General features: G+C 33.4%; 5 protein-coding genes and 1 long non-coding RNA gene across 6 annotated transcripts in view; 4 read left to right on the forward strand and 2 right to left on the reverse strand.

The window, feature by feature from the left end:
- Positions 1–7,083: 7,083 nt before the first annotated feature.
- On the reverse strand, positions 7,084–12,118 carry LOC133175931 (uncharacterized). The gene is made up of 3 exons (XR_009719353.1): positions 12,030–12,118; positions 11,790–11,895; positions 7,084–7,199 (listed from the first exon to the last, which is right to left on the reverse strand). It is a non-coding gene; the product is annotated as an uncharacterized LOC133175931 (long non-coding RNA).
- Positions 12,119–14,984: 2,866 nt separating this feature from the next.
- LOC133175685 (G-protein coupled receptor 157-like) lies at positions 14,985–22,256 on the forward strand. Its single transcript, XM_061310793.1, has 5 exons — positions 14,985–15,128; positions 18,712–19,165; positions 20,153–20,346; positions 20,514–20,693; positions 21,797–22,256. The coding sequence occupies exons 1-5, from the start codon at positions 14,985–14,987 to the stop codon at positions 21,989–21,991; spliced, it is 1,167 nt and encodes a 388-aa protein (XP_061166777.1). The 3' UTR covers positions 21,992–22,256.
- A 5,801-nt stretch (positions 22,257–28,057) lies between these two features.
- On the forward strand, positions 28,058–35,768 carry LOC133175942 (proteasomal ubiquitin receptor ADRM1-B-like). The gene is made up of 10 exons (XM_061311097.1): positions 28,058–28,294; positions 30,810–30,926; positions 31,034–31,163; positions 31,599–31,661; positions 32,628–32,715; positions 33,731–33,930; positions 34,042–34,065; positions 34,163–34,323; positions 34,497–34,599; positions 35,569–35,768. Exons 1-10 carry the CDS (start codon positions 28,097–28,099, stop codon positions 35,658–35,660), a joined length of 1,176 nt encoding a protein of 391 aa, XP_061167081.1. The 5' UTR covers positions 28,058–28,096; the 3' UTR covers positions 35,661–35,768.
- Positions 35,769–51,141: 15,373 nt separating this feature from the next.
- Positions 51,142–54,208, forward strand: LOC133175893 (sperm axonemal maintenance protein CFAP97D1-like). Its single transcript, XM_061311030.1, has 6 exons — positions 51,142–51,321; positions 51,621–51,691; positions 51,801–51,922; positions 53,238–53,361; positions 53,651–53,773; positions 54,023–54,208. Exons 1-6 carry the CDS (start codon positions 51,216–51,218, stop codon positions 54,191–54,193), a joined length of 717 nt encoding a protein of 238 aa, XP_061167014.1. The 5' UTR covers positions 51,142–51,215; the 3' UTR covers positions 54,194–54,208.
- Positions 54,209–54,391: 183 nt separating this feature from the next.
- Positions 54,392–58,862, reverse strand: LOC133175892 (short stature homeobox protein 2-like). The gene is made up of 4 exons (XM_061311029.1): positions 58,627–58,862; positions 55,353–55,636; positions 55,006–55,152; positions 54,392–54,904 (listed from the first exon to the last, which is right to left on the reverse strand). The coding sequence occupies exons 1-4, from the start codon at positions 58,787–58,789 to the stop codon at positions 54,623–54,625; spliced, it is 876 nt and encodes a 291-aa protein (XP_061167013.1). The 5' UTR covers positions 58,790–58,862; the 3' UTR covers positions 54,392–54,622.
- A 12,485-nt stretch (positions 58,863–71,347) lies between these two features.
- Positions 71,348–72,089, forward strand: part of LOC133175686 (short-chain collagen C4-like) — a 5,161-nt gene continuing 4,419 nt past the window's right edge. Inside the window, exon 1 of the mRNA XM_061310794.1 lies at positions 71,348–71,480. Within this exon, the coding sequence (XP_061166778.1) occupies positions 71,348–71,480 (133 nt within the window). The remainder of the gene's footprint in view (positions 71,481–72,089) is intronic.

Below are 72,089 nucleotides of genomic sequence, written 5' to 3' on the forward strand. Positions count from 1 at the left end.
CATGTTTTGACTGCACGCTGCTTGATTAATTCTATAGACTGTGTTTGTAGGTGAATCCAAAGCCCCCCTCGGCGTCTTTGAGACGTTAATTGCTTAATGTTCAGGTTGGGTAATATCACTGCTAAATCTACACGATTCTGCTTAAATTTACAGGTGTTTATTTATGTCGAAACCGAACATAATTTTTAAAACTGAAAAAGATAACTAAATTACAAAGAATAATAAACATATTAAATAAATTCAAACTAAAGAATTAAATGATGTTCTAATAATATTTCGTAGTTAAAATGCATTCAACAGGAAATAATCCAATTAACGACACGATTAACCGAATCATCCGTAATTCATGCATCTGTGATATCACTACGTTAGTTTAGATACACAAATCTCTTAAAAAAATAATATTAATGCACATTCTTCCTGAATGAAATAAGAAAAAAAAAATAATTACGCACTTAATATGTTTTCGTATCTCGGAGGTCGACTTTAATTTATCATGTTTATACGGTTCGGTTCGAAGTTTATAGAGCGCATTTCGTATCCTGTTCTGACAAAAAAGCAAGTAACACGCGAATGCTGAATGGAAAACTACAAAAATTTAGAACGATTTCGATAAAGAGAAAGAACAGGTTTTATAAATAAGATTTTTAAAAATAATTTCTTAGATTTTTAATAAAAATAGAGGGATTGCTGAAATAAGTTGACCTACAGTCTATATTGATGTACGTATAATAAGTTTATACACGTGTATGTGTTTGGTTATGCAGTGAAATCTTGGACGTCAAGTCTCAACTCTGATATCTCGACACCTCGGATATCTCGACATTTTCCGATGGTCCCGTCGATGTCGAGATAACGAAGTTTACCTGTATATGCTAATTTATGCAAATTAAAAGAATTTTACGCATATTTATGTAAATTTATGTAAATATATGCCAATTTATGCAAATAAGGTCATTTTATGCAAATTTATATATAATGTTTAATGCATGATACTCTATGTAAATGAAGGAAAGTTTATGTTTTTGATGTAAATGTATGTTAATTTATGCAAAATAAGGAAATCATATGTAATTCTCGTGACAAGACCTTTCTTTGGATACCAACAACTTTGACCCTTTGACATTGACATTGGAGTTTGACCTCCTTTTGGAAAACTTTAACCTTGGTCATAACTTTTGAACGGTTGGTGCTTCGTCTTTCATATTTCACCTGTGTATTTCTTGGGAGAAGGCCTTTCCTTGGGCACCATTAATTTTGACCATTTGACCTAGACCTTGATGTTTGACATACTTTTGAAAAAACTTTAAGCTTTTCTATATCATTCAATGGTTGCTACTAGGGTTTTCATATTTCAGTTTTATTTCTCGAGACAAGGCCTTACTTTGGATACCAACATATTTGATTTGCATTTGAGAAAAGTTTAACCTTTGCTATAAGTTGCCATACGGGGGAATCAGTGTTTCACAAACACATCTTCTTTTTTTTTTAAATAAATTTGAAATGTCAGTTTTTGTAACGATAGAAGCCATTTCGCTAATCATTACCAACAATATGATCCTAATCAACTTTTACAGTCATGTCTGCTCCAATTATTTTCAGAGGAACCCTATATATATGTAGTCGCCCGCGTGGCGCAGTGGTTAGAGCGTCTGCTCTAGAGTCGCGGAGTGAGGAGTTGATCCTTACGTCGCGGGTTCGAATCCCACTGTGGGACGTGGAGACCGGTCCTTCGGATGAGACCGTATAAACCGAGGTCCCGTGTCGCAGAAGGTGCTGGCACGAAAAAGATTCCTCACTGATCATTGGCCGTAAGTGCCGAGTATAGGACAAAATTTGCAGCTCTTCACCGGCAAGTGGTGACGTCTCCATATGAGTGAAAAATTCTCGAGAGGGACGTTAAACAACATACAAACAAACAATATATATATGTACTATTATATATGTATACGTCTTATTTTACTGCATTATCTATCTCTAAATTCCATATAAAATTTCCTCATAGTATTTGTTATTCATTACTGAAACTGACTTTTACATTGATCAGTAATGTTTCAAATGAGAATTCTTTGAAAAAATAAAATCTGATGTAACTCCACATGGACTCAGATTATTGGTGGCATTGATTGTATATACATGCGTACGTGATACCGAAAAATAGGGTCAATATAAACATCTAAATACTGCATAGCACACTTAGAAATATTTAAATTTTTACGAATAATGTTGGTGAAGTAGTACCAAGCTCAATTTTTGAAATGCGGAATTCTTCAAAGTTTGGAACTTAATTAATGATGTATATCAATTTAATCTTTGGGGAAATGCATCATCGATATACCCTTTATAAGTATTTTTTCCTTCATGGAAACATCATTAGGAACTGCAAATGTCAAGTTGACAATAGCCATTACGTTTGACAGCAACGGAAGTCCATGATCAGGACAAAATCTACATATTTTTAGGACTGAGCTAATGCGCCTGACTGACATCTAAAAATAATTTCCAAATAGAGTGCGTTGATAGTGCCCCCCAACTGAAAATCTATGGCTGTGCTCCTCTCCCCCAACTGAAATTGCTTCCTACGGGCCTGTATACTTATTGTATAGGTGCTTCTAAGCTGAATGATCGTGAGAGAAATATAAAGATCAGATTTATTCAGTCAAGAAAAAAATTATGAAAATTACTGATTTTTCGTGGTTGAATTAATCTTCAAAGCTTACGAAAGCGTATGCTGCCAGTTGACAATATTTTGTGCCCCCGTATCGAGGATTCGGGGATATATAGCTTTTGCCCTGTCCGTCCGTTTGTCTGTCTTTCCTTCTGTTTGTCCGCAAAAACTTTGACCTTGCCCATAACTTTTGACTGGTTGGAGCTATGGCTTTCATATTTCACATGTGTATTCCTTGTGACAAGACCTTTCTTTTGGTACCATCATATTTGACCTTTTGATCTTGACCTTGGAGTTTGACCCAGTTTTGAAAATTTTTACCGAACTTTAACCTTGGCCATAACTTTTGAACGGTTAGTGCTAGGGCTTTCATACTTCACATATGTAATCCTTGTGACAAGGCCTTTCTTTGGATACCAACAACTTTGACCTCTGACCTTGACCTTGGAGTTTGACCTACTTTTGGAAAACTTTAACCTTGGACATAACTTTTGAGCAGTAGATGCTAGGGCTTTCCTATTTCACATGTCCTTGTGACAAGACCTTCCTTTTAATACGAACAATTGTAATCCTTTGACCTTGACGTTTGACCTTCTTTTGAAAAACTTTAACCTTGGTCATAACTTTTGAACGATTTTGATGCTGCGGCTTTCATAATACACATGTGTATTTCTTGTGAGAAGGCCTTTCCCTGGGCACCATTAATTTTGTTCCTGTGGCGGGTTTGATAAAAGAGCTCGACAGGAACTATTCCCCGAGGGCTTGCACGAGGAGAATAGTTCCTGTCAAGGGTTTGATGAAAGAGCTATCCCACTCACAGCCAGTGGATAAGCGTTTTATTATACTGATGTATATCATAATTTCTCAGGGTTGGATTTACCTGATACTACAGTTCGATAGTAAAAACATGAATAAAAAATAATTATAAAAGTTTTGAACAAGTATTTGGAATAAGATAACACTGCTAGAATGAGCTGAAATCCTGATGACATCACAATGCTAATGAAGTCAGGATGACATCATAAGTCTATAGATTCATTACAGGAAATCACAAAATTGGCAGCAAAAATTGCATGAAAATTTTCTGAGGGGTGGATAGCAAAAACTATACCCCGGGGTATAGCTTTGCTATGTGTGGAAATTTTGAGACTATAAAGATAGTTATTTTACCTTCTTAACTTTATATACATGATATAGGAAACATTTTAACAGAAGTAAAATAAATTTTATATATTTACATCTACTGAATATTATCTCCTTTATTTCTTTTGAAAACCATTTATCAATACTTTAAAATAACGCTGCCAAGCAAGCCATCTGTATAATTTCTTGAGTTGTGGCTCTTCCATCAACGAAACATACAATGACGTTACGGTATACATATCAATATATAATACAGTATCTAACGTACTTAATCCTACTTTATAAGATTATGATTATACTCGGGTTATAAAATATGTATTTTTTCTGCAACAGCTACAACATAAATTCCCATACTAACAACCAAAGAAAGTATTATTGCCTGACGCCACGTGCGTCAGCCAGTATAAGGATTAATATTTCAGGGATCCGAAACTAAGCGATCACTCTTAATGAACTAGATTTTGTGCAAGCTGATTTACATCGGAATTTGTTACCTGCATTTAAACAAATACAGTGTGCAGAAGAAAGAATCACATAACTGATGCAAAATAATGATGTGTTTAATTCCTTCAATTTTTTTGCATGCACATGTTTATTCTTTGCGATTCTTTGTACGGACATGTCCGTGTAACACTTTTTCTGCGTTTCTAAACTACTGGATCAGTCCATTTGGCTTTTGTGAAAGGGGTGACACAATCATTTCGCACCAAATGTCACATGTAAATTATCTTCGCGCCTTTTTCTTGGGTTGTTCCAGGCCCGTAGGAAGCAATTTCACTTTGAGGGGGCACAACCATACATTTTCAGTTGGAGGGGCACTATCATGTACCAAAATTTCTTGACAAGCAAAAAAAAAAAAAAAAAAAAGGGTCATCAGACGTTATGATTGAGGGGGCACAAGCATATAGCTATGTTTTCTATAGTATTCTATATATCGGCAAAATTATTGGGGGGGGGGGGGCCGTGCCCCCCCCGGTTCCTACGGCCATGTGTTCTATTGAATGGGTGTGATAACTTCTATGGAAATAAATAAAGTTTATTCTTTTAACATGATTCTTAAGCTCCAGATTTTTTATTAACAGTAAATTTTATCTCATTTTTTTAGAGAACACATTGTATATGGAAGGCAACAATAAAGCAATGGATTTGCTGATTATTCTTACTATTTATCCCATAAGTGGACTAGTCTAATCATAAACAAACTCCCTCCACCTAGTAAATGGGACCTCCCTTCTTGATTCAGTCTGTTTTCCACCTAGCCTTTTTTTCAATATTACATATATTAATAATGTGCGTTACAAGGTTAGGTTTTTAAAAAAGCTTAGAAAGTCATGACGCGAGTAGCATCTTATTTCATGCTTTGTGATGAACAAGGGTTTCCTTTTAATACAGTGACAATAGTGTAGTCAGTACCCGTAGCACCCGTAGCGGAATGGGCTTCACTCCCGTAATGTTAAAGAAGAAGACATAATGATCTGTACTGGTTTTCATTTCATAAAAAAGCACGTTATTATAAATATGAGAAAGGTCCTGAAATCGATTGAAAAGAAAAACTAAACAATTTCAAAACTGTACAATTATAAAGATGTATTTTAAACTCATTTATAATACATGTATATGGTAAGACCATCATCGTGCGAGTTTTGTCCGGGGGGGGGGGGGGGAGGGGGGGTGTTATTAGTATCTTGTTTTGCGCTAGTTATAAAGTGTACAGGTCATTTACTTGGATTTCTAGAGCAGCATTGAAGCATTTTTGTCTCAAACACTTCAAGACAACTTTCTCAGTTAAAACTGTTCATAATTTACTTCGTCGTCGAGAACGACGGAAAACAGACCAGTCTATAAATAGAGGCCGTCGTCACTGACCAGGGAGTGTGCATGAAGAAGCGCGCCCTCTAGTAAGAGAGTACATGTAAAATGAATTTCTTGAAAAAGAATCATCTAACTATTTTTCCCAGAATTATCAGTGGCGGATCCAGGAATTTCATAACGGGAGGGCGCAGTAGAAGGCATGGGGGGTCTGGGGGGCTGTATTGAAACCCCAGTGGGACCAGGGCAAAGCCCTGATGGGGGTTCGGGGGCGAAGCCCCCGGAAGCTGTCGAATTCTTACAAACAAGAGGTGTTTTTTCCTTGATTTTAGGATAATGAACATGTAAGTTCTACATACAAAAAATTCAAACGGGGGGAGGGGGGGGGGGCGCACGCCCGGCGCGCCGGTGCTTGATCTGCCTTTGATTATAATCTACGCTAGCGCACTTGCAGTTTCATCCCAAGGTAACTAGTCAGCCCGTGGGCTAACTAATAAATGACCAAATAGTGGCATGTCTTAGATATTCGTTAATCTGCAGTATTTGGTTATGACATTTAAGAAAGTCAATTGTACATCTTCTGTAATGAAGTATCGCAACTATGTCGCTCCTTGATGACGGAAACGTTTAGCACCTCTCTTGCATATACGTTCCATAGATATTGATTGATTAGTCAGGCAAGCTTTTTGAAAAGCTATTACTTGTATTATTTAAATAATATCACCTAGCATTGCTTGTGTGTAAAGTAAATTTATAAACAGAAACTCGATAACAAACATATGTATTCCTTTTTCAGTTGACATTATAATTAAAATCAGTACGCAAAGTACTTTTATTCAATTTGCATGCAACTACATGTACTTTTAAATTACAAATAATAAACCACATAAAAATTGTCCAAGTTCTAATCTGTCAAATGCAGGAAAAATTAATCAAAGTACAAAACTTCGACATAAAATTATGAACTGATTATTTTATTTAAAAAAAATAATTGTCCTCTCGTATGGTTTTCTGTCCTTTCCCGACCAGAACAATGGACTCTGCATAAAGAAGCCTTTTGTTGTAGCACAACACGCACTCCATTTTCTTTGTTTCCGGGGAAGTAACAAATATATCCTCATTCAGATCGCCCTCTCTCATGACCATTATAATTTTTCGTTGCTCGTATGCGTTAAGAAAACTATAGGAAAATAAAATAACATCACACCCTTTCTGGTGAATATCAAGAGAATCTGATATACGAGAAATATTTGAGCATACTCACAAGAAATATTTGAGTATACTCACAAGAAATATTTGAGTATACTCACAAGAAATATTTGTACTTGGGAGGGATCTGATGATGAAAGTTCGAGTTAGCTTTTCTAAATGCAACACGGTCTTCAATAAACAAAAAAAAATATTGTTACAAGTATATATATTTAAAGAAAAAGGACAAAGTCTTTCACTTTAATTTTCCTATTACACTTCAGGTACTGGAAGCCTCTCTTCATGATCTGGAACATGCGACGAACAAAGGATGTGGTGCAGTTCCACAACTTAGGTAAGAACGGCAGCAGCAGAAATGCCCATCAGTCATCTGTTTAAAAAAAATGGGAAAACTTTACTGTGTAGTTCCATGAAAAAATGTGAATTGACCATATAGATAAGTATTCTCTAAGCAAATACAAGCTCATATATCCTACAGTATTTCTGCTGATCGAAGTGACCATAATGATGGGCAATCGGAATTTTTTTTTTCATGATCGATTATCGGAATAATCGGATTGAATTGAACATATCTTATTGTAATATATATACAATGGGATTGGGCACAAGTTCTTAAAACTTATTTCGCCCTCTCCCTACATGAGAAGTCTATAAAGTCTTAGTTAAATGTGTTACACAGTTTTAGAAATAAATTTGATAAACTCACAACTTGAATTTGTCAATTGCAAGAATCGGATGAAGAATCTATTGATTTGAAGTATTAATTTTTTTTTTTCATTTTTGAACGAAAAATAAATTGGTAAAAAATTGTAGTGATTTATCAAATGCATCTTTGATGTATTCTGTTTGATGTATTCTGTGTCATTAATTACATGTGTATAGGATTTACTTACATTAATACAAGATTGAATCCAGAAATCATAGGAATAATTTGCTTTTAAGTAATATTTTCATTAATCGATGATCAAAATTATAATCGATTATTATCCTATAATCGGGGACCATTTTGATTAGATAATCCATTAAATCGATTAATCGGTACATCGCTAAGTGACCAAAAAAGAAAAACAAGAAAAAAAAGCAAAAAAAAAAAAGTTTGGAAAGGAATCTGGAAAGGGCGATTAATGTCTATATATGTAACTAACACGATGCTCAGCAGTCAAGAGCCTTGGGTGTTTTACCCTTTGCAGCCCGTCAATGAACTCCTGTGCTATAAAGAGTCCCCATAAGTGTTTCTTATTACAGGGGCACCATGCAGACACGCCTTTCATTATCTGGTCTGATACAGAACTGAGACTTAGTGGGAATTTTAGTATTGCATGATGATCTAAGCTGTAGCGTAATGTAGAATTCTTATGGGCGTCTAATTAAGAATGCAAAAAATAAAAGATTCGAAATTTGATCAAAAGACATACGTCCGACTTTAAGACAACCAAGTGATCCAATCGGTCATTGTCATTATTACTCAGATATTATAATGGTACGTATAAATATAATGACTTGGATTGATGTAAATATTGTAACATTGTTACTTTGTACAAATGATTATTGATTGTGTCCGCTTAGGTTTCCTTCCTAAGAATCACGCTTATAATGTAAAATCAAGACAAACTTCAATAATATAAATGACACTAAAATAACAACTGACTGAAATCCACTATATATACTTTTTTCCCTAATGATTTTCAAACTAATTAAAAACGAACTATTACAAAAGAATCGCCTATAATCAGATCTATTATAACCTTATCTCTGTAGCTGCAGACAGAGTGGTTTAACAAACAATGCTGTTGTTTCCCGCGACACTATCTGCAACTACCTGAAAAACACCCTAACAAGAGGCCCATGGGCCACATCGCTCACCTGAGCACACTGGCTAGGTAGAAGCAAACAAAAATTAGTTCAGCATTGAAAAGTTTTAAGGGGAGGGGGGGGGGCTTCTATTTACACTACCTCTGGATGCTTCTATATCAATATTACTAATCATGGCTTTAATTGCTATTCCTAAACAGAAGAATTTTAAAGATTTTTTTCTATGTATTCCTATATAAAACTCTGATTGTTCATTGTGGCCCCACCCTACCCACCGTAAATTTGAACAAATTTGAATCTGCACGACCTGAGGATGCTTCTGTAATGATATGATTAATCATGGCTTTGCTGTTTTTGAACAAAAGATTTTTCAAGATGATTCCTTTATGTTCTTATGCAGAGCTTTGATTCTCTGTTGTGCCCCGAACCCCAGGGGGAAGGGGGTCATAATTTGAACAAACTTCATTCTACAATACCTAATGTTACTTCTGTATAAATATGACTATAATAACGGCTTAGTTGCTCTTAAGAAGAAGATTTCAAAGATATTTCCTACGTAATGGTATGATCAGGTTCTTACAAGGAATATATATAGGTTTTCCTTTTACTCTGTTTGAGTTAATGATTGGAATGATTATCACGACAACTCTGTGTGAGGATCGATATATCACACAGTACTTAATTTTTTTTTCTTTTTAAGAGATGGGAACTGGGTAAGGTACTACTTGTACAGTGTTTCTCCCCTAGGTTCCCATTGATAGATAAGAACCAGTTATCTCAATCTTCATCAGATTTACTACACCCAGAGCTTAACATCAATTAACTTCTTAATTGCTGACTCATCGTCTAACTTCCACAGCTAACTTCTGAATGCCTGACTTTCCCAAAGCTTTGCGTTATATACCCTTAGGCTAGTCCATTCCAAGGGTTGTCAGGTCATTCCACTACTGAGTATATGAAGTCTTCAATGCGTTTTACTCAAATGCCCCTTAACCATTACACTTATATTATACAATTAATTACCCCTTATGCGGTCAACATGGTAAAATAAGGACCCGAGACCTGGCCCACGAGGTGACCTGACCTGACCGAGGCCGCGTAGCGGCCGAGGTCAGGTCAGGTCAGCGAGTGGGCCAGGTCGAGGATCCTTATTTTACCATATTGAACTCATAAGGGGTAATCAATTGTTTTATTATACCGATATAAGTTAAGGCAATTTTTGTAAGCTTAATTACTAAAATAATCAATTACATGTATAAGACCTATGAACTGTTATCAGTGTTCCATCGGGATCGGGATTCGCTAGTGAAGTTGTTCACTTTTCGGCTGCTAGTCTTGTAAGTTTTTGCACCGCCGATTTATTAAAACACTCTGTGATTGTCAGTAACATTGCATTTTTATAAATTCACAGATACCATTCCCGACTACAATGACAATCTGGTGTAGACTTTAAGTGTACAAGAGAGCCGAGTCTGCGTTCGTTGAATTTGACATTGTATTGTAACGAAAGTTAATTTCAATGAAAACGATAAATGTTATGACGCATCTAAAGGCCAATCGTGTTCCGTATCCTAAAAATACTATACATATTTTTATAACGGCAATTTTTGTAATGTAAAATCATTACTGTATGCATATTTTTTTTTAATTTGAATGGAATTTGGAGTAACAGGTCATTTTAAGCGGTCATTAATTTTATTGACCGGTCATTATACCCCACGTGCAATGATTCCTAGGTCATTATTGCTGTAAAAGGTACTTTTTGGAGTCATTATTGAGTTTAAAAGCCTTCTAACAAGCCAATCAAATTTGAGTATTCTTAATAGAGGTATAATAAATTCCTATGTAAACCTTGATCCACTGTTGTGGCCCCGTCCTACTCCCAGGGGTCATGATTTAAACAAATTTGAATCTAATCTTCCTGAGGATACTTCTGTATAAATATGTCTAATAATGGCTTAGGTGTTCTTGAGAACAAGATTTTTAAAGATATTTCCTATATATCCCTATGGTAAACTTTGACCCCCCTGTTGTGGCCCTGCCCCACCCCAGGGGTTATGATTGGAGCAAACTTGAATCTACACTACCTGGGGATACTTCTGTAATAATATGACTAATCATGGCTTTCCTGTTCTCGAGAAGAAGATTTTTAAAGACATTTCTTATATATTCCTATGGAAAACTTAGACCCCCTGTTGTGGCCCCGCCCCATCCCCGGGGGTTATGATATGAACCAATTTGAATCTAGAGTATGTAATGAAGCTTTCACATAAGTTTCATCTTTTCTTGCCCAGTGATTCTTGAGAAGATTTTTAAATGACGCCACCAAATTTTCACGAATTCTTAATTTTCCCCCTTGAAAGAGGGTGCAGCACTTCCTGTGAACAAACTTGAGTTCCCTTTACCCAAGGATGCTTTGTGGCAAGTTTGGTTGAAATTGGCCCAGTGGTTCTTGAGAAGAAGTCGAAAATGTGAAAAGTTTACAGACGACAGACAGACGCCGGACACTCTGATCAGAAAAGCTCACTTCGGTTCAGGTGAGCTAAAAAGTCACTTAGGCACCTTTATTACTTTAAAGTCACTAAGACACTAGTCACCAAGACACTAACATGGCCGTAGGAACCGGGGGGCACGGGGGGGGGGTGCCCCCCCCCCCAATAATTTTGCCGATATATACATTACTATAGAAAACATAGATACTATATGCTTGTAATTAAAACGTCTGATGTTTTTTTTTTTTTATTTTTTTTTTTTGCTTGCCAAGAAATTTTTGGTAATTGGTAGTGTCCCCTCAACTGAAAATGTATGGCTGTGCCCCCCCCCCCCCCCCCAACTGAAATTGCTTCCTACGGGCCTGACTAAGGAACTAGATCCCTGAGCTCAGTAGTCCAATTAACAATGCTGTTATTTCCCGACACAGCTCAAGCAATGAGTAAGAATCAGGTAAGCGTAAATAAGATGGGTGTCTTTATTTTCACCTTTTATCTTATGCCTAATTTCTACTGATTGGTTAATAATTGGTGAGCTCTGATTGGCTGTAATGTAAAGTTGATTGATTAAATATAAAATTATTCGATTGGATGATTCCAGGCGCCTTTCAATCCAAATTGATTATTCTATATCATTACAATATAAACCCGATACTAACAGCATGTATAAGTCCTCCTTTCCTGGACACGGTTTGGGTTTCTCCATAAAAACCAATCAATTTCAAACTTCTCAAAACTACTCAGTCAGACAGTGGCTCTTCCTCACTAAATGCATATAAAGAAAACTAAATAATGAATATGCATTTTCTAAATATGAATATATAAATTGTAATTATCCAAATTTGAACTGAAGAAAGAAAATTATGTTTCCTTCTGTATGTACCAAGGTAATTACTTACCAACAGAAATTCTCCTCGTGTTTGGCCGTTAAGACCAGCATCTGCAAGGATATATGATCTCTTCTCTTCAAAGAAAGCCATGATTGATCACTGATCAATGTTTGAGAAACTATCAAACAAAGTATTTACTGCATGGTGTGGTGCAACTCGCGAGGAATGCTTCTCACAGAGACAAAACAATGACGTCATAGCGGTGAAAAATTATTGTTACGTCATAACCATTTATGATGGTAGTTGTAGTTTGGAAATAGTAACATAGATATTCCCCAAAACAACTCCTTTACACTCTTTTGGTGCCCAATGCCCTACAAGCTTCATAAACTACAAGGCAATACTTTCGTACTTAAAAGGTAAAACCTACACTTTAATTTTATCATCATGGTTCCATGTGTATCACAGGCCCCACACTTTAATTTGTACCATAGGACTGGCGGTAAATTTTGCTTTGATGTTGCTGTGCTGTATTTGCCAGAAGAATCACAGTTTTTTTAGTCACGCTTTTGACATCAAGCCACAGTTTCAAGACATTGACTAATGAATGAATCATCTTGGCAACAAGCCATAAGGTGACAAGACCTTGACTGTTAATTTCCAGACCTTGGCAATGGCTGATGAATGAATTTAAACAATAAAATGTTTTTTTGGTTTTTAGTACCTGAATTAATGTCGCAGCTGTTGCAGAAAAAATACATAACCCGCGTAAGCGGGTTACGTAATTTTTATGCTCCCCGTATCGAAGATTCGGGGGTATATAGTTTTTGCCCTGTCCGTCCGTCTGTCTGTCAGTCTGTCTGTCTGTTTGTCAGCAAAAACTTTAATCTAGCCCATAACTTTTGATTGGTTGGAGCTATGGCTTTCATATTTCACATGTGTATTTCTTGTGACAAGACCTTTCTTTGGGTACCACCATATTTGACCTTTTGACCTTGTCCTTGGAGTTTGGCCCATTTTTGCAAAATTTTACCAATGTTACAGGTCCAATAAATATAAGACTGCTGTATGGGTTCTATTCTTTTATTTAGTACATCTTGATGAATTGAGCCCTAAAATTGAAAATATATTATAAATACATGTAAATCTACAAATCAAATAATTACAACATAAACAATTATATATATCACATGAAATACAATGGTATAACATTATGCTCAACATTATACTTTCCTTCATGATACAGTATGTACAGCACTCTGAATAAAGGGCAATAACTCTTAATTTTAACTGAACAGATTTATAGGGCTTTAATAAAACATAAAAAATAAAGGTAAAAATGGATTTTGGTAATTAAGCTTGGTAAATCAAAAATATTTGTCAAACATACTTTGTAACCAATACTTTCATTATCAATTCAAAGTAATAACAAGATGTTTTTGTGAAACACTGATCCCCCCGTATGGCAGCTTATGGCGAAGGTTAAAGTTTCTCAAATGCAAGTCAAAATCCAGGCCAAAAGATAAAAAATGTTGATACCCAAAGAAAGGTCTTGTCTCCAGGAATACACCTGTGAAATTTGAAAGACCTAGATACAACTGTTCAAAAGTTATGGCCAAGGTTAAAGTTTTTTAAATAAAAGTCAAACGTCAAGGTCAAGGTCAAAGTGGTTGGTATCCAAAAGAAGATCTTGTCACAAGGATTACATATGTGAAGTATGAAAGCCCTAGCGTCAACCATTCAAAAGTTATGGCCAAGGTTAAAGTTTTTCAAAAGTAGGTCAAACTCCTAGGTCAAGGTCAAAGGGTCAAAGTGGTTGGTATCCAAAGGAAGATCTTGTCACAAGGATTACATATGTGAAGTATGAAAGCCCTAGCATCAACCATTCAAAAGTTATGGCCAAGGTTAAAGTTTTTCAAAAGTAGGTCAAACACCTAGGTCAAGGTCAAAGGGTCAAAGTGGTTGGTATCCAAAGGAAGGTCTTGTCACAAGGATTACATATGTGAAGTATGAAAGCCGTAGCATTAACCATCCAAAAGTTATGGCCAAGGTTAAAGTTTTTCAAAAGTAGGTCAAACTCCTAGGTCAAGGTCAAAGGGTCAAAGTGATTGATATCCAAAGGAAGGTCTTGTCACAAGGAATACACATGTGAAGTTTGAAACCCTAAGCACCAACTGTTCAAAAGTTATGGCCAAGGTTTAAGTTTTTCAAAAGTAGGTCAAACTCCAAGGTCAAGGTCAAAAGGTCAAAGTTGTTGGTATCCAAAGGAAAGCCTTGTCACAAAGAATACACATGTGAAGTTTGAAACCCCAAGCGCCAACTGTTCAGAAGTTATGGCCAAGGTTAAAGTCTCATAAATTTTTGCAAAAGTGGGTCAAACTCCAAGGTCAAGGTCAATAGGTCAAATATGATGGTACCCAAAGAAAGGTCTTCTCACAAGGAATACACATGTGAAATATGAAAGTCATAGCTCCAACCAATCAAAAGTTATGGACAAGGTTAAAGTTGACAACAGACAGACAGACAAACAGACAAACAAACAGACAAACGGACAAACAGACAAACAGACAGACAGGACAAAAATAATATACCCCCGGGATCTTTCGATCCGGGGGCATAAAAATATCTAAAATAAATAATACATGTTCTTACCAAAGACAATGTGTCTGGAGGCTTACTGATTCAGATTTATATATTTACAACAACTTGTCATATGGTAACCCAGCACCTAGTCATCAAAATAATATAAAACAGTTCAAGGTGCTGCATACACACTTAAATTTAGTTTTTAACATTCAGATTATTTAAAACCAATAAGTCTTTTAATCAAGCAAAATAATTAACTTATTCAAATCTAAGCTTTAGGTAAACTTTATATTAACTTTAAATGTCATAGTCAAAAGTATAGAGAATTAATTTAAACAACAAAATTAGTAAAATTAGTAAGAGAAATCTAACCTGCTGCTACATGTATCAGGACCAAGGTCTGGCTAGAAAGTGAAAAGCATGAACTGCATGGGATAAATGTACCACCTGACTGACCAAAATGACTTAACCAATAGCAGAACAGGGCAAGACCTCAATTATAATAATAATACATCACATGACACTACCAAACTGGACAAAACACTACACAAAACACAAAACACAACACAAGCACATGGCCAGGTAAACATTGAAATTATATAAACAAACACATTTAATATTTTAATAAATTTTATTAATCTGACCTTACTACACCAAACTTTAACCTTGGCTATAACTTTTGAACAATTGGAGCTAGGGCTTTCATACTTCACATATGTAATCATTGTGAAAAGATCTTTCCTTGGATACCACCATATTTGACCTTTTGACCTTGACCTAGGAGATTGACCCACTTTTGAAAAACTTTAACCTTGGCCATAACTTTTGAACGGTTGGTGCTAGGGCTTTCATACTTCACATATGTAATCCTTGTGAACAAGACCTTTCTCATCTTCACTAGCCAAGGGTTTCTGATCCGCTGCTCTCCTCACAAACTATTGGCATACGGTGCAGTCAAAAGTTGGGATTGTTTACGACACGTTGATCTCGAATCTTCCAACATACGCACAAACTGCGTCATCGACAAAAATAAAAGGCGTATTTGAAAATTTACGTTTTTAAAGAATAATTAACAAGAAGATATCGAGCAATGTTTATTTGTTATTTATCGTGCAAATCTATATCTACAATAAGATTCCTGATCATTATATTTGTACATCAGCTTAAGATTGGATGACACCATATCTATTTATAGAGTGGCATGTTATCTTACGAATCGTTGTTTATTTGGGTTTTTCATTCACGAGACTAAAGAATCAAGATATATCCCGAAGGCAAATATCATCATTTACAAAAGCAATTGCTGATTGGTCGAACGATGTCGATCAACTCCAATCACAACTCGAGAAAAAAACCCAACTTTTAACAGCACCGAATGCCAAGGGTTTGTGAGTAGAGTAGCGGATCAGAAACCCTTGCTAGCGAAGATGGACCTTTTTTGGATTTAAACAACTTTGACCCTTTGACCTTGACCTAGGAGTTTGACATACTTTTTAAAAACTTTAACCTTGGCCATAACTTTTGAACGGTTGGTGCTAGGCCTTTCATACTTCACATATGTAATCCTTGTGACAAGACCTTTCTTTTGATACCAGCAACTTTGACCCTTTGACATTTGAGTTTGACCTATTTTTGGGAAACTTTAACCTTGGTCATTAATTTTGAACGATTGATGCTTCGGCTTTCGTATTTCACCTGTGTATTTCTTGGGAGAAGGCCTTTCCTTGGGACACCATTAATTTTGACCATTTGACCTTGACCTTAATGTTTGACATACTTTTGAAAAAACTTCAATGGTTGCTGCCAGGGCTTTCATATTTCACAGGTTTATTCCTTGAGACAAGACCTTACTTTGGGTACGAACATATTTGACTGCATTTGAGAAAGTTTAACCTTTGTTATAAGTTGCCATATGGGGGCATCAGTGTTTCACAAACACGTCTTGTTTTTTCTGCAATAGCTGCGACGTTAATTCCCGTACTAACAAACAAGTTTATATTTATATCTGTATAAAAATTAATTAAAGTAAAATTAAGTATGCTAAATGTTGTTTTATAGATGTGTATGTCATTGTATGCATAATTGATGGAAGAGCCATATGCAGGTGGCTTGCTTAGTGGCATTTACTGACTGATAAATGGCAATGGTTTTCATGATAAAATAAAGGAAATAATATTCAGTGGATGTAAATGTTAAGTCAACAGTTTTAATGTCAAAAATGCTAACATTAGCTTGTAGATTTTTGCTTCTTAAATTTTCTGTATGTTTCCTCGCGTATCCTTATTCAGTAAATGATACGTCCTATCTCGAATTCATTCTCTTTCCTGTCTCCAAATACATGTAGTAATTTCACATTAGAAGTCCCCGCGTTTTTTTTATCTTCCAATATCATTCAAAACTTTCTTCAAAATGTCAGAAATCATTTCATGGTTTCTGTACGTCGATTGCCACATAGAAAAATTTCAATGGCGATGTTTTTCATTGAACCCCCCCCCCCCCCAATTTAAAAAAACTGATCTCGAAAAATAAATTTTCTTTCAGAGTTGACGGTCTCAATATAAAAGCCTACAATCGCTACCCCTGTAGGCCTACCTGACTAAAAAACATGTTATCTGCGTCTTTAACATTCCAAATTAAGGTACACAGTCATCACACGTACCCATTCCGAATATTTTATCAACGATTTGCAGTAGCAGCGCCGCACCAAAATATGATCCTTGCAGATGGAGACAGCTATTTAAACAGACTCCCGACCGTAGCTTGACACCTTGTAGTAGGCAGTGCTAATTGTCAACTTGCTTTTCTCTCATTGGTCCTCTGGTACAAGTAACTTACACAATTGATATTAATTGGTTATCGGTAAATACACTCACAGTTCTTATTCAATCGGGGCTCCGCCCCTCGTGAATGAAAAACTGTGAGTGTATTTACCAAAACCAATTAATATCTATAGTGTAACTATAACTTACCAAAGCATACTTTTTGGAACAAAGCAGATTTAACCAAATGAGTATCCGTGTGGCGCAGTGGTTACAGCGTCTGCTCTAGAGTCGCTGATTAAGGAGTTGATCCTTACGTCGCGGGTTCGAATCCACTGCGGGACGTAGAGACCGGTCAGGTCCCGTGTCGCAGTAGATGCTAGCACGAAAAAGATCCCTCACTGCTCAACGGCCCTGAGTGCCGAGCATAGGTTAAAATTTGCAGCTCTCCACCGGCAAGTGGTGGCGTCTCCATATGAGTGAAAAATTCTCGAGAGAGACGTTAAACAACAAACAAACAAACCAAATGAGTATCAGTAAATCAGAATACGTGCATGCGCATATTTTCAATCAAGCTGAAGTATTAGAAATACAGAGCAACAAATAAAATTTCAAAGAATTTCATTTAAACTTAGAACATTACATCAATCGAAATATTAACAGATAAAATTCAGCACACCTGTATGTATTCATTCATTTTTTATGATACCATAATATATTTACCTACACTCAGATGTTTGTATTTTGTTGAAAATTAAGGAAAGTTTTTCAACGTCGAAAGTTGACCCGGTCCATTTTCACTGCTTTTCTATAATTATGTATTATATTTTTAAATTGTCATACAAAAAGCAGACTTTAATTTAAGGTGCAAACGTCTATATTTTTATTGTTAACTTGTCAATATGATTGTTTATATTTTATGATAAGCACGCTGAAAGCTTTCAAAGGGTTATAAAAAAAACTTAATATTCGGAGGAAAATTGACCCATCTTGATCCAATCAGATTTCAGTTGCTAGGAACTGTCCACAAAGCACTCGATCCTGATGGAGTACCTATAGTTTGTCGATAAGGAAGGTCATCTCTCTGCCATGGGAAGCTCCCTACATCAGAACCAGGAGTCTAAATTAAGGTGAAGCTTAATTTACATCCTAGACAATCAACTGTCCATATGGTTTATTTCCACTAACTCCTTGACAACCCTGATGTTTAACAACGTAACAATCCGTTTTTAATTTTTACTCCATATCTCGTAAATCCATAACTGCGCTGGCTGCATGATAAACTTGGCATTGAAATCACAATAATATTTAGATTAGACTTAAATTATATTAATTTTTTATTTCAGTAGACGAAAGTAGACACAGTAGTAATTAATTCATGGTATCCCGTCATTCAATGTTTATAGAAACTTCAAGAAATCATGTCGAACGCAACCGACGCTATAAATTTCCAGTTCACGAAAAGAGACGAAATATACTCTATTTTAACAGTTCTTTCATCTTCATTGTCAGTTTTTGGAGGAATTGGAATTATTGCCATTTACGTTTGCTTCAAAGATCTTCGGACATGTGGGAGAAAATTATTGGTTTACCTGAGTCTGATGGATGCTTTGACAGCTTTTGGTAACATTCTCGGCGTCGTCTGGTTGCTTTGTCGCGCAGGAACAACGTGTCATTCCGTGTACGAGAGCATGGAGTTTTGTAGGCTGCATGCTGCTATAACTATTTTTTCGAGCATCAGTTCCTTTATTTGGATGATTATAATTGGAGTCAGTTTGTTAAAAAGTATAATATGGAACATGCCTTCGTTTGCCAGGACATATATGAAAGTTTTCTATGTTATAGCTTGGCCACTTCCAGGTAGAGTATGACGACATAAAAAATATTCATTTTGACAAACCTGGGCCCCTCGGGTTTTTTTGAACTCGTACATTAAAATTTCACTCCTTGCGTAGTTGTAGAAAGAATGTCACGAAATCACAGACTGCATCTTAAAGAATGGAGTATTCAAGATATTTTGAGAAACAGACCACTGGTGTAACTTTTGCCAAATTATGCATACATATTTTTGTTAAGGAAAGATATTCATAGAGAACCTCAAAAAATGATGTTAAAAGCCAAATTGTCAGAGATAAAACTTTGAATTCAATCCAAAAGCTATGCATCATTCTCTTAAGGTGTAATACCCTGTAGTAGGCTTCGAGCAATTTTTGTTTTTCTCGAAAGTTGTAAAAATATTAACATATAAAAACAAAAATCCCAAATTCATTTTAGAAAGAACATTATGGCAGTTTACCATGTCCTGATCTTGAAATTCTGCATTACCTTAAATGTAGGTTCTAAAACTAGCGCAATATTTGTCATTTTTTCCTCCAACTTTCGTTCCTTAACTTTTTAATTGCCAATACACATGACGCTTGCCGAGTGTATATTGACAATCAAAAAGTTAAGGAACGAGAGTTGTAGGAACAATTAAACGAGTACACATTATGGACCCTCTTTCTCCCTTTGCCGAAATTCTCCAAAACTTCATGAAACACTCACGAAATAATATTACGTAGCACGACTTGACGTCGTAACTGGTTAGAGAACCAAATAAGGAATCACAGCACGAGATTAATGAACATATAGCAGCAATAGGAGAATATTTTGTTATTTTGCATGTAGTTTATAATAATAATGTCAATAATTCTTGCCCATGTTTCTTGGCATCTTAAAACATTTAATTAATAGTTTGGATTTTAAGTCCTTTTTCGATAATAGTACACGTGACTTTATTTTGTATACAGCAAATAAACTACACTGTACTAAAGAAATTTAAAAAAAAAGATACTTTTGACATTGTAGGACTGGTCGCCATTTTGAGTTTGTCACTTGATGTGATTGGTTACGATAAAAACATCGCCAGTTGGTGCTGGATTGATCCAAAAACTCCCGCCATTTTATTCTGGCAGTTCTTTACCGGGAAGGCATGGGAAATGTCTACTTACCTATTGACCATAATGATGTACTCTATCGTCAGATGTTTCTTATTCAAACACGTAAGCATACTACTACATGTAGTACTCGAAATTGTCCAATCGAAATACATTTTTGTCTAACCTATCAAGAAATTACATTGAACTTGAAGGATATTTATTTATTTTTCGATTAACTCAACAAAACAATGAAATTCTTGTCAATATTCTGGCAATGAAACTGATTTCAGACGAATAAGAAGACTCTGGCAAAAAGTAAGAAGAAATCCAGGAAGGCTGCTTTACAAGAGGCGAACCTAAAGCTCACATTTGTGCCAGTTGTTTTCATTGTACTCAGGGTTTGGGGGACGCTTCGATTTCTACTTGGTAATCTGGCGCACTACGACGCACCGTGGATATCATACCTGCAGGTAAGCTGATTTCAAAAAAGATTAATTCAAATACCCGATGCCATAGCAGATCCATAGAATGCGGGGGAGGGGTGAACCCCTGTTTCTGAGTTTAGCAATTTGATATAGTAATTTTTCGTTTGAAGGCCCCCACTTTTTGTTTTTTGAAAGGTCGAATACAGGCAAATTCTTGGATTTGGACAATTAAGTTTTTTATTACTTGTCCCAAGACACAGTTAGATTATTGCACAGGAGTTTGCGTACCTATCAATATTAATTTTACCGAAATTTGAATTTCCAGTAAGGCCAAACAAAAAAATATGTGTGGTTCCGGTTACACCTCCAAAAAAATGAGGGTAGGTAGGTAGGGTTTTTTTTTTTTTTTTTTTTTTTTTTTTTAAACAAAATGATTTTCTTAATTTTTCTAAATAATACTTATCACTACTTTGCAAATGACATTTAGATGTGGTGTGATAATATACTAGTCAATATTGGTAGGGTACACCTACATGCTAGCTTGCTTTGGATTTAACACTAATAAACACTTGCACTATGTTGTGCAAGGGGGCCGTCATTGCTGAAACTAAAACTTAAACCGGAGCCATTGATGGAAATTGGGGAAAATTCCGGAAAAAATATGAAAATTGCCAAAAAAAAGTTTAGGGTCGGGGGTATAAAATAGGGACGGTCGGGTAACCGGAACCACACATATTTTTTTATTTGGCCTAAATATAAAATAATACGTAAAACCCATAATAAACTTTTTTTTAATATAGGTATTACGTATTTTTTATATTTACTGAAAATTTCGGTAAAATTGATAGGTACGCGAACATCTGTGGATTATTGTAACTAGTAGATTTCTTGAGAGGTTGCCCCCCCCCCCAAATTTTGAAACCGTTGCTACGGGCCTGTATATGACAACGTTTAAATCATAGCTGAGACTAATCTGGTTTCTTTGTCGTCAACTCTTACAAGTTTCCAAAGAGACATAGGGTGTCGTTGTGGCTATTGAAGCTCAACATAATATATATTTACTAATCTATACGAATAGAACCAGGTTATGTACACGTATCTCTACACCATACCCTAAACACAAGTTAACAATCTGTTCATTATTTCAGGGAGTTGGGGACAGTTCTCAGGGCTTTGCCAATTTCATCCTTTACTGTGCTTTGACTGACAAAGTAAGAGAAAGGGTGTTTTCCGCCATATTTTTACGACACAGAATTCAACATCCGGAAGAAAATCCCCGACAACTCAAAGCATCAACAGTGGAAACGCAACTGTCTCAAAATGACGCAACAAGGACGGAATGAGTTTAATTCTAATCGAATACGACAAAATCTTTAATTTTCTTTTCAATTACTTTGAAGGAAAACACTGCAAATGACAGCTTGAGAATTATCTCGTACTCACATTATAATAAGAGGAATTGTAAGGTGGAAACGCCAAATATAACTAGTGAACTAAGTACTTAAAAAGGAAATATAATTTAGAGAAGTGTAGAATAAATGAAAATTGACGTATTTCTTATGTATATTAGTGTTTCTCAATCAATAAAAATACAGGTAAACCCCTTGATTTGACGAGTGTTGTTAATTTAAACCTACTGGGTAAATCCACTTTTCTGTGTCCGTGTGAGCAGCATATATCGAAAAATATCTCTCTCTCTCTCTCTCTCTCTCTCTCTCTCTCTCTCTCTCTGTGTGTCTCTCTCTCTCACACACACACACACACAGCGCTAGGAAATTATGCTCAATTTATCAGAAGCACTTGTGTTTAGAGTGCCAAAGAATTTTTAAATTGAGTTTTAATTATAAAAGAAATGGAGTAGTACCTGGGCGCAGATGAGTAAAAGATATACAATGGCGGGAAGCTTCGGTTAATTACTGTAGTAGACTAAATGTACTAAAATTATACAAGTAAGTTACTTTTTGGGTATGGTGGAGAAGGGGGATTCTTTGTAAGCGGAGGACTGTCAATAAGGAATCTACATTATAGCTAGCTTTCCCGAATCGTAATAGATCGATCCGCTCACTTTGAGCGCTTACAACTCCTGCACTTAACAAAAGTGCGTTCAATATCAATGGCTAGTGGCTACTAATCTAAGCCGCTGTTGGAGTAGAACAACGATCTTGAACGATATTTATCACTACTTAGTAAATTTGATGTTAAGTTTCAAGACAACGACTGATATTGATAATCTGGCTTTGTTCTCTCCATCTCTCATTACAATGTTTATTTAAAGTGTCCAGTATGTGACGCGTAGTTAATGTCTAGTGGCTTATGATTTTGATTATTATAACTTTAAGATCAACAAATTACATTTGAAGAAATCAGATAAACAAAGTTCAGTCTAACAAATTGTGAATTTACACACCTGGATTTTTTTTAACAAGATTACCCTCCATAAGGAAGCAGTTGTCTATATATATAGATGATATTAATAAAGCCTGCTCTTTAATTTATCTTAAAGTCATATATATATGGCGTATTTTTTATAAGTTCAGACTAACTAAAATTAAAAAAGATTTTTCTATTTATTTTATTACTTTATATAAAGATAGGACTTTCCTGTAAATTACACAATTTAAATCAACGGAAGCCCTGGAGGGACATTGACTTACTTCTTAGGTGTTTTGACTTAGTTCTTATGACTTAATTGTTAATTCTTGTTATTCTAAATTTGTTATCACACATTTACTTAACCCAAAACGTGGCGTGAAAGATGGAGGCTACGTGTAGTTTCAGAAAAGAAGAAAGTAATATTTTGAATTGGAATTTATTAGTCTAGATAAATTAGTAGTTATGTTCATGTGTTCAATCATTATGCAAACTGGAAGTTACAAATAAGAATTAAGAAATAACTATTAAGTAAAAAGAAATAACAAATAATGATTAACAAATAAAAATTAAGTTGTAACAACAAAGTTGCAAGATATAAACAGATAAGAATTTAATGGCCACAACAGTACAGGACGTTAAAGCACAATTAATCAATCAAAAACCACAGTTAATCTTGGAATAAACATATCATTTTAATGATACACGTAAGCCAAGCCACAAGTTATAACCAGCAACAAAAAAGTCATAACAAATAAGTTACAACAAATAAGTTATAACAAATAAGTCATAACAAGTAAGTCAATGTCCCTCCAGGGCTTCCGTATAAATCAATCGCGTTTCATAGATATCAGAAATTTAAAACAATAACCGATTTATTTACCGACTCCGCATTTAAATATCAGACACAGTTTAAAGTCAATTTAACTATAGAAACGTGGGGATATTCAAGATAAAATTCGGTGAAAATTTTAATTTTAACCTAAATAACAAATATCATGTTCATCTACACTCAATCTCGTATTTTTATTTTTTAGCTCAGATACGCCATATATATAGCTTTAAGGAATGATTGTATAAAGTCATATGTTATAATGCTATTGATGTTTGAAAAGTTTTGATATTTAAGTTTTCAAAAGTTCCACATTTGATTTACACCACTTCTTGACTATGTTGTAGAACAATACGTCTGATTTTCTCCATCACAGCAGTTAATATAGGATAGGGGCTTTACTGAATATTTACTGTATGCTGCAATACGAGGGTTGCCCGGTAAAATCGTGGAAAAGTTGTCTAGCAAGAAAAATAGTCATCACTGCGTTCTAAAATTTTCACAACTCTTTCGTACATTTTTCATCAATATTGTCCTTTCTTTCTGACATATTTTTATTTTATCAAATAAATTCTGCAACACTATTTCAGAATTTATTTGATAAAATGAAATATGTCAGAAAGGACAATATACATAGCAAATTTCAAATAGATATATGCATAAATAAACAAATTATAAATATTGAAGCTGCCAGCAGCGTCACAATAATTAGAACTAGTCGGGGATTAAAAATATTTTGTCCTACGGACCTGATTTCTGTTTAATATGTGTGTGAGAAGTTGTTATTATCTAGAAGATTTGATAAAGACTAGTTCCCAAATCCAAAATATTCCTATATACATTCACATACTATGTCATATTTTAAAACATAACTGTACATAAGCCTTTTGTTTGTGTTGTCCATTCTTTGGTATATTGTTATGCAAACTCCTCAAACCTGTACAAACGTTACCTGTAAGTACCCACTAAGCATCCAAAATTAAAAAAAATAATAATTCTTTTTAAGAATGGATAGTTTTTTTCCCCCAAAAAGAATGAACGTTTAATTAAAATATCGTCAAAGCTTGAATTTAAATGACACATGTCCACATTTGATTTAAATTTCAGAAACATCATTTCTTTGGGGAAAAATTAGATCGAAGACTATACATGCACTCTTGTAGTCAATATATCCTCAAAAATTGAATTCAAATGAAACATTTCCAAATCTGATTCGGATTTGATTACCTGCGTGCATTTTGTTGGAAAAGAAATCCTTTTTCAGATGGAAGTTTGGCTAATATAGATTGTCTTAGTTTGATCTATTTTTCTTCGTTTCCAGATCCAAATAGCACTCATTTTGTGCATCTTTTGGTGCGTTACACTGGGATTCTGTCATACTCTCTCCATGGAAGGAAAATATGCATATGCCTTACAAACCACATTAATTGATTTTGAAGCATCTGATGTTGCACGTATACTTGTATAAATACCGGTATTTCTAAAAATCCTAATTAACTGTCCAAATCCTGGAAAAGTGGGGGGGGGGGAGCATATAATGGAAAATTTACCATAGCAAAAAACTATACTGAGTACTCAGAAAAAGTTCACGTACAGGCGCGTAGCCAGAATAGAAGTGATGTGTACGCAGAAAACGGCAAAGGGTCGGGGGCGCCTTGGGGCCCCCAATATGTCCAGCAAAGCCCCCGGAAGCTCCTAAGTTTTTCCAAATATTTCAATCACTTTCTTGCAGTAAATATCATGCTGTTTCGCTTTTGTTTAGAAATATTAAAAGACTTAGAGTTAGAAATATTGTTTTTAACGCAAAGGTTAACTTCCACGGAAACTTATTATACGTGTACGTGAGGCTGGATATTTTACCAATATATTGGTATTGTCTGCACTTTTATCTTATAGTTTAATGTTCAGCAACAAGAAAAATAAATGTTAATAGAAAAAATATTGTATTTAAAATGATATACAATTTAATTGATCAAACCATTCAACGATGTGATTAAAATTTAATTTCTCAAATATCTTCTTTTTTTTTTAAATTGTCAGTCTGCTACAGAACACTTACATTGTGTAAACTATTGAATGATTTATTTAGATTTGGTAACGATTTAATAATAGATTTCAAATTTGATTGTGTAGACATGATAACGTAAAATTTTATTCGAAATAAATGACAGAAAACTTTTTGAAACAAAAATATTTGCTGGGTGATATTGGGATTTTTCTTTACCTGAACAACTCTCTCTCTCTCTCTCTCTCTCTCTCTCTCTCTCACCCAGATGGGTTTTTTTTGGGGGGGGAGGGATGTGTACGCAGTTACGTGATGTGTACGCAGTTGCGTATACTTGCGTAGAGGCAGCCACGCGCCTGACGCATATCAAACGTTGATACTAAAATTATTTTAAGATTGAACTTGAAAAAAAAAAAATGTAGAAAAAGTCTTATTTTTCTGGTATATAATTTTTATTCATATTCCTGGATATTTGAGTCGGTTGGTCTTGAAAAACAACTAATAAAAAAGACACCATTTATCAATATCTGTTTGGAGAATATACGAGTGTACCAGGGATGGGGTCAATTACTTTAAAAAGTAATTAATTAAATTACAATTACTTTGACTTTTTCTTCAATTAAATTACAATTAAATTACAGGCTTTCTAAGACATGTAATTAATTAAATTACAATTACTTTGCAAAAGTAATTAATTAAATTACAAATTACATTTTTATGTTTTTTTGAAAATTTTTATAATCCTTTTCAATGAATATACAGAACATCATTTATTTGTATATAAGCTCAGCCTCTGCACAAACAGTACAAGAAATAATATGCTATAGGCATTGTGTATCATAATGTGGTTTAATTTATAACATTTATTTACAATACAACAAGAATCTCTTAAAGAACTATCCGAGATCAGTTTGATGCAGTTTCTACCACACAAAACCTATATGTACACAAATTGCATGGCTTATGATATTTGATTAAAAGTGAGTATTTTAATAGAGTAAAATGAGTCGCAACTGTAACCCCTTAAATTAAATATTTCCTTTGAAGGTAACCTGAACATCTCAAATTGCTATTTATGTTGAACAATTTTACTTCATAAGTCAGAATTGTACAGATGGAAAATTCATTCATAAAAATCTGTTTAGATGTTAAAATAATTATCAAATTGAAAGTATTTCTTTTCTAAAGCTAGCGGAGCATTTTAAACTGAAATAATTATCTCCACTGGCTTTGTCTTCTAAATCATGGAATGAATATATCTTTAGAGGAGTTGATTTGTTTTGATTGCAATTTAAAGCTGTGATCTGGAGGGCAATTATCTCTTCCCAACAAGAGAGAACTCTAACTTAATGACACACACCTTCCTTTTCTTTATTATTGATCAAACAACAAAGATCGAAATACATGTACAACAAATGTGTGTTGCATAGCTGAATAGACCTAAGAAGGGTGGTTCAAAATTCATATTTATAAACATAGATCAAAAAATTCAAAATTAACATAATGATTAGAAAGAAACTAGTTTATTATTATCAAGCCAATCATTTAATTATTTATTTGTAAGCATTAACCTAAGATTTTCTTTAATTGAAGGATTGAGGATATGTTTTAACAATAAAATAAAAACCAGTAAAATGGGGAGGTAGTGGTAACAATATATCATGAATATATCATGAATGTGTATTATATAAAGTAATTGAATGTAATTGAAAAAGTAATTGAAATTACATGGTATTTTTTCAATGTAATTAATTAAATTACAATTACAAGTAATTGAAAAAATGTTCAATTACAAATTACTTCCAATTACTTCAAAAGATGTAATTAATTACAGTCAATTACAATAACTTTTTTCAATTACCCCTGGAGTGTACATATGTTTTCACCTCTTTTTAAGAATAAATATAATATTGCCTATTTGTATCGTGATATTCACACTTTGAATTGTTTATTATAATGGTTCGTTTGTAGGGTATATATATTATATTTATTCCGCGGTAGATCGAAAGAATTATGTTGAAATTGAATTTTACTGAGGTCTATATTTTTTATAGCATTTTCCACAATAGATTTGCTAATAATGATGTCAATAATTTGAGGCCGACCTGTGAGGACTGTAGTGTCATATGTGACGGGCCGAGGTGTCGGTGGGCCGAGACGCCTGTCTACCTACAGATAGTATACTTCCGGCGATTGTTCGGTTACTCTTTGCCTTTTCCTATCTTCAGACATTGAAGAAAAATGGCTTCTGGAGCATTGTTTGGAAGTACTGGGCGTTCTCAAAGCAAAAACCTGGTCGAATTTAGGGCCGGGAAAATGTTTATGAAGGGTAAAATGGTACACCCTGATAAGAGGAAGGGACAGGTGTATGTATACCAGTCAGATGACGCCCTGATGCACTTCTGTTGGAAAGACCGCACCACAGGGACCGTTGAAGACGTAAGGATTTTGTATTGTCATCGTTATTTTTTCCGAATTATCTCTAACCGAGTTTAGATAAATGTAAAACACTTCCTTCAAAACTGAATACTTCAAGTTCTGTATTCAAAATATATATCACAGAATATTACTATGTGTCAACAAGATTATCATGTATTGTACACGGCACCTAACGCATACATGTAGCGGTTTAACCCCCCTCCCCCCCCCCCCCCCCCCAAAATGAGAATTTTAGTCAGACTCGAAAACTTATCAAAAATACATGAATTCTTAACCTATCATACCTATATTCCAATATCTGTTATCATTTCCCAGATTTCTTAAGTCCTGTATGATATATAAAAGTATTATTGAGGTAAGAAACAAAACTTATAAACAAACAGGGGTCCCCACTGAAGGGGAGTTCAAGACATACAACTTTGTTTCACTAGGGCTGTGCTATATCAATATTCCGGTATATTATGATTCGTTGCCAAAAAATATTGTATTGCGATACGTTTATTCAATACCGATATACCAGCAAAATGTCTGGTCTTTGGATTTCTACAGTAAAAGGAGGGTAGGGTGTAGGGCTGCCATGAATCAGAAAATTTTCAAATCGATTCGGTTCAAACAAAAACCTTGATTTTTGAATAATTTAGATTTGATTATTAGAAATAGAATTTTTTTTATTATTGCATAAAATCTGTAACAGGGTTCGACATTCACGCTCGTCACCTCGTCATTTCCACCCCTGATTGATTTTGGACGACCTGATTTTCAGTCTGGCTCGCCCAAATGACGACCTTGGACGAGTTGGGAATTTTCAATTATGATGTTTAATATTTTAAAATAAACTTTATAAGGCCTTGAAAACATTGTTTCCGGTAACCCGACTGACCCATTCAATTAGCAGCCGCGTGGATTTTTCATTCTGTCAAATCTGTGTTTGATCAATCAGCTGATGTAATTTTTACCAAAAGTGTTAAATTAAGTTTTATTTGAGATATAAAACAACAATCACCATAAATATAAAGAGTAATGATCATTATTGTAACATCTAGTATTTCCCCCACAACTTTCTGATGTTCGTTTTCTGCTGCTAGACAGCCATGTAGGGTGTCCACTGTAAACATCACACCTGGTTAATTCAGTCCAGGGATGTTTGACCCCCTTTATTAAGGCCTTTTTGGTAAGTGAAAATGAATGTTTTAAACTAGAAACTTTATTTTGTGTCAATAATGAATATGTGAGGTGAGAATGTATATTAGCAAAAAATAAATAAATAAATAAAATCCCATCCTACCAACCCTTGATTAATTGGGAATATTATACATGAAAAAAAAATAATTTTTTTAAAGTCCAATTAGCATTCCGATTCTGCTTATTAATATTTGTTGCTTGTTTCTTTGTTTGATAATATACTGGAAGACAGCTTTTGATATTCCAAAAATATTTGGTTTACATTTTATAATAGCATAACCTCTGTTTAATATTTTAACAAATTTTAAACTATTGTAAATTTTTGTTTCTTTTGATATTTTGTTCGGGCGACCTGAAATTCAATCGGGCAACCTGAAATCAGTACCAAGGTTGCCCAAATGGCGAGACCAAATTTTAACGAGTGTCGAACCCTGCTGTAATGTTTGATAATTCAAAATAAATAATGAAACGCACTTTTATTAGATTTTTAAGATAATATGGAATAGGGGTGAAACGATACACCTCCTTCACGGTTCAATACGTATTGTATAATTTTGTCTCGGTACGGTTATTTTTGATATGATACATTTTGATAGAAGGAAACAAATTCAACGTTGTTTTATGCTTTCTTTTACTAAATCAAGTCACTTTATTTACGAATTTTTATTTGCAAATTGACTAGAAGAAATGGATTAGATTGATTTGACTGTCAAAATTATTTTATAAACTATCAGTCCTCAAAAATTTACGTTTTCTAGACTTACTTACACTGAGTAACGTGTTTTACCTTATGCAAACCCAACTGAATAACGATCACGACCGAAAAATGAACCAAACCGAAAAATAGAGATTTTGCACCGTGTATCAAACCGAGAAAAAATACCGCGGTGAATCGATACCGCGGTGAATCGTTTCACTCCTAATATGGAATGTAAAGCCAAGAAACAAAGGAAATGATAATTTTCTTAATTAATATTTTAAGAAAACTTAATTTTCTCTGTGTTTCTACTATAACTGATACGAGTATGTCATTAATAATTGACATTATACATGTACTTGCAATCTCTCTGAGAAATCAAATTGTAGAATTCTCAGTACAAAACAAGCTGATACAATGGGAGCATGATATCTTGACTTATTGGAGAAAATATTTGTTTATAATAAGTTATTAAGTATTTATACATGTTTGCAGTTATGTAGAACAAAGAAACATTGCGTTTAAGTGTGGGAAGTACTTTCATATATGGTTGTCTTGAGATGACTATTTACTAAAAGACTTTTCATGTTTCAGTAAATGCATTGGCTAAGTTTTTTTTAAATGTCTTCTTTGCAGGATTTGATAATATTTCCAGAGGACACAGAGTTCAAGCATGTGCCCCAATGTACCACTGGTAGAGTATATGTTCTTAAGTTCAAGTCTCCAGCCCGCAAGTTCTTCTTTTGGATGCAGGTAAAGAAAGATGATATCTGATGAATTGTTGGAAATAAATTTTCTGCAGGAAATCTTCCAAATTGAATGATTGAAATTGATGGATGAAATTTATGTGTGTTGAACAGGAACCCAAGACTGACAAAGATGAAGAGTTTTGTAAGAAAGTGAATGACAATTTGAACAACCCACCCACCCCAGGTTCAAGCAGAGGTGGCGGCCTGGGAGCTGGTCTACCCTCAGAACTCAGTGGACTAGGTATGACCAGTTTTCAATATCCAGGACTTTTAGTCCCACTGAGTGGGAGAGACTGAAGTTTTACTGCTTATTTGAAATCTGTTTATTGACAAATACGTTATGCTTATTGAATATGGACATTTTCAGAAAAGTGCATTTAAACCTCAATATCTTGCACAAAGCCGGACTAACAGTTTTGGAGAGTTCTACATGTCAGAACTGAAACTCACACTCAAATTTTGGATATTTACTTACTTGTACATTTTCAGCATACCAACTTTGATCTGTTAAGTTACCTGTCTCATAAGTTTAAATCTAACAGTCATGTATGCTATGAAATAATAAAGGCAATACATTTAGATTAAGATATAGAAGACACTGAAGATAACAAATAGTCCACGTGTATTTTTTTTTAAAGCAAATGCCATTAATTAAATGTTGGGTACTTTATAACAGGGGAGTCAGATTTGCAGAGTATCCTTGGTGGAATGAGCCAGCAGCAGTTCATGCAACTGATTGGTGAGATTTCAAAATTCATTCATAAACAATCATCATTGTACAAATACTAAAAAAAAATTAATACAGGGTGATCCAAAATATCTGATACCTTATTAAAACTCCCACATGGCACAATAAAATTTAATAAAATATTTCAAAATTTAATACATGCTTTGACATTTTCTGCAATATATGTCATGTATAATTTATATTTTTTTTAATCTTATGAAGTAATGCAGTTATTTACAGCACATTTCATACATGACGTCCCTTTTAATCAAGCATAAGATAATGTCTCCTTTCAGAGTTTGTGATCCCATTTCTACACCTGTCTGGAGTAATTTCTCAATTTCCTTGTGTATTACAAACTTGAAATTTCTCAAGGAAAGTTGTTCTATTTTTATATATTGGGGGAAAGTTGGATATTTGAAATATCCCCTTAGATAAAGTCCATTGGGCTAATAGTTTTGTGATGTCATAACACCGCATGTGTCGACATCAGTGTTTTCTAGTAGTATTACTAGTTCATGAAAATGATAGGCATAGCAGTTTAAAATGATGTATAAATGAAATATGTTCAGTGAAACCTGTCTAATCCTATATGCACTTGGAGACAATTTTTGGCAGAATAAAAAGGATGTCAGTGGAAAATAGTAGAATGGGAATGAAAGTAATGGTCAGAGTTCACAGTGAAATGGATTGCACAGGTGTTGGACTGGACAGTTTTCACTGTACTAATATGATAATTTTTTTCAGGATCAAAGCAATACAGTATCAGATATTTTGGATCACCCTGTATTTTATATAATGTAATATCTATTAAAGCAAATACTTTAACATTGCTTCTGAATCTCAGAATGCGGACTTTAATCTTTGAAAGTAATAATACATTCTAAGAACTTCCAATATATCTTTGTGTTTACCTTCCAACTAAGACATACAAAAGTATCAGAACATTTTAAATATAACCAAATGTATGACTTGTAGGGGGAATGGGGATGGGAGGTCCAGGAGGAGGGTTGTCTGCCCTGATGGGAGGTCGACCCAGTAGTGCACAGTCCACTGCATCAGAACCGTAAGTATTGCTGGTGGTCATTCTGAAAGAAGGTGATCAGCAAAAGTGGCTTTCAGTTACTTAAAATGTTTGTGAGAAATAGGAAGTGTGATTATTGGGCTAGTATTCCATAACTAGGACATCAACACTATAGAGAAAATGTTTAAAGTAATTTTATATTATAAATATAGTTTTAGGTCTGTTAAAGTTGATGCACATTTGTGTATCATGTGTAATTTGTTGAACAAAAATTTGTGAACTTTACATATGCATGTAATTTTAGGGTACAATTTAACAAGCAATTTTCCACTAGATTACAGAGCTCCAGATAATTTTTTACCCCAAAGTGTATTCCTGATTTTCAAATCAATGCAGATTTTGCTTTTCAGCAAAATAATCAAAGAGTATTTTGTTAATCTATTGCTCTTCTGACATCTAATGTGATTTTTAGCTTGTTATCGAATAAGTGTTTTTGAAAGAGGAATGTAAAAAAAAAAAAGAAAGACATTTTCTACAGTTATCAATTAGGTTAACACATGGTTAAGGAAATTATACAAAATTTTGTCAGCTTTTAGCCATAACTGAGAAACAATTTCGTTTTTTTTCACCAGAAAGACCATACGAGAGGCAAAGTTCCACAGGCACACAGAACTCCATTTAATACACTTAATCAAAATTTCCTTTTGATAACAATTCAAACACTGAGCTGACTTCATTTCACATAATTAGTTAACATTCAATCTGTCGTACACAGTACTTTCCTATTGTAATGCTTATTCATGATTGCTAAAACGTAATTGTACACCCTGTTTTAATTTTTAATGCGTATTTTGAAAAATTCAATGCATGTCTCTGCAAATACGCACCTTATCTGGAGCTCTGGATTAAATACTCCAAAAATGAAACTGGCACTTTGTGTTTGATGTAAAAGAAGGGGTCTCTTAGCCTTCTTGTTTATGAGGTACATTTGAAAAGTACTAAATTATATCAAAAGAGAAATTCTGTCTGTTGAAATGAATTGTGTTTGTTTTTATAGGCCCATGAGGGTACAGTCTTCCCCAGGGACAAGAGGAAGTGGGGGTGGATCCGAGTCCTCCCAGAGACCTGTGACGGCAGCAGCCCTACCTTCACAGACCCCTACTACCACTGCTTCCCAACCAGCAGGTGCTGGAAACACCACACCGAGACAAGCTATAAGGCTTAGTGACCTACAGAACATACTCTCCACCATGAATGGTGGGTCTAAAGAATAATGATATTGTACAATATTATCTTCTCATTTGAATTTAGATTTTGTGGAAAAAATTATTTATACGTATGTTTATGTCTGTATCTTACTATTTGCAGTGCCCTCTGGACCCTCCAAGGACCGTAAGTAATGATTTTTAGCATTTAAATTGTTCTCATAAAAAAAAAAATATACCATTATGTTATTACACAGGATAAAATAATTGTGCTTTGTTTTCAGAGGTGGACCTAGTGAGTGCTCTGAACCCTGAGTCCATGATACCCATTCTGGCCAATAAAGAAGTACAGGAGAGACTGATTAAGTTTCTCCCCGAGGGTGAGTCCCTCCCTAAAACTGAGGCTGAGCTCCGAAACACCGTACAGTCTCCTCAGTTCCAACAGGTGAGTGGAGGAAAAGATTTCTTCCGTATTCTTTCTCTGAATATCTCTGTAAAGTATATTTGGCATTCTACACAGTCAGGATTATAATTCTACAAAATGACAAATAAATATAAGAGGTAGTATCACGTTTCTTTTACTGTATGTTTTGTTAATTCCTTAGTTTGTATTTTCAGGCCCTGTCTTCATTCAGTTCTGCCCTTCAATCTGGTCAGTTAGGACCCCTGATGTCACAGTTTGACCTTGGGGAGGATGTGGCCACTGCTGCAGCACAAGGAGGTCAGTTATCCCCCCCCCCCTTGCTTGAAGAGAGATGGGGTATGTCTTTACTTCTAGGGGTACCCATCTCTTATCTGCAACTCCTTTACAACTGGATAAAATTTAATGAGATTTTCACAGAATCTTTTAACATAGTGGCATTGTGCACCTCCTAGTTTAATTTTTGATCAGACAAACATTTGGGGTTTCCCATAGTAAATCATTGACCCTGCCATTCTCTCTATTGTATTGGGGGTACCAATCTCTTATCTGGAACTTCTCCTATACCACTGAATGAAGAGGTATGAAATTTATTGAGACTGTCACATAATCTTTTTTTTTTCATAGTGCCATTATGCACCTCCTATTCGACGTTTCCACTGAACACATAATTATTTATTAAGGGTTTCCCAATGCGAAACATGGACACAGCCATTCTTTCAATAATATTGGGGGTACCCATCTCTTCCTATACTACTGAATGAAATGTAATGAGACTTTCATAGAATCTTTATTACATTAGTGCTATTGTGCACCTCCTATTATACATTTTGATTAGACAGATATTTTGGGTTTGCCATAGCAAAAAATGGACTTTGCCATTATACTTGTATGGGGGGGGGATATCATTGTGTGTTCTCATGATCAGTGCTCACAGTACCTTTAGTTATTTATTCATTTTTTTAAATTTATTTTATTGAAACGGAAATGATAATTTATATGAATTTGAAATCTAGACATGCTGACATTTTACGCGTTCAAAAAATTTTATTATTTTCTGCAAGTTAAGATATGTGATGTTTTTCAGTTTTTGATACTTTTTGTGATGTATTCCATATATAATTATATATATACCATTACTTTTGTGATATTTTTAGATTTGGATACTTTTGTGATGTTTTACAGATTTAGATACTTTTGTGACGTTTTACAGATTTAGATACTTTTGTGATGTTTTACAGATTTAAATACTTTTGTGATGTTTTACAGATTTAGAAGCTTTTGTGAAGGCTATGCAAGAACAACAGAAGAAGAAAGATGAGAAAAGAGAAAAGAAGGAAGAAAACATGGATACTGATTAAGATTTCTTCATATGATAAACTTTAAGTTTATTGAAAAAATAATTACTGATATAAGTATTGATTTGGAAAGAAATATCCATATTAGAATAAATCTGCATATTAACCTCACTGGGAATTTTTGATTTTTCGCTAACATAATTTACCTTTATACTGGAGAAGTTAATGAAGTGTTCTAAAGAAACATTGAGTATTCAAAGTACAACATGGTAATAACACTGTGATAAATTTTCATATTTGTTTGAGGATAACAGTACAAGACTTTAACATGCTTTACAAACCATTACTCTTTGAAAATTTATTTCTCAAGTACTTAATTCTTATATTAGATATAAAGTACCAGTATTTATAATTTGCATTTGTATTGAACATATAAAAGAGAACATATAAAGAGAATGAATTTTTTAGAGTGCATTATAGAACATAGAATAGATGGGTTCTAAAGAGCTAGGTTCACTTTATTCATAAAATGGTCCTGCCCATATACCAATTAATTGACCAAGTCTTAACGTCCGATTTCAAACGTCAATATAAAGTAGAGACTTAGTGCTTTCATTTTCTATATAAAAAGTTTCCTCTGAGAGTCCAGGTACATGCTTTGTGAAATTGCAATGTTCTTGAATTTTGAAGAAAGACGGTCTATTTGAGTACCTTCAGCGAAGATTCAAAATATGAGGCCACCCCTCGATCCAAAAAATAAAAAAAATGGATTATAAGCTCCTGAAACAGTTCTTTCATTATAAAATTAAACATTGTGGATCAGAGGTTGGGGTCTATGCAAAATACTGAAAAACAACTTAAATTTTTAGCCTATTTTTGAAGAAATTTTAAGGATTTGAGGATGATGACACAATTCATGACATCATAATACATGGACAAGGGTACATGTGAAATATATTGCATTTTCAACGAAAACTGAGCAGTTCTAATTTTTCAGAAATTCCATACATGTTAACTCTTTTTTTTAACGCTTTTTTACTCCATCTCCCGCCTACCGCTTTTATTCGAAAATCTACCTCTTTTCTACAAAATCCATTTTTGGTTCTCTTGAGTAGCCATTTTTGAAGACACATCATAAAATCTCGCGTGATTTGAACTGGGAGCATTCAAAAGATTTTTTTAACCCGATGTTTACACAGATTCCAAGCACGTGTTTGACAACGACAGGTGCAGCAATCTTCGTGGGCACACTTGTTTCAGACATTCGGGCGATGACCCGGTTCACTTTTATCACATAACATTCTGACCCGGTTAGTGTCGCTGAAACGAGTGAAAATCTGTCACCAACCAAATTTTTTTAGCTTGGAAAAAGCAGCGAATTTTATCATTTCTTTTAAGAATGACAAAGACACAGTACGACACAGTACCCATGAATCATATGAACATTTTGATTTTAGTGTATCATCCACAAGTCAACCTGACGATAAACTTATCATTTTTATATGGTTCAGACTTGAAACAAATAGATTAAATAGAACTAGCCTATGCACACATAGAAAATCGTTTTGGAAAATCCTACTGTGCATAGGAGGTATAGAAGTAAATCCAGGACCTAACTATAGTGAAACCAAAAACAACAATGATGAGAGCGACATACAGTTTGAGTGTTTTAAACAAAAAGGAATGCATTTTATTCATCTTAATGTCAGATCGCTATTGCCAAAAATATCTGAACTTCGACTTTTAGCATCTAAATCTAAACCAGCAGTGATAGGAGTCACAGAAACATGGCTAGATGAATCAGTATTGGATAGTGAGATAAACATAGATGATTACTCAATTCTTAGGAGAGATCGTGGTAGAACTGGAGGGGGAGTTTGTCAATATATACTCAATAAGTATGCATTTTCTCGACTACCAGACCAAAACAATTTGGAAGCAATATTTATCAATGTATTCTTACCAAAAACAAAACCTATACAAGTTGGAATTTACTACAGACCACCAAATCAATCAGATTTCTTGGAAGCTTTTGAAAATAGTCTTCAATCCCTGAGAGCTGAATATGAAACATATATTTTCGGTGATTTTAATATTGATTTTAAGCCAGCACATCCTTTATATAAGGCATATGTCCAGATCTTGAACATTTTTGACTTAGAGCAAATTATAGATAAACCTACAAGAATTACGGATGTTACAAGTACAACTATTGACCATATTTTAACGAACAGAAAAGAAAACCTAATGCAATTCGACACAATATCTACTGGACTCAGCGACCATTCCATTATATACTGTTCTAGGCGCATATCGAAAGGGCATTTTAAACATCATAATACCATAAAATTGAGATCACTAAAGAACTACAGTTCAGAAATCCTACAAGAAAAATTAATACAAGAAGAATGGAATCAATGTTTTACAAGTTCTGTGAATGAATCCTGGAAAACTTTCCAAAACATCTTTAATAAAGTTTTAGATGAAATAGCCCCTATAAAAGAAGTTCGACTTAAACAACGTACCGAGCCATGGATTACCCAACAAATTCTGGACCTTATCAGTGAAAGAGATCGGGCTCTGTATCAACACAGGAAATCGGGACAAAAAGAAGATTATAAACTTTTTTGCGAACTAAGAAATAAGACACAAAGAGAAATAAGAAAAGCGAGATCTGAATTTTTCTCCAATAAAATCGAAGAAGACAAGGACAACCCAAAAAAACTCTGGCAACACCTTAAGGATATTGGACTTAAAAATAAACAAAAACAAGATATTAAAATTTCTTTAAATATAGGTGGCAAAGTGTGTCATGACCCAAAAACCGTTGGTAATTATTTCAACGAATTTTTCATAAATGTAGCTTCAACATTGGTTAACAAATTACCCAAGTGTTCAGATATTTTTAATACTGACTCTGTAAACTTTTTATCATTTTATCAGAAGAAAAAAGTTGAAAATTATAATTTTATACTTAAAACTGTTAATGAGGATTTTATTTATAAAGAACTTTTAAAACTCAATCCCAACAAAAGTACAGGTCTGGATGACATCCCAGCTAGATTTGTTAGAGATGGAGCAAACTTTTTGAAAATACCTATTACATATATAATAAATCTTTCTATCTCTTCTGGTATTGTTCCCAATGATATGAAAATAGCTAGAATCAAACCTCTGTACAAAAAAGGTAGCTCACTTGATGTTGGAAATTATAGACCTGTCAGTATTTTGAGTATTGTTTCTAAGATTTTAGAGAAGGCGGTTCATATACAACTTGTTAAATTTTTAGACCAATATAAAATCTTGTATGATTTTCAGTCTGGTTTTAGAGGACATTTTTCTACTGAAACTTGTTTAATACATTTGTTTGATTTTATAAAAGGAAATACATCAAAGGGTCTATTTACAGGTATGGTCATGTTGGACCTTCAAAAGGCTTTTGATACTGTAGATCATGAAATTTTATGTAAAAAACTTAATGCCATTGGAATAAGAAATACTGATTGGTTCAAATCTTACCTATCAAATAGAAAACAGTTTGTACAATTAGAAAATATTATGTCTGACCCAGGTACAGTAAAATGTGGTGTACCGCAAGGCAGTATTTTAAGCCCTCTACTATTTTTAATCTATGTCAATGATATGGCTTCCAGTATTGATCCTGACTGCAAACTTATTTTATATGCTGATGATAGTGCAATCTTATTTTCTCATAAAAATGTAGATTTTATTTCAGAAAAACTTAGTACTGTTTTAAAACAATGTTCAAATTGGCTAGTAGATAATAAGTTATCTCTACACCTTGGGAAGACTGAATGTATTTTATTTGGATCAAGAAAGAAGCTTTCAAGTGTCCAAGATTTTCACATTGAGTGTAATGGACATACAATACATTCTATGGAAAAAGTTAAATATTTAGGAGTTTTTGTTGATCAATTTCTGAGTGGTGAATTTATTGTTGAGTCCATTGTACGAAAAGTCAACAACAGGTTGCGTTTTTTATACAGACAAGCTCGTTTTTTGGATATAAGAAGTAAAATGTTATTATGTTCTGCTCTTATACAATGTCATTTAGATTATGCTTGCTGTGCATGGTATGCAGGTTTGTCAAAGAGTTTGAAAAAGAAATTACAAGTATGTCAAAACAAAATGGTAAGATTTATTCTGAATTTAACTCCTTTACATTCCATAAACTACAAAGTGCTTAGTACATTAAATTATTTAAATATAGAAGACTGGGTACGACAACTCAGATTAAACCATGTGTATAACATATATCATGGTTGTGCGCCATCCTATCTAAGCGAAAATTTTACTTTAAGGTCAGCCGTGTCTTCACGAAACACTAGAGCATCCACTAATGAAGATTTTTTTATTCCTCATGTGAAAACATGTCAAGCGGATACTTTTTACTATAATGGCATTAAGGACTGGAATTTTTTACCAGCTTCTATTAAATGTACTAAAGGAAAGAGTACTTTTAAGAAACAAGTTAAGAGTTTTATCTTACAAAACGGCATTTTAGAACATGAAAGTGATATGTTTTAGCATTAACTTATAAAACATATTTTATTATTTTATTGATCCTATATGTTGTCATACTTAAATTAAATTTAACGTGTAAGCAACGCAGTGCTAAAATTATAGTGCCAAAAATTGTTATAGTGCTTTAATGATGAAACATTGTATTTTTATCTTATTTAGGGTAGGACCCCATTGGAAATAAGCTCTCCAGCTTTAATGGGTTATCCTGGTATCAACTAGTCACTATCTAAAATATGGTTTCCTGAATATCTATTTATAAATCTATTTAAAATTTATGGATTCTCAAATATTGTCTTTCAAATGACTATGTACATTTATGTGTATTTGTTTTATGTATGATGACATATGATACCAAATAAATGATGATGATGATGAAAATCCAGCCGAAAAATGGCTGCTACTGTTATCGGTACTGTTGCTGTAATAAATAAATTTTCTGAACGCACGAGGACAGCGATTTTTTTGGATGTATTTGCATTTTAATTTTTATTAGATTTATTCAATGCACAATCTGTGAATTTGGAGCCAATCGCAACTTCTAGGGCCTTTCCGACTAGCGGAAAAAGTTGTTTTTCCGACCTCTGACGGAAAGACCCGAGATGATGCGATTGATTTGGAGCACAGGTCTCTGTTACAAACAAAACTGAAAAGTAACTTTAAAAGTAAAAAAAGAAGGTTGGTCGTGCAAATATAAACAAACATGTTGTAAAAGTTACTTATTATCTCAGTACTGTATGTTTATTGAAACTGAAACTTCTGCAAATGATAAAAACAACGAATATTTCATCATCAAGAAAATTTCTACCTCCGTTTTCCGCCATATTGCTTTTCATCTGCCCGCTCGAAATTTTTCGGGCGATCCGGGCTACTTTCTGGCCCGGCGGCTTAAAAATATTTGAAACAAGTTACTTGCCCGCTTCCGGAAGTATCAACCGGCTTGACCCGGCTTATGAAACAAGTGCGCCCCGTGATTACATTGGTTACGAAAAATTCCGTCGACATCCCCGCCAAGAAAATGGGAGATATAGTATTCTAGAAGTGGATGAAAACTTTTGACATCGTTCAGTAAAGTAAAAAGGGAATTCATTAAAATACTTTGTTTGCATCTCTACTTCGCGGGAAATCTAATATATTTAACGAAAGATAAGAACTAGTTTGAGATCTAAATTTAGGCTAAATAATGTCATCATTCGCTGTATTTGACCATAGGCACTCCCCAATTTTGTGCAATGTCTAGACATTATCATTACACAGATAGAACGTCATTTAGAGGACATCATTTAAAAACCATAGCATTTTTCAAAGTGAACTCATTTTGTAGTTTTCTTTTTAATGACTGTCAAATCATGTGAATAAAATTGGACAGTATATGCAATGTTTATAATGCATTTGTTGTAAATCAATATTCATTAAATTAGGTTTTACAGAATCTTGAAATGGTATCATATATTCTGGGACACCCTGTATCTTCTATACTATAGTATAGTAGACATATATTTTTTAACAAATTAAGCTGGGGAGTGCCTATGTATTTGACAACTGAATGAACATTCAGAATTATTGCTTCCTGGCTATATCAACAAAGATCACTCTTCAAAAGGCTAAATTAAGCCAAAGTAATGAGCATGAAAAATATTTATATTTGTATATTTTTAGGTCACCTGAGTCACTCAGGTGACCTATTGCTATCTGTTTTCGTCCGTCGTCGTCCGTCGTGCGTCGTGTGTTAACATTTGAACATTTTCAGCTTCTTCTCTGAAACCGCTGAACCAATTTCAGCCAATTTTTGCATATGGCATCTATGTGTGAAGGGGAACAAAATTTTTGAATTTCATGGTCCCTGCCCCCCTGGGGCCTGAGGGATGGGGCTAAAACCATCAAAATTAATGCAATCTTTAAAAATCTTCTTCTTTACTCCTGGACATCAAGCAGTCAAACTGTTGACATGATTGTAATAAGCATTGAGCCCTCTACCAAAATTGTGAAATTCATGGCCCCAGGGTCAGGGGTTCTGGTGCTAGGGCGGGGCTATATAGGTCATAAAGTGAAAGTGCATTATTTCTTTGAAAATCTTCTTCTCTACTCCTGGGTATTATTGAAACAAATTGAATACATAGTTATGATAAGCAAGGGTGACTCTACCAAAATTGTGAAATTCATGGCCCCAGGGTCAGGGGTTCTGGTGCTGGGGGGGGGGGGGCTATATAGATCATATAGTGAAAGTGCATTATTTCTTTGAAAAACTTCTTCTATACTCCTGGGTATTACTTAAACAAATTAAATACATAGTTATGATAAGCAAGAGTAACTCTACCAAAATTGTGAAATTCATGGCCCCTGGGTCAGGGGTTCTGATGTTAGGGCGGGGCCCTGTTTATTACATAGTGAAAATGCATTAATTAATGCTTTAAAAATCTTTTTCTCTGCTTCTGGGTATTATTTAAACAAACTAAGTACATTGTTATGATAAGCAAGGACACCTCTTCCAAAATTGTGAAATTCATGGTCCCAGGGACTGGGGTTCTTGTACTAGGGTGGGGCTATATAGCTCCTACAGTGAAGGTGAATTATTTCTTTGAAAATCTTCTTCTCTGCCCCTGGGTACTATTTAAACAAACTAAGTACATTGTTATGATATGCAAGGATGCCTCTTCTAAAATTGTGAATTTCATGGCCCCAGGGTCAAGGGTTCTGGTCAAAAGGGGGGGGGGCTCTATTGATTATATAGTGAAAAATCAAAATTTCTTTGAAAATATTCTTTTCTGCTTCTGGTTAAAAAGCAAAGAAGCTAAGTATACAGTTATGATGAGCAAGAGTGCTTCTTCCAGAGTAGTGAATTGCATGACCCCTGGGTCAGATGTGCTGGTATAAGGGTGGGGCTGTTGATAATGTAGTGAAAATGCATTAATTCTATTAAATAATCCTGTCTGCTCCTTAATGTTAAGCAGTTAAACAAAGTGATTACTTATGATGAGCAAACTTGAAACTTCTGGTCCCAGGGTGAGAGGCTCTGGTGTTTCTCGGTGGTGAAGGGGGGGGGGGGGGGGGGCTCTATTGATAATATAGTGAATCTGTAGTGAAAATGCATTATTTCTTTAAAAATCTTCTCTGCACTTGGGCATATCAGAGGCAAAAAGTGTAAAAGTTGTAATAAGGAAGGGTATTTTTACCAGATTTTTGAACATCTGGACCATTTGGTCAAGTGTTCTGGTCCTAGCCAGGGCTCAATTAATTTGCATTCTGCTGAGAGGAGTTATTCCCCTTGCCATTTACTTTTGATAATTAATCATTGTAAATAATGTACTTGAAAAATTAATAGAATAAGAGAATTATGCAAGAATTTTTATTGTATAATACAAAAAGTATTTTCATAGTTTTAATGATCATGTGGACTTGTAAGTAATAGATAAATAAAAATGAGACAAAAATAACTTGTCTTATTAAATGTTCATCAAAGAGCAAGAGAGGCCAATGTAAGAGATTACAACAAGGAATTAAAATAGTACAAAAGCACTGATAGTTTGTTAATATACTATATGGTGATAGTGATAAATGGGGAACAGATTAGAACCTAATTTATGAACTGTTAATGAATAGTAGACTAATTATTTTGTTGATCCTGATCACCCTATTTTTCTTGCTTTTAGGCATCAAAGCTTCACCTTTCATTTCATTTTAATACTCTATGGATCCTCTAAATTGTTGTATTGTACTCAGGTGACCATTAAGGCCCTTGGGCCTCTTGTTTGTTAAAGGTGCTTTTGTCTTCTTCATTGCAGTCGATATTAGACTTTAATTATGGCAGTGGTCAATTTATATAGGCAATATTTACACATATTTCTTAAATCGATGCGTAAAACAACGCGCGCAATGCAACCTCTTTTGAGTCCTGAGTCTCCCTCTTTTTCATCACAGCAGGTTTAATATATGATCTGAAATTCACAGGGCCCAAAGTGAATCTTGTGTTTTTTTTCCCAGAGCTTGTATAACTTGGATTGATTGAAATACTGTTAGTATTGAAGTTGATATTGCCCCTAAAGCCATTGCAGATGAATCAATTTATCAGCAAATTTAAGTTATATGCTTGTTCAGTATTATGTTTTATTTTAATAATTTGTAGGTGTTTAAAATAAAATTTTTAATTTATGATTTGCAATAGAGCCTGAAATGTCTTATTTCTGTAGACATTTTGTACATCCATACTGAAATATAAAACTAATTAAAACTAATTAGCATTTCTTACAAACAACACAATTTATTACTCTATTCTATAACTTAGGACAGTCAATTATTACAGCACAACTCGTACTTCGACAAAGCAATATCCCGTTTCCTTCGGCCATATCTGAAAAAAATATATATCATTTAATTAGCATCAAAATATTCTTAAATTCTGTTTGAATTGATATACGAATTATTTCATTTAAGGTCAAGATCTAGTAAATGAAAAGAGCCTACAGATTTCTCAAACTTGAGAAATAAATTCCTTTTATGATGCTTTATAACTAAAGCTCGGTCAAATAAGGTGTATCGGGGCATAATTTGCAAGAAAACAAGACGAAAAACCATCTTGTATACTGTCATTTTCAATGAAAAATTAAGAAAGCCAGTCACGAATATGGGAGTTTTTTCCATATCAGACGAAGGAAATGTATTCAGATTGCCTACAGTCTCTCAGAAAACGGTAATTTGTATGTTCTTAGCCTCTTCTTTAAAATAATGTAAAATTGAACATAGTTATCGGGATTACTTTTCACATGATTTCAAATTGAATGCCATGAAAATACTTTATTTTCTACATAATTCTATTGGAGCTGTAAAGTACGGGAAAAGGAAAAGTTTAAATTGATTATGACGTCATAATGGATCTAGCACCGAAAAGACGGTCTAAAGTCATTTACTAGATCTTGACCTTAAGGAATGTTTTTAAGTTTTGTGTGAGTTATTGGTGTGTAAATCACACAGACTTGTCACGTAGGCATATTTCATGAAGCCCGCTAGCTTAAAAACATGATCCTTATATTTAAATTTTACATGTTCAAAAGCACCAAAAATATAGATCTACTCAATTTTGAATTATTCACTGCCCTTTATCGTTACATTTATATCAACTTTTCTGTATAGCTCATTGTGACGTCACTTTAGCGCGAGTTTCTCCGTGCATATTTCTACGCGGCATCAAAACTGGATGGGGTGGGGTGGGGGGGGGGGGGGGTCAACCAGCATCAAAATGAAAATTTACTAACAAAATACTAAGGAAAAAATGGGGGGGGGGGGAGTCCCCCGTGTTCGACGCGCCTGCCCCCCCCCCCCTTCCCAGTGTTCTATGCGCCTGTTAGTAATCTTTTAAAATTAATAAGTGGAGACAAATATAGGATGTAGAGTGGAGGGATAAAGGATACAACAAAAACGTATAACAGATTTAAAAAAAAAACCTACTTCATTAGCTGGTAGAAATTGCAGTCTACATTTCTACACATGGTCCGGTGGTTAAGATTTGCTATCAGTGATGGTAATGTTAAATCCGCTAGATATCTCTTGTGCATTCTGAAAAAAAAAATACACCAATGGCTAATATATATAAATATATTTTAATTAAGAGAACTGCTCTAAAACTTCTGGTAAGCGCTGTCCATTTTTTCTCTCCCCTCACCCCCACCCTCCACTACCTATTACAATTTGAACTTCTTCTCCACTTCTCCAGTTACCATAGATAAAATAATAAAGCATCATAATTCTAGGCATATTGTTCAAATTAAGGGCTTTCTCTCCAGAGATGAGAAAAATTTGGATGGGGACATAAAAAGCTGAAGAAACATTGCTGAGCCAAAAAGACAATTAAGCCCTACTTATTAAAGTACACTTTAATTTATAATGTAGATTAAAGTTTGTTCAATTGATGGTTCCTGACGCTAGTTTGGGCCATCATAAAGGTTTTAAGTAGGAATATACCCCCCCCCTCCCCCCAAAAAGTTCTATGAACAACCGGGCCGCATGTAGTCGATCGAAAAGGCGGGCGAGTAACCGCGGTTACTAAAAGTTGATCAATTTGACAACCCTTTTGAAAACTTATAAAGAGCAAAACAGCTTTGGTTTCTCATATTATTCATGGACAAGGGTTATGAAGTAATGGTAGGGTTACATCAAAGGTACACATTTTAAGATTACGTAGAAATACACCGAATTTTTTCATGAAAAACAGTTTTGAAAACTTAATATCAAGCATCAAATCTAAAAACACGGTTTCAAGTACATGTATTCATTTGTTAGAAAGAGAAATGTGACCCAGGAGAGCGGTATGTGACGAAATATCAGAAACTATTTTCGTATTTCAGACCACCGAACTCTTACGTATACAAAATCCCTGAAATACCCTCATCATTTATTCCCGGCCTTCCATTTAATCCAAATTGATATGAAATCGGTTAAACAATGTATGTAACACGCAAATCGAACTCTGAATTTTTTTTTTCAGTAAAACATTAGAAACAATATTAAATCAAAGGAATGGATTTTAAAGGGGGGGGGGGGGGTTGAGCATTTAAAATCTGTAATTTATTGGAGAGAAAGTTAAACAGCATTCAAAACGCAATACAAAGTTTTTGCTGTAAAGAGAAAATGCCTAAACCATATTGTAAAATAATTAATGCAATTAATGTCATTAAACTACTATAGTTTTGAAAATGCCCAGTGCTACTATACTCCTTTTTGGAAATCTTTTCACTGCTTGGACAGTGTCCGTCTTTCTTAGTTATTCAAACATTAGACATTTTTAGAGAGAGAGAAAGAGATTTTATCCCCCCCTTACCTGTTCTGATCTTTAATGCCTTCATGGGCGAATGTGTGAAAGACAAACATTGTCACCACCATCACAATACGTAGTCTCATGTCTTCAAAGACTACAACAAGAAAGGATTTATATGATGTAAAATTAATAAAAATGGATTCCAGTTGACTTAATTCATAACTTAGAGGCACATTTGTCTACAAAGATGAAGAGACCCCATCCTAGATTTATGTTCTCTTTATGTGTGAAATAGCTAATGAAAACAAATCATTTATTATAAACATAGTAATGACTTTAGATCAACGTTGTGTGGACAAATTTTTCATTCCAACAATCACGAAACCCCTATTTTTTTCTTTTAACGGGGAATGGTTAAAATAAACATTCTTATATAATTATCTTATTTTAAGGACACTTGCTATGAACAAAAAAAAAATTGGATGCATGGATTGGATTGGTATAATTTTTTCCAGACTGGTTGTAAATGATTCAAGTTTCGAATTCCTAATTTGTTGATTTTCCTAATTTGTCGATTTTCTTTTATGTTCAAAAATCTTACTTTTTGCCTTTCTTCTTATAAAATTCTTCACCATTTTTTATAATCTTGCAAGAGACTTCTACGAAATCTTAAAAATTAAACTTCATGTGGCTAAACTTATTCATTTTAATTGTATAAACAAAGACACAATTTACCAACAACTAAAATTAACTGTGTTTATATATAAGTTCCTTTTTCGCTTTTTTGACACAGAAAATCCACCAAGACTAAAAGAGGGAATTATTATTTACTTTAATTTCCTAGCCTTAAGCGAAAGAATAAAAGAAAATATTTTAAACCCCCCCCCCCCCCAATGAATAAAATAAAATATAAATTGAAAATAAATAAAGAAAAAAAATATGAATCAATCAAACGAAAACAAAACAGAAAAAATATTTCTTTTTATACGCATGAAAGATATATTTTTTCATGCAAACCATCTGATACTGGTAACCAACTGAATATCAACGTTTACATTTAAAAAAAAAATGGTTTGTAGCTGCTGTAGTTTTCCTTACCTCTGCGTTGTTCTGTCGTAATTAAGTGTCCTATGTTAGCGACATTTATACAGGGTGGATTATTTCGTATGTCGTTTAGGGATTTGAACTGGGAGTCCTAATTACATCCCCTACGTAACGTGCCGTGATTGGTCCACATTTTCCATAATTTCTTTGACAGTCACAAATAGGGTGAACAAATTGTATATTCCACTAGTCAACTAACGAATTTGTCTTAATCAAGAAAATCTATCGAAATATTACGTAGTGTTGCAATTGACGGGATTTTGCCGATAAGACCACCCCCTTCTCTTAGATATCGAGTTCATTTTGAGCTCTAACGAGTTCTGGGGGACATTGATAAAATGGTTTCTAATGAAAAACCTCTGCAATACGACGTTATCGAGGGGGGATTATGCGGAGACAATGCGGGAAATAAGATGCTGATTTTTTTTTCCAGAACGACGATGTCGCAAAACAGATCAAAATAATTACAACTGATCAACACTTGATTACCTTTACTATATCATATGCGAGGTGAAATCAGTCCCAACCAATCCGTTCTCATAAAACCGTTCAGAAATAAATACACGTTGTCCAAATCCGAATCCTAAACTTACTCATATATTTTCATTGACGTTCTGTTTTGTTTTAGTTCGCACTGAAATGTTTATTTCTATGTTTACGTGTAATTGTAACACTTAATGAGGGTTTTGTTATTATCCTTCTATAAACTTTAATGATGTTGTTTTTCGGGCAAACTTGAATTCAACTCTAAAGGAAAATCAAAACCAAACGCTACGATTTATACGATTTTTATAATGAGCTCGATGATTCCATAATTATGGTTAATTATTTAAACTTAAGATAAATCCCGAAGTTTTCGTCAATGTGATTAACTTAGAGATAATGAACTTTGATGACCCCTCAAATATCAAACAGTTCTTAAACATCAACAAGTATAGTTTAATTTGCTTGAAAATCTTGTTGCTTTCTAGTTTGTACCACCTTACTCGTATTGTGGTGGCACTTATAACTTATGAGCGACTATATTTTCCATGTAAAAGCAGGAAAATTTTTGTTCTACTTACCTTGTCGCGGGGTCCTGGTCGACAAATTATCCTTTGAAGTATACTACCCCCCTCTTTCTATAATGGCAAACGAAATTGAGATCTGTTACTTTATAAAGTAAAGCAAAAGTTGGTGTATGGCATTGTCATGAATCAAGAGTGATACGATAGTCAGCTGAAATTTACTGTTCAATGTATATATCTGATTCTGAGCTTTAAGACCATTTGTCTCAATCTTGGTCTATAAAACTGTGAATTATTCTCTTATTCCAGATACAGTGTTACAATCGATTCTAAGTATAACACACGAAGGAACAACACGGTATTATATGGTGCATTAAGGGCCTAGCTATACATGAATCTGTCATGCATTATGTCATTTTATACTTTATTTTACACAAGGGAAAATTGAAACAAGCAAACAAACAAAAAAATGAATCATGCCAATTTTTAATTAAAAAAAAAAGGTAGGGGTGTTACAGAAATTCTATTGATATTCATTAAAAAATAGATACCCGATTTTGAATCGCAGTTTCCTGACAATGATTTCTGATAACAAACACTGACAATGGGATACTGGTAGTATAGAAAACAGAAATGAAATAGATATTACATGTATATATCACATAGAAGACTCACAAAAACAATATTTCCCTCATCTCAAAGTCATTTATTAATTTCATGTATCATATATATAATAAGTTTGCATGTATATACAAATCAACAAACTAAAATTCTAGAAAATAACTCCAAGGTTCGTTATTTTTAAATGTTTGTTTGTGGTGATTTGAATGTTTCACATAAAAATCATGACGCGATTTAATTTTTAACCCCCCTCCACGCCCCCCCCCCCCCGAAGGGTGATATAAAACAAGAACAAACACAAATGAAAATTAAAAAATGTAAAAAGTTATTTGTTTTTAATTTCTTTGATAAAAAATTAATACATTTTCCACACAAACAAAATTGTAACTCTTTTCGAAAATCTTTTGTTGTTCCAATTTTTAAAAAATCTGATTTGTTGGTTTTTCATTGCATTGTTTGCTTGTATATTTGTTTTTGCTTCATTAATTAATTAATTAATTAATTAATTAATTAATTAATTAATTAATTAATTAATTAATTAATTTATTGTTTGTTTGTTTGTTTTGTCTTGCTTTTTAACAATAAACATTTTACACTGATAGAAAAAAAATAATGCAATATTTAATGAAAGCTTATATCTGGAAAAATAATGTTAACTACAGTAAAAATAAAACATAATGATTTAAAAAGATTTTTGAATGTACAGAAAAAGACAAAAAAGTAAACTCTTAAACTGTAAATAATTTGATAAAATAAAGATATGTATTATCACACGACATAACAACTATGTATATCCATATTCTGTTTCATATAATCTTAAATACCCTCCATAAAACCAAGAAGTAAACTGACATAAATTAGGAGTCAAGTACAATTCATCAGTATTTGTTTATCATATTTCAATTAAAGAGCGTTTTTATATTCATGTAATTAAAAACCCTTACTTAGGACTGCTGGCTTGTAATCCAATCCCGGGTACTATGAGGGCGTTGACACAATCAGAATGAAGCGAGGAGGTTTACCTCATCATCTTCTGTCAAGAGGAGGTCGATGTATTTGATAGCATCTCTGTAGGAAGTTCTACATCTGATATGGTATCAGAGGGACCATAATATTCATTAACGATCAATAAGTCAGGTAATTTACTTAATTATTTATTGTTGGTGGATACTAATATTAATAAACTAAAGACTACTAAGTATGTACATGTGTACTGCAGTAACTGTGTGGAGACGCTCCAAACGACATTGCCCTGGAATGTCTTTGAATCAACAAGGAATAAATCCGTCATAGCATGAATTGAAAAATCGAGCAGAATTTTGATTTACCAAAGCATATTATATACAAGTACTTTTTGTTATAAAAAATTATTCTCCCCAATATCTTGTGGGATCCCAATTAGAATCTTCTTATCTATCTATCTTTTTTCTGATAACTTACTATGACGTCAGATATATTGTGACGTCAAAGCACTGTTACGTTACGTTCTGTGATGTTATCTTAAATAATCAATTCGTTGTGGGGACGTTGTTTCCAAGCAACACCGATCGTGCAAAACAGCGTATGGAGCCGTTTTTGAAGAAAACATTTCAGTAAATGATGCATCGAGCATACCAGCCGTTGACACCAGCTAATAATATTTACTTGAGGCAAAGATGGGATCAGGAGTTCTACGAAGAACACAGGAAAAAGATTTCCTTAGGCAAGTATTGTAAAATTTTGCATGAAGTCCTTGAAAAATGAATTGTTTCTTTTGTCGAACGAGAACAATATGCAGTTTATAGCTCACCTGGATCAATTTAAGCGCAAGTATGCGGGGCTGATTTAATTCGATCATGTCTTTCTGTCGGTTTTGCTAATTTTTCACAAAGTGCTACCATTGAAAATATTTGATTTACAGTATTCATTATACATGTAAGTTATGATCCATATGTCATTATCTACATGTAATACTCACAGACAATTTATTTAAGTAACATACAACTTCACGTATTCTTTCAGCCAAGTCGGTAATAGACAACAATCCACCAAAGACTTACATGCATCTTCACATCAAACTTAAGAAATTACAGGTAAAACTACGCATATATGTATACATCAAATATTGTATTTTTATAGTCTGAGGCCACGGACATACTCAATAAATGCCTTTGATTGTATTCATTTTTACTTTCACGACAGATGGAGGGCGAGAGACTAGCTATTGTGGAGAGAGACAATCGAATATTACTAGAAAAAATGGCGCACATCATGAGAACGGGCGGAAGAGTGGATAACCGGAAGGAGGATTATAAGCAAAAAAGGTAGGGATCAAGGTACACATCACACCTGCCACCATACAGTACAAATCGTCAGTAATAACAACAAGTATAGCATTTTCCCCCAAAACTTGATGTGTTTAGCAACAACCTTAAACAGTAAACTGAAATTCATATATCGGGACGTATTATTTCTTAGTGTTAGTAGTTCTTGTCTTTGTATTTCTTCAACAGAGTTTTACAAATCTCGTTCTCGAACCCAGTGGGACCGAGAAAAAACTTTGCGATATCCGTGGATTCGAGATACCCGGGTTAAATTACTTAGAGAATAACGGATTGGGACTTCCAAATCACTTTGACATATCCATGGCATTCAGGATATCAGTGTTCGAGATACAGAAGTTCAACTATAGTTGCTATAAAAGAAATAAAGTATGAGTTTTATTAGCCTGTTTCCCTGCATGACCTTTCCATAATGCCGCGCAAACTTCTTGAGTAGTTCTTGGTTTTGTATTTTTTCAACAGAGTTTTACAGACATTATCCCTACCATATAAAAGACCGTGCAAAACAAAGTTAGAAAAGAAGAATAAACACACATTTTAATGAATGCATTTAATTTCTGTTAACCATGAAAATAAAGAAACACTGGTTGCTATATAAAAAAAATTAAGTGTGTTTCATTATAGCCTGTTTCCCTGGCCTTCCCATAATGCTGCGTAAACAAAGTTTGCGCAGCATTATGGGAAGGCCAAGGAAACGTGCAATTTTCATTTGTTCGTTTTGTCAATTTTTTTGAAGATTGGAAATCTAGAACGAAAATTAGATCACCAGAAAATTATCTCCCTTGCCTTGAACAGCATTTCAACCAATGAAATAATTGAAAATGTTCACTTCATGCATTTTCTACCAATCACAAAACATATGCAAAAGAGAGGAAGTGTATAGTCCGAAGAATGTAAAATATTCCAATTTGTATATCATCTTCCAAGGAAGACGGTAACAAAGATCCAACAAACATGGCTCTCAACAGCACGTATATAAAAGCAGAAAAAAAAAAACGTAATAAAATAGCAACAGTTAATATAACAAACCAGCCAACAACAAAATAAACACAATAATCAATTAAAACAGAATAAACACTACATGAGAGCAACAGTATAACCACTCCATGAAAACAACACAATAAACCAGTAAAAATAAACCTAATAAGAAACCAACAGCAAGAACAACACAACCAGTAACAAAGCGAAGAATAATTTAACTTGAAAGCTATCAACATCATACACACAAAATAAAGAAAGACTAATATATACTGAAAAGCAATCTTTCTTCTATTCCATTTTTTCTAAATATTCACAGCCTCAATAAAACCAAGAGACAACGAGAACTCCTGCGAATAACCCACGAGAACTTTGCTATTTTGAAAAGATTAACCGCCAAGGAACCTCACTACCATCATATGCGATGGCAGGATGAGTGGAACGTAAGACACACGTGTACATGTATCATAGTTCTTGCTTTTTGACAATTTTTTTTTCATTTGGATATACATATGTATTTCTAATTTCTTAACTAAGTACTGCTACTTAAAGGGTAGAAGATCTCTGTTGCTCGGACAATGCATTAACAATTCCAGTTCTAATATGCAATTAATTTAAATCTTTGAATTTTATTTATTTATTTATTTTTGCCATGAACGATAGCATATTGGCCATGATATAACAGACTGGATTTGGAAATTCGATCAATCTAACACTTGATATTAATTTCAGATCAATCAAAGATATATGATGAACATTTCAAAGTTTCCTCACTACTGGAAGAACAAACATCTTGTCCCATACGAGGTTCATAAAGAGAAAATAGCAGATGCCAACAGGCGTATCAGGAATCGGGTAACGATTATATTATTATGTTAAATATAGAAATATGAATACTTAGGTTGACCTATTATTAAATGTTTTAATTTAAGCAATAGGGTTGTGCAATGTTGTAAACTATAATAAACCAAAAATTCATACTCTCCAAATAGAATCCCTCTAAAAACTTTCAAAGAAAGAACAATCGTAATACATAGATAATGAACTGTGTTATATGTAAAGATTTTCTGGTAATTTAGAACAAAAAAACATCGTTGATTGTAGCAAGAACAACACATAAACAACAAAGGATCTAGGCCCGATGCCAGTGGATCTAAGGGAAGTGTCCGTGTTTCCAATCATTCGGGTCATTCTGGACTTCAGAGCCCCCAAATCTGTGTTCAATCCCCCTCATCCCCCCATGTTGAAGACTGCATCGTTAAAGAAATCAGTTAAAAACTAGGACATCTTTATCTTATCCTTTTTTTTATTATTTAAAAAAGTATTTAAGAAAGAATAAATAATTTAAAGTATTTCTTAAACATCAAAATAAAGGTATATTTTAATAGAAATAAATATTGTCATAGAAATTATTTTTTGCCAAGTTTTCAAGCCATATATATTTTATAAATATATAAAGAATGAACGAATATACACGAGTATTACTTCATTTATTCCTCCTTTCAGTATCAAAAATCGGATACTCAAACAAGTTTCCACTGTGGCATATGTGCTGGGTATACAGTATATTACATGCATATCACAGATAATGTACAGAATATATACATATATAAATGCATATCAAAATTAAAGACAACAGCCTCCCTTTGTGGTAAACATTGAAAAATGTGGACGAATGAAAATGCAATTGTAGTGGAAGTGTTTCTATTTGTACGGAACTTGCATTCCCAAAGCTGCTTCATGTTCACGAGCCTTCATTCGAAGTGACGTAATACTTCCGGTGCGTTGAGATGAATCGACAAATGAGGACCCATATCTTCCGAAAATGGACATGGTAGCTGCATAAGTCAAAGGATTCAGTCCATAAAACGGAAAAGTGGACGGGAAGTATGGCACATGGGGTTTTGTCAGATTAAGGGGCATTGCTTCATCCTCGTCACTAACAGGTTCTTTTTTAGTTGAATCAAAAAGTTTTGGTATAGACACCTATTATAAGATGTATACAAATTAAGAACAATCGTAGGCGTACAAAAAATATTATCTATATATAGTACATGTGTACATAATAAAAGTGATGACCATCTCACCTGGAATGGCAAAGGTGATACGTCGCCCCGTAGAGTAGAGGTTTTAGGGGCGGGTACGTAATGTACTTCTTTTAAGTCTTGCAGACCCCCAAAGTTACCAAGTTTTTCATATTTCCTCCACTTTGCCCGTCTGTTTTGAAACCAGATCTGAATAACAAAACAAAAACATGAACCATTATAAAACATCTATCATTCACATAGGAAAGTTTTGTAAAATGTTTTCATTTACATTTGAAACTCAAGAAGAAAAAGGGCAAGAAAACAGTTTTCAAATTTATCTTCAATAGACATAATAAGATTTTTATGTGTCTCTGTATGATTAACGCAGACAAAACTATTGTTCGGACCTGAACCCTGGCCTCTGGGAGTCCCGTTTTCTGCGACAGTTCCTCTCTGGCATTCACATCTGGATAATGTGTAACACGGAAAACATTTTCCAGGCATTTAAGCTGATCAGCAGTAAAAGTAGTCCGGAACCTCCTCTTCTTATGAGAGTCCATGCTTACATCCGGTTCTGGTGAATTTGATTTCCGTTTGAGTGCTGCCTCGGAGATTGAAAACGAGTCTGGGGTTCTACAGGAGAATTTAGGGGATACTGGCGGTGATGTACTGACTCCAGGCTCCATTTTCTCTACAAGAAATGATTATGCTTATGTAAATTCAAAGAGAAGTCATAGAATGTATAAAGTGAATTATGTCCTTATAATCATTGATTCCCAGCAGTGATTATTTATTTATGATATAGATAGAAATTATTACCTCTCCACATAACCAACCATTGGAGGAAGACACGTGCGCATTTGTGCAATTTAATCACACTAATTAAAGGAATAAAAGTTTTATGGAATAAAGGAATGTCATTGAATTGCTATTGAATATGCCAATACCAACTTTGAAGAACCCTTCCTTAAATTTAGAGATAGCAATTTTGATCAAATTGATCTCGCACCTACTCGAAAAATGACAGTGCTTAGGAAACAATATGGTACGGTTCAAAGACGAATTTATGCGGCGATCAAAATCTTTCCCTCGCAACCAAAGAGACGATGTTTACTGAGTTGAAAATAAATACCTTGTCGGTTAAGAAATATTGCAACAATGGCTTTTGAAGCTGCAATGATATCTCGGGTGATTTACTGATTATTTAGACAACAGCGACAGAAACGGCGAATTGTACATTATGTATTGTTAATTCTATAGTCAGCTGTGCGGCTAATGCATTTGGTATCTTGAGTACATGTAAACATTCATCTAATTAAATGTGATGACGTCATGAAATCTCTGAATCTTTTAAAATATTGATTTGAAATTTTCTTACTCTCAGAATAATTTCAATTCCTTTTTTTTTTTTTTTTCGAATTCTGATACTTATTTTGATTGATAGGTACAGTTCCAAAACTTGTAAAATAAAGTTTTTTCCCTTAAAGATTCTGAATTGAATACCTTTTGTACTTTTTTTTTTTTTTTTTTTTTTTTTTAAACAAAAGAATCCATATTTCAGCTTTTGACTTTTTCCCCCATTAGATAGCCAAAAACTAAGTAGATTCAACTAAATGGCATTTTAAATGTTACTCATCCAGGCTAATTTAATGTGCACGGACAAAGTAGTACCAAAAAAAAAAATAAATATAAATAAAGAAAAATCATCTCTATTTTCTAGTTAACTTGTAACCTGTTCGCTTTAAAAGTTTCGGAAATAACAAAATTCAAACATATATATGTTGCTCTTATCTCTTATCACCGTAGTAAAACGATTATATTTTGGTCCAGTACTTCAAATATCATTGAAATTGCAATGATGACAATTCGGTGTTGTAAAATATATTAGAATAAGCGTATTGGGGTCAGATGGACATCATCGAATTGACTTGTTGAAAGTCTTCTGTCTTCTCCCGACTTTGAAGACTCTATAATTTATGGACCATTCTTCCTTTCCTGGCTTGAGAAAAAGCACATTTTCTTAAAATCTTTTATTTGGGATCTCTTTAAAGAGGATTAGAACAAAACCCATTCTTATTAAACTTTTTTGAACCATGTTTGATTAAATTAACACTTTAAATCCTCAATTACCCAATAAAAGAGGTTTCTGTTTGATATCTCAGTCTGAACAAACGCGAGCTTCAATTTTAAACGACATAAATTACAATTTTGCAAACACGTTCATGGAGTTTCTTCTTGTATCTGCTTGTGAGAGGGTCAACTGTAATTTATAATTTTGATAAGAATTTTCAGAGCTGTTTTTTTACGAGGATGAATCAAATAAAAAAAAAAGAAACGGTGTAATTTCTATCGGTTGACAGTTCCCTATGTTGTGCTGCCAAACATGATTGCATGGGATTTAGTTGTTAGAAATTGAGTATATTTTTCTCCGGAATTTTAATAACGTCTATGTACATTTAGTGACAAAGAAGTTGTTTTCTTTGTCAGTTTATTTCATTGTTTTTAAGAAATGGATTTAAGTTTTGAAGATTCATGAGGTACATGAACTACGACGCTTCACGCCGACATATTTATCATGAAGCGCGTTGTACGAGTATATATAATAAAATGGATTTTTGAATTCCTTAAGAATTAACAAAATATAACTCTCTTCGTAAGTAAGTTTAATGCACATAGAAAAATCATTATATTATAAATTAAAAAAAAATATATGAAAAAATATACTATATAAATTAAGTTTTATCATTGAGGATAGTACAATTTTAGAAGGTATTGGTTTGTTTCAAATGATTTTATGGTGGGAATGTAACAGCCTGGTTTGCTAATTGGTCACGAACACATCACGATGTAGTTAAGTTATCAATACAATAATGGGGAAAAATCAATTGTTGACCCGTCAACTTAGAATTATAAACAGAAGAATATTGCAAAGTTATGTGATAATTTAGAATATTGCAAAGTTATGTGAAAAAAAAAACAAGGAATAAAAACCAAAACTAGAGATGATTGAAAAAAAGAAATGATGATGATTTGGTTTAAAAACGCGCATGTACTGACAAAATACATGTATAACATTGTTGCAAAAGTCGCTTTAAGAGAATAAAGCTACTGTTAATGGTCTATATATAATTTAAATAAGGACAGCAGTTTATTAAAAAAATTAATAAATTTATTTCTTTAATTTTGATTCTGAAATTCAATTGTGAACATGTTTTAGGTCATACCATTTTGAAATATTAAATATAAGTACTTGAATATACAATGTACAGCTCAATCTCAATCAAAAAGTAAGAAATAATATCATAAAAAATAAATTAATTAATAAAAATAAATATGTAAATAGTAAATGTATAGATATATAAACATTAAATCATTAAAGTATATTACTATAATTAGACATAAGGGGTAAGTAATACAAGCACATGTACGTGCTAAATCTTAATAAATGATAGCATACATGTATCTCCCATTTTCCTTTTCTTTTCTTTTCTTTCTTTCTTTTTTTTTTCTTTTTTTCTTTTTTTTTTTTTTTTTAAATTTTTCCGAATAAAAAAACCCCAACTTTTTTTTTAAGGAAAACTGTTGTGTATTATTTACTCTAGTTGAATAAATTAGTGTAAATGAAGTGAACTCTAAACTTTGCAAACAACTATAAAAAAAAAAAAAGAAAGACAAAGTTACCTGTTTCATCCGCTTCTGAGAGTTTGGCTCGGTTTTCAGCTTGTATGTGGTCCTCATTCTCTTCCGCTTTTGACGATTCAGATCTCAGAATGGCGTCAATAGAGTGTAGAGTCATTCTACGTGCAGAAGCAGCTTTAACGTCATCATTAACATCAGTCAACATTTTTGTTATGTTCTTATAAAAGTTGTTTTCTTTCTGATCTGATGAAAATCAAAATCTACACAATACAACCCGGAGTGTTCAAAGAACGGAAGAGATTAAAGGATGTGTCAATGTTCATGTATCGATTGTTTAAATATGATAATAGAAAGGGCCATAAATTTCCTCCTTGTCAACTCCCTCTGATTTTAACATTTCTTGCATTGGTCGCTTGAAGTAGTTTAATCACTGGAACTTTGTGATTGACACAAAATAACCTCCTCAGTAACGCTTACAGGTAAAGCGAAATTGGTAAGTCTGTTCTTTTGAGGAAATGTTAAAATTCAATGTATTAAACCTTCAACAGTTTTACTCTGTGTATAAGTTTCGCTTTCACAACAAACCAATGAAAGAAATATAACTAAATAAAGCTGGCTTTTATTTATCTTTTTTCCCAGTTCATATTCAATCCGTATTTCCATTTATATTTTCCTTTTATCGTTAAAAAAATCGGGGGAAATGTAATTTTTATTTTTGTCAAATTAAAAGTCTTTTTTTAAAAACATGTTTCCAGAACAGGGAAATTGGCCATTAGAAGGACTATAAGAAGCGTTATGTCGATACTTCAGTAGCGCTCTTTCAGATATAATCTTAAAATATCAACAAATAATTTTTAGTTTAAATTTTACTTTAAATTTACTGCTGCTGTTAAAGCTCACAAAAATAAGTAGAACCAGCGACTTAAAGCAAAACTGTATTTATCCAATAATGTATCCACCTTTAAGAACATACGCAACGTACCTTACCTACTGATAATTTTTCAAGATATTCTTAATTTATGATTATAGTGCCATCAGATGTTCGTAGACAAAAAATCAGCATGCATTACCAGGGGTTTTAAAAAGATATCAATTGATGAAAATTCTTGTATAATTCAAAGAAAAATATACAAAAATTACTAAACATATATTCTAGATGTTTTGTTTATCCAAACTTGTTTTAGAAGAAGTGTACAACAGCATATATAGACATTAAATTGTAGCACACGGTTCCTTTAAGTATTGGAACTCTTCAACTCCAGGGGAAAAGACAATAAAGTTCAAACTACGTTGCGTATGTCCTTAATTCTTTAATGCTATTACTTACAACAATACATTGCCAGTATAAGTATTCAATCCATTTCTTGTTCTATCTGTTCTTTGTCATTATGATATTTTCTTTATCATATTTTCATTATATATTTTCTCTCCCCTCCCAATCTCTTTCTCCTACCTTGCTTTTTACCTTGTTCATCCCTCCCTTCCTACCTCTTTACATCATTGTATTTTTCATTTGAATTAATTCGTTTAACAGATCTTATCTACATTCCTCGGTCGACTTCTATTGAAGAATAAAATCAGTTAATAAATTTTAATTTTGATAAATTTCTCTTCAGTCTAAAATAATCGAAGGTATTCATGTCGATCTGGATACTGTTCTCAAAAGAGGGTATATTTTCATTTTTTTTTATACAAGTCAGGAAATTTATTGAAAAGTTATATTTCTATTTGAAATGCACTGTATAGTTGCTTTTGTCAAGATAAATCATTTTTAATAACAATTCTCCATATTTGACCAAATTTAACCAAAAAAAAAAAAGTGACTTCATGCTCTTCTTTACTGAAAGCCATCCTTAATTCGCGTGCGAGAAATATCCGCTAGTTTCGCGACTTTATTTTACTTGTGAATATTTCTCGTCACATACCATTTATAAGATTGTGTATTTATGTGGAATATTTCCTCAGTTGCTAAACTTAATAGTCACAGATGGATTTCAAACAGACGAGTCACGAAAAAAAGTTGTCACGAACAATAGATGGTTTAGATGTATGTGACATTATATAAATGATATTTTTACCTACTAACATAATTACACAGACTATTTTTTTTTTCATTGTTTTGATAAGAAATTGTTCCCTTAATAACAAATTTCACAGTAGTTAATGGAACACCATTTTGATTTGTTTAAACTTTACAAAATCAATGAACAGCTTTTCTTGCCCTAAATGATCATCTTTTATTTATTTATTTATTTATTTATTTATTTATTTATTTATTTATTATTATTATTATTTTAAAAGTTCATTTTAAATGATAATAATTTAATTCTGATTGTAACACGCCATTTGATTGGATAAAAAAAAAAATTACTTTACATCGTATAAAATGGGTTGCCTACGTGACAATGACTTGCGTCAAAAACGTATTGATCCTCCTGACGTTACATTTAAATTTTGTACAATTTGAAGTCATTTTTTAAGAGCAATCACCTTTTTTTCTTACACTTAATGAATGAAAATTAAATTATAAGGAATGACGTTAATAGCTACCCAATTTATACGGTATAAAGTGGGTTCGAACAGTTTACGCTTTTTTATAAACCTCTTCGCGGTTTATAAAGCGTAACTGCCCCAACCCACTTTATACTATATAAATTGGGTAGCTATTAAATTCATTCCTTAAATAATCATTTTTTAAAAGAATTAAATTTCATGTACTCATGGAGAACATACTTAATACAGGACAATGTAAAAAGTTTTTAGCTCTACTGGTCAGAGATCAGAAGACCTTATGCGATAGTAAGGTGACCGTCGTCTGTCCGTCTGTCTGTTTTTCTGTAATTTTTTTTTCAAAATGCTACCTACAGTTTTGGCCCGATTTCAGTATAACTTGGTATAGAAGTAGACTTCCCTAAGATACATTATTCTGTTTGTCGGTTTTTGATTTCGATGAACCGTTTTGCCATGATTACTAAGATTTGATTTTTTTTGTAAAATTCTATCAAAATGCTACTCCTTCTACAGTTTTTGTCTGATTTCAATATGATAACTTGCTTCACAAGTAGACTACACTAAGATAGGCAATTCCTTACATCTGTGTTTGATTTCAAGGAGTGGTGTTGTCATCGTTACTAAAATATAATTTTTAAAATAAATTCTTTCAAAATGCTACTCCTCCTACAGTTTTAGTTCGATATCAGCATAACTTCGTACACAAGTAGACTACACTATGATACAAAATCGTATATATCATTTTATTTTTATTTCGATACTGCCATGGTTACTAAAAATAGAAATTTTGTAAAATTCTTTCAAAATGCGACCCTCCTATAGTCAGTAAAACTTTTCACACAGTTAAATTACACTGAAATACATAATTCTGTTGATTTTGATGAATAGTGTTGCCATGGTTGCTAAATATTATTTATGAAGTTTTTTTCAAAACAGATTTTCTTACAGATTTAGTCAGATTGCAATAAAACTTGCCACACAAAGAGACTAAACCAAAGCCTCTTTATTCTACTAGTATTTATTGTCGTTATGATGGTGCTTCCCTTCACCTTCCTTTGTTATAAGTACAAACCATTAGAGCTACAGTCTCGTGAGAGACTTCTTGATTTTATTATTGTTTATCAATAATATCAATATCTACCATTTAAGCTTCGTAACTTACATAATTTATATCTTTTCTTAGGGGAAAGACTCCCAAATCATAAAAACGACAACGAGATTTAACACAAATTTCAAAACGTATATTTAATTTATAACTGTTGTAAACAATAAGCGTTTCCGGATTGTTTTAGAAATGTTTTTTGTGTGTCTTTTTCTCTCTCCCTCTCTGGTAATTTTACTAAATGTATTCGAAACAAACAGACAGTATGACGTTTTTACCATTAAAAAAAACCCCATAATGTTCTTACTTAAATTTGATATTGAGGCTTTGCAGTTAGGTACATAAATATCAACCTGGAAGGAGCCAATGCCCCCAATAGGGGAAGATACTCCACTTAATCGGGGTAGAAACTCCACTCTTGATGTACATGTAATTTTCGACTAAGCTATATCAGATCTAACGTTAAAAAAAGTGAAAAAGTTCATGTGTATTTACCAATATTTTTTTCGGTTTACCTACACCATCTCCTTTTTTGCAGATACGTGTACTTTCATGATTTTGTTATTCCAACATATATAATATATATGACACGTACGTATATTTTCTTCTTACGTTTGGCGAGAAGCGTCAGAATTTATCGTCCAGGCGAAACTCGCGAAGAATAATCACACATGATTGGACGTTAGTTTTCATTTTTACATCATCTCAATTTTGCCATCTTTTTTTTTTTTTAATTTTTGCAACACAGAAAAGGTTCATTTGTAATTTAGTATTTTGTTGAGTCGATTAAGCATTAAATTACAAATCACAGAAAATACGCATCAGCAGATATATCTGCTATACTCAAATTCATCCATATATACTTGTAGCAATCATAATACTAGAGAGAGAATTGTAAAAACAAGGGTGATTTATTAAGACTGTGATGACGTAGCTTCCTCTTAGTCTTATTAATTAGAAACATGATTCCAACATTATATGGTTAACCAAAGACATCAAATATAAAGACCTTCTCGACGGCCACAAAAGAGATTTTCAGAGATTTTTAATGCGATTTGAAGATGCAAAAACAAACGTTCTGATAAAGACAAGTTTTCATAATTTGAATTTTATACAAGAACCGTGACCACATTATTTACTTTAAAAACAAGAAAACTAACTTGAAACAAATAAAACTACAAGACGACCTATCCTTCCTTTAGCTTAATTTTTCTTTGTTTTATTCTCTCAATAAATCAGTTTTAGCAGATTGGTATATAAAAGATAAAACACCGCCATATATTTGCCATCACAAGCATTTATTTTCACTCGAAACGCTCTCCCGTCTCGCAATGTTCTAGCACAAAATGGCTACTTCAGAAAGTTAATACACACTTAAATTTAGAGCAATTTAACCGTAATTCTGCAGTTATTCCTATACTTTATCTACATTACAGACAACTCAATAGACCTTGTATGTTGAGCAAATATTCCCCCGGGGTAATTTATGGGGTATATTTTGAAAGTCAATGGGGATATATAGGCGTTTGTCTAACTTTCATATATATTCATTAAACAAGTATTTGGCTCGATTACGAGCAATTGAAGACGGCGTTTATGGCTTGTAGATAGCAAACGTGTTTTAATTCTCGATAAAGAGCGTATTTGTTTTCGTTTAAGGGTGCGAATAGTGGTTCAAAATTTCACCAAAGGTGTGAACGGAAAAAAGTAGATATTTGCCAAAATCTTCAAATGTAAGTTTTACCAGTAATTTACAGCCTTTAGATTTCAATGATCCCCAGGTGTTAAAGATCAAACTATAGGCGCGACAATTTTACTTACTTTCATCTGTTCATAAGTTCTCTTTTGTCTTGATACATGTCTCTGGTAACCCAGAATAAAATATCACCTTTGACCTTGAACAAGATTTTCGTCCAATCTTCACACTGTTTTAAATAAATGTAATATAGAATCACGCACTTATATTGAAGAGAGGCGTCTTTATCTTAGATTTTTATAAACCCCATTTACTTGAATTTATTTTCCTTATTTATATACGATTATTAATGTCCCAATAACTAGATAAACTGTTTTTCTTAAAATTCAGTATCTGATATTATGTCAAGTTAACTCAACAATATTAAGCATGATCCATTTGGAACACATTTTTTTTTTTTAAGTTTCCTTCTAAATGATTCCGCTTTTGAATCTTACACCATTTTCTAAGTGGGACCTCCCGATTTACACTTGCATTGATTCAAAGTAAAACTTCGATAGGGAAGTCGGAAATAAATCACGACCAATTAAAATCCGTCTCCTTGTCAGTGAATAAGTCAATAAAATCTAGATAACGTCGGAGAGACCAAAGCGACAACTGTCCTTCTTTTCTCAATAATCACACCCCGATCTTTACACGACTAAATTTGATGGTTGCAGGTGTATTATTTGGGATCCAAGCTTCTGTATTTTTACACAAATATACCTTTATGGTCCTCAACTGTCCACACCTTTTATGGTGCTTGAAAATAATGATCTTTGCACACCTGAGTCAACCTCAACAAGGACACGAACTGACATTAACAGATTATCTAGGTGAAAAAAACTCAATGTTTAACTTTTTCCTTCCAACGTTTATAGATATTTGACTTTTTTCTTCTAGAATTTTCTCCAAACAATATACACTCTTAATCCTAAGCCTTGGTAAACCTTAAGCTAACACTTATACAGGTCTATAATTTTTTTTTCACGAAAGCTAGTATACCTTCAGTCTAATTTAGAATCTGATAATTCAAAAGAAAGTCTTCCGACATGTGAATATATCCCTTTGATCAGACAAAAAACGAAAGTTTATAGTTAAGTACCTAGGTTGATAAATGTATAACTTTTATTACTGCTTTTATTTTTATCTCATAAAAAAGCAGACAATAATTATAGCTTCGTTGAATTTTCAATTTTTCTCATTTTGTGAAAATTAATTATAAGGAACTCTGCTTCAGAAAAAAAAACCCCACAAAACACTTCCGGCAATTTTAAATATTGTAAGCACTGTTATCATACACATCTTCGGTTTTGTTTGGTTGGTGTTTAACGTCCCTCTCGAGAATTTTTCACACATATGGAGACGCCACCACTTCCCGGTGGAGGGCTACAAATTTTGACCCCTACTCGGCACTCAGGGCCATTGAGCAGTGATGGATCTTTTTCGTGCCAGCATCTCCTGCGACACGGGACCTCGGTTCATATGGTCTCATCCAAAGGACCGGTATTCACGTCCCGCATTGGGATTCGAACCCGTAACGTAAGGATCAACTCCTTACTCCGCGACTCCGCGGAAAATGAACCCATACTATGTTGGACCTTTCTTGGTTATAAAAAAGAGCTTCCAACACTTTAATCCCCTTGTAAATTAAACCCAGATCATTCCTCATATTTCTAAATTAAGCATCTTCAAGAGCATTGTCCATATCATAGTATTTAAAATTTGATACCGGATCGTTGCAGTAACTGGAAATAAATAAGATTGCCAATTATTCATGATTACAATGCTGTCTTGTCTAAGTCACAATTTTGGCATTTTCATTACCAATGAAGCAATTGACTATCGGAGAAGAATCAACAAAATTGAAAATCAAAATCCACAAACATTAAAGCATGCTACAAATTTATCAGCAATAGAAAACCAATTAGGAATTAGAATGCGAACTGATTGTGTTCTTGCATATATAATCTGTGATAATTTCAAGGGCGTGATTGCTGATATAACGGTAGAAGTTACACTAATCCCTCCCTCTTTATCGTGTCTTACTGGGTAGAAGTCTCGTTATCACACGTCTGAAATCTCGTTATCACCACGTCTGAAATCTTGTTCTGGTTTATCTTGTCAGGTCCATTGAAAGACTTAGTATCTCTGTGTGACCTTAAACATCAGACAGTTTTACAAGGCAGTGAGATAATGTTATTTCACTTCCATTCTACCTGTATTTTATAATCTCTTATAATTTTCGTATTGTATTTTCACGAATCCATTAAAGTCAACTAATCATATTTATTACATGTATTGCATTGTCACTCTGCTTTTTTGTGTATATAATTATATATACACAACTTTAGTAATAATTATTTGATCGCTAACTTTCTTGCCCGAAAAACAATTTCCCGACGTGCACTGCGCACCGATTTTCCCAGGTACGAAGTTCGTGATTACCGATGGTGGTCAGTGACGTTGCAACAGAAGCAGTCTCCCACTTAAAATATTAAATAATATACAACGATTAACTATCATATGGCCTTGTAGTCACCCAATGCTTTGGTGTCCTTACCTAGTCCACCCAACTTTTAGTTGCCCCAATTTGTGGTAAGTGGCGTGTAGTGACTATTAAATGCCATGTCTTTCTATAGAAATCATTTTAATGTTTGTTTATCTATTTGCAAACAATATTCACTAGAAGAAAAAATATTCTTTTTTAATTTATTCTTGGTGCAAATTTCTCCAAAGTAGCACCTAGCTGCAGACACCATACTGACTGCTTCAGCATGCTCTTCGAGGGTCAAACGCCGTAGACGGTATTTTTTTTCTGAATTTTTAATTACAACAAATGTAGTATGAACATAAAGAACACAAACACAAAGGAAAAAAATAATTTTATTTCTCAAAAAAAAAAAAAAAAAAAAAAAAAAAAAAAAAAAAAAAAAAAAGTGAGCATGACTTTCATTTTTTTTTTTTTGATTGAAATGGTTACGATTCAGTTAACATTATGGTTACATGTATTTATCATTTAAGGCATTTAAAAGTTGTTGTTTTATTTTCTAAACTTTATTTGCATATTTTTATATTAATTATATCATAAAGAAGATTTTGAAAAATGAAGTATTAATTTTCTTTAGTAATGCGTTAGCAATTTTGTCTAGAGTTGAGACAATGATGTTTTATGCTTTTCACACAAGATGCAATGTATCATGATTTTTTGTTTTCTTCTCAATGAGGCAATAAATTTTTAAATTTCGATCAGTCACATTAACAGTAACTATCGAATTTCCATCTAACATGCATTAAATACAATCAGCTTAGCAGGTCCCCGCTGTAAACCAATGTTTCCGCGACCCTGGGTCTCCCGTAATAATATAATCACGGATACTTAGAAGAGTAATCCAAAAGAAATCACGTGTTTTTGTTTGTACAATTTATTGTTTCTTGCTATTAATTTATGCGTACGTCAACTACGGGTCTTTATGGTACTTAGAATATCGTTAAATTTTAATGGTATACACCACTTTACATAATATATCAATTATCTATCAAATTTAAATGTTGGTTTCTAAGGAAAATTAAGAAACACTTTTGGCAGGCTTAGCACGGAATTCCATGCCCTTCGAGGTGCTTACCAACATTGGAGAGCAATTACATCTGAACCTTATACTGATAATAATACACTGCTTTTAGATCTAAAAAGGTGTTTTTGTCATAATATTAACACTGTTTTCTTCAATTCAATTTTTTTCACCTACTCAATATTTATTTTGTAATTCATGTATCATTAGATCCCCCCCCCCCCCCCCAATAGTCAGTGTTGTTTGATGCACATATCCTCTGTACACAATATAATTCCCGAAAAGAAACCGGCCAGTTTTTCCTTTTTTCCTGACAATTTTCTATTTTAAGAAATAGAAATAGGAAAAAGTGATTATTTGGCAGATTTCTTTAAGAAGTAAGCCATTATTTTCGAAGTTCTTCATAAATTGAAAGGGGAGGGGGAGTGGAGGAAGAAACTAGCCATAGTGATTTTCCTGTCTTTATTTCTGAGGTTATTTATTTAATAGTGGACTTACAGTAAAGGAAAACAACGAACTATATAGTTTTTAAACGATCCTCTAGACAAACAAATGAGAAATAAAATAACGAGTGTATTTTGTATCATTGTGATGGTTTTATATCCCCCCCTTTTTTTTTAGAAACGTTAAGGAATTATTTTGGATCAACTCGACAGCTTTACGTTGGCATGTTTCCTCCACACAAAACCTACTTTATCATGTGTACATGCTCACCTTAAATAATCCTTATATACGAAATGTTTCAGATACTTAAAATGCATTCATAAAAAGCTGTTTAGATGATTTTGATGATTATATATATATATATATATATATATATATATATATATATATATATATATATATATTAAACAAATATAAAAAGAAAACACAAGAATCCTCCGTAAAGCTTTAGCGCTTTCATTAAATGAATTCATTTTAATGAAAGCGCTAAAGCTTTACGGAGGATTCTTGTGTTTTCTTTTTATATTTGTTTAATATTGTAATCCGATTACTGAGACTTTATTTCAATTTTGGATATATATATATATATATATATATATATATATATATATATATATATATATATATATATATATATATATATATATATATATATATATATATATACTTCCTGAAGCTAGTGGAGCCTTTTAATTGAATTAATCACCTCCATTGGCCAGATATTTGACGATGTACAAAGCATGGTATGGATATCACAGTTTATAGCTGTGAATTGGATGGCAATTATCTCTCATCAACAAGGGAAGTCTTCATTACATAAACTGTTTTCTTTTCTTAAATATCAATGATCAAGCAACAAGAATGAAATGTTTCATAGCTAAATAAAATGGATGTACAAGTACAAATTTTAAGATAAACATAAAACTTATAAAATTGTAAATATTTTTATTTATTCCATATTTTGATAACGTGTATAAAAAAAACTGATATTAGTATTTCAAGCCAAAATATTAAAATCAAATCATTTGCATGTATTAGCATGTAGACATTCATTTAAATTTTCGTATTACTGAATTATTGGGATATTTTTAAACAATAAAACGGACAGTTAGTAAACTGTGACTGTGAAAAAGATACATGTATTTTCTTCATTTTTCATTTCATTTCATTTTTATTCACTCACACCAACATCAGTGGTACATGAGGTACAATAAATTAGTCGTCATAATTGTGACAAAAATAATAAATATAATTATGATACAATAGCATAAATGAGGGGCATATACATATGTACATAGTATAGCAAAAAACATACAATGAAAGAAGAAAAAAAATGGTATGATAACATTTAAATTATGGAGGACAGACGGTGTCGTTTATTTTAGATATAAATATACAAAGGTTTTTTAAAGTTTTTAAGTTTGTAAGTTTTGCTTATTATATCATGAATATGAAATATATAATGTATTTGAAATGTAATCGAAAAGTAATTGAATTACATTGTATTTTTTCAGTGTAGTTAATTAATTGGAAGTGCATGTAATTGATAAAATGGTCAATTACAAATTATTTCCAATTACTATGAAAAATATAATTAATTACATATACACCCAATTACAAATACTTTTTTCAATTACCCAATTCCTGTTTACAAGTGTACAGTGATACATACCCATTCAAAAATGATCAACACAGTTTCAGTTCTAATTTCAATCAAACTCTGAAAGGAAAAGAATCAAGAAAAATTTTAAAAGTAAAATAGACTCCATAGAAATAAATGTATGTGGAGGAAGCAAAGGGATGTACATACAACATACTTTATGTAAATATTACATGTTGATAATGATCTTATTATGTAGAATAGGAGATCAAAAATTGACTATCAAATAATCTACATTCCATACAGTTATGCCGTTGAATGGCACTTCAGCAAAAAAACTGTATTCCAATACATGTATATGGTTTCAAGTAGTATTTTTACATACAGAGACATGATTGATTGGTTGTTTGATTTACATCTCTTTGAGACTTTATCCTGTCTGTGCCATCTTTGAGACTCTATACTGTCTGTGCTGTCTCTGAGTCTCTATCCTGTCTGTGCTAACTTTGAGTCTCTATCCTGTCTGTGTTTTTTTTCAGTCTCTATCCTGACTGTGCTGTCTTTGGAGCTTGATCCTGTCTTTGCTGTTTTTGAGTTTCTATCCTATATCTGTGCTGTCTTTGGAATTTTATCCTGTCTGTGCTGTCTTTGACAAATTATTCTGTCTGTGCTGCCCCTGTGATTTTATCCTGTCTGCATGTGCTGTCATTGAGACTTTATCCTGTCTGTGCTGTCTTTGAGTCTCTATCCTGTCTGTGCTGTTTTTGAGTCTCTATCCTGTCTGTGCTGCTTTTGAGAATCTATCCTGTCTGTGCCGTCTTTGCGACTTAATCCTGTCTTTGAAACCTTATCCTGTCTATGTGCTGTTTTTGAGACTTTCCTGTCTGTGTTGTCTCTGTGCATTTATCCTCTCTGTACTGTCATTGAGACTTTTTCCTGTCTGTACTGTCATTGAGACTTTCACCTGTCTGTGCTGTCATTGAGACTTTATCCTGTCTGTACTGTCATTGAGACTTTATCCTGTCTGTACTGTCATTGAGACTTTATCCTGTCTGATTTTGTCTTTGAGTCTTTATCCTGTCTGTGCTATCTTTGAGTCTCTATCCTGTCTGTGCTGTCTTTGAATCTGTATCCTGTCTGTGTTGTCTTTGAGTATCTATCCTGTCTGTGCTGTCTTTGAGTCTCTATCCTGACTGTGCTGTCTTTGAATCTGTATCCTGTCCGTGCTGTCTTTGAGTCTCCCTCCTGTGTGTGACGTCTTCGAATCTTCATTATGGTTCTGCTGTCTTTATTCCGTCTGTCTATGCAGTATTTGAGTCTATCCTGCCTCAATCTGATTAAATGAGATCTTTGTTACGCTCCGAAATTCTGATGGTCGCTGTACATTTCGGAGCGTAATAAAGATCTGATTTTAATCAAATTTATCCTGCATGTACTGTCTCTGAGTCCTTTTAACAATAAGCTTTAAAAGAAAGACACATCTTTATGTTTTAGTGTGTAAACATAAACAAAGTGTACATGTGTGTCATGAAGTTTTATCTAGTATAGTAAAAATTTTTTCATTGGTAATTTATGAAATAGCTGATTTCATTTAATGTCTGTTGAATTTAGACTTGAAATAGTTTAATAGGTCCACTCTTGTAGTCATTGATAAGACTTATCAATGGAACTCTAAGCTGTCGTTTTTACGTATTCAGTACTGACCAATTCGAAATACAATGAAGGTCGTATCAATTTTCCTTCGGTTGTTTTATATGATATTATGTCTTCTTAATAATTTGTCTGTCGATGCTAACTTGATGTCTCGAGCAGAAAAACGCATTTTATTGGACGATCCAACATTGATACGTTCTGAGCTTCATACCCTGAAAAATGAAGTCCAGTCTCTTCGGTCACAGATACTGGACCAGTCAGGAACTAAAACCGGAGAAGGTAGGGTAAAAAAGAAGGGAATTTTATCACTTGGAAAAGAAAATAATATCAATACATGTGTTGAAACCTTTTGTCATATATATATATATATATATATATATATATATATATATATATATATATATATATATATATATATATATATATATATCTCCATATATTTCTAAAAAAATGAAAAGAAATATCACAGTGTCCGGTAATTAATATGAAAATTAAAAATAACAAGGCAACAATGTTAGTAAAACGTAAGCGCTTTCATTACTTCTTCAGACGTTTTACAATTCAAAAGAATTCAAACATGTGACGTTATAACGCTACCTGATGATAACGTCAACAACAATGCAATGACGTCACAATGCTTATAGAGGAAACAATTATAGAGTCTAAGTAAAATTACTTTGTTCATTAAGGAGGTTGGATTCTGACATCAAAAGTAATGAGAATTTTTTATCAAGTATATTTTTAGAATTTATACACATAGCTTAATTAAAAATCAAAACAAAAAATGGGGGTCAATGCGCTTCTTTTGGCACTACAGAGCATTTAGTTTGACCTTTTTGCACTGTAAAAACGTCTTGCACATAAATCATTTTTTACAGTATTCCTCCA

Source organism: Saccostrea echinata, unplaced genomic scaffold (genome assembly GCF_033153115.1).
Source record: "Saccostrea echinata isolate AGI-Se365-2 ecotype Australia unplaced genomic scaffold, CSIRO_AGI_Sech_v1 ptg000064l, whole genome shotgun sequence".
NCBI lineage: Eukaryota > Metazoa > Mollusca > Bivalvia > Ostreida > Ostreidae > Saccostrea > Saccostrea echinata.

Excerpts from the sequence above, each read along its gene's own strand:
- LOC133175942 (XM_061311097.1), top strand. The coding sequence starts at position 28,097 with ATGGCTTCTGGAGCATTGTTTGGAAGTACTGGGCGTTCTCAAAGCAAA. Across the intron at positions 31,164-31,598 it reads CTCAGAACTCAGTGGACTAG|GGGAGTCAGATTTGCAGAGT; the intron begins GTATGACCAGTT and ends ACTTTATAACAG. Across the intron at positions 34,324-34,496 it reads AGTCTCCTCAGTTCCAACAG|GCCCTGTCTTCATTCAGTTC; the intron begins GTGAGTGGAGGA and ends TTGTATTTTCAG.
- LOC133175685 (XM_061310793.1), top strand. The coding sequence starts at position 14,985 with ATGTACCACCTGACTGACCAAAATGACTTAACCAATAGCAGAACAGGG. Across the intron at positions 19,166-20,152 it reads TATAGCTTGGCCACTTCCAG|GACTGGTCGCCATTTTGAGT; the intron begins GTAGAGTATGAC and ends TTGACATTGTAG. Across the intron at positions 20,694-21,796 it reads CGTGGATATCATACCTGCAG|GGAGTTGGGGACAGTTCTCA; the intron begins GTAAGCTGATTT and ends TCATTATTTCAG.
- LOC133175893 (XM_061311030.1), top strand. The coding sequence starts at position 51,216 with ATGATGCATCGAGCATACCAGCCGTTGACACCAGCTAATAATATTTAC. Across the intron at positions 51,322-51,620 it reads CAGGAAAAAGATTTCCTTAG|CCAAGTCGGTAATAGACAAC; the intron begins GCAAGTATTGTA and ends GTATTCTTTCAG. Across the intron at positions 53,362-53,650 it reads GATGGCAGGATGAGTGGAAC|ATCAATCAAAGATATATGAT; the intron begins GTAAGACACACG and ends TATTAATTTCAG.
- LOC133175892 (XM_061311029.1), bottom strand. The coding sequence starts at position 58,789 with ATGTTGACTGATGTTAATGATGACGTTAAAGCTGCTTCTGCACGTAGA. Across the intron at positions 55,637-58,626 it reads CTCAGAAGCGGATGAAACAG|AGAAAATGGAGCCTGGAGTC; the intron begins GTAACTTTGTCT and ends CATTTCTTGTAG. Across the intron at positions 54,905-55,005 it reads TATCACCTTTGCCATTCCAG|GTGTCTATACCAAAACTTTT; the intron begins GTGAGATGGTCA and ends ATCTTATAATAG.